Here is a 72,089-nt window from a genome sequence, read left to right as displayed (position 1 = left end):
TTACAATTAATATCAGGTAACCCAAATTCAAAAGAAAAAATAATTTTATGGCAGAATCCACGTCCATCTTCTACTCGTTATTGCAGACCTATCGCTTTTTATTTTAGGAAAGAAACTACGGAAGAAACTTTGAAATTAAAAGAACTCATTGATCAACAAATTCACGAATTACGACCATCTTTGCATGATATTAATGGAGAAGAGATCGCCTTAGCTTATCATTTCTTGTTTACAATGATAGATGGAAAGGTGTGTAATGCCATAACGTCAACTTCTTCTCAGAAATGCTACATCTGTGGTGCTCTTCCGACTGAAATGAATAAGATTGACATTGTTCGCACCAAAGTAATTGACTGTACATCTCTGTCATTTGGCTTATCTACACTTCATGCATGGATAAGATTTTTCGAATGCCTTTTGCACGTGGCCTATAGACTTGAAATTAAAAAATGTCAAATAAGGGGGCAAGCGAACAAGTTAAAAGTTGAAGAAAGAAAGAAGAAGATTCAAGAGTTGTTTAGGAAAGAAGTGGGTTTACTAGTTGATTTTCCAAAACCTGGTGGCAGTGAGACGACGAATGAGGGTAATACTGCTCGTAGATTTTTTTCAAACCCAGAAAAGTCGTCAGATATCACTGGAATTGATCGCAATCTTATACATCGATTTTCTGTGATATTACGTACTATTTCTTGTGGCCATGACGTTGATGAACAAGCTTTTGATGAGTATTCTTTAGAAACTGCAAAACTGTTTGTGAAATTATATCCTTGGTTTTATATGCCTCCTGCAGACCATAAAATATTAATTCATGGCTCCATAGTTATTAAAACCGCTATATTGCCTATTGGACAACTTTCCGAAGAAGCTCAGGAAGCATGTAATAAAATTTTCAAGGCCAACAGAGAGCATCATTCAAGAAAATCATCCAGAAAAAACACAAATGAAGACGTTTTTCCTTCAATGATAGTTTCATCGGATCCATTGATCACAGAAATAAGACATCTTCCAAAACGCAAGAATAGTGATTTACATCCAGATGTTTTAAGTCTTTTAAAGCCTTTAGAAGTATCCAATCTTGAAAAAAGGTCAAATGAAATATAATTTCTATGGAAGTTTAATCATTTTTAATAATTTACGAAAATTTTCTATTTTTTATTATCATTTTTCACTTAAATATTATTTTTTGTTCGAATTATTTATTAATAAAATGTTTAATGTTCATTTTTCACATTATTTACTACAAAAAGATATGATTTTAATGTAATTAGATTTTTGGCAAATGATTTTCTATTTCCGTCCACTGTGCAAGGTGGGCCTTTGGTAGCATGGCGCTATCCTAGTCCAGAAACTCGCCCACGTCTTATTGAGTTGTTGTGGACTGATTTCGAGAGAACCAGAGATGGCAGGGTAAGATTTAACCCAATTCCTCCTTTAATGGGTATGCCCGCAGGAGCTAATTTGGCTTTAATGAAATGAGATCTCAATCATGATATCGACCACGAAAATTAATAAATAAATAATATTTTTATATATCAGGCATTCTTCGTCAACGGGACCCCCCTGCTCTCCAAAAATGGTTTATGTTTAAATTATCGGGCATAGGCTTAAAATTTAGCTAAAAAGGAATAATTTTAAATGCCGAATGGCACTTTTTCAGAATTTCAAAATTCACTATGGCGTATCCAATATGGCTGACGAATTTTTTAAAAATTGATTGGATTTGCTTGAAACATGTTACTCGTAGGTTTTTGGGGTCGCTAAATACGAATCTGAAGTCAGAATTTAAAAATTCAATATTATGGATCCAGTATGGCGGACCATTTTATTTAAATGTAATTTTTTTAATGAAAATTGTTACTAAGAATATTTTAGAGTAATTGATTTACATGATAAATGTTAGTTACTGGTTTTTAGGTTAGCTGATTACATAAATATAAGATCACCCTGCTAAAAATAAAATCAGAAATCAGTCTCAAAACGTCAGAAATCCTGACGTTTTGAGACTATTTTGATGTTTTGTGATGCTGCTGACTAATTCTGACTTAAATAGTTTTTATGGGCCTGACGTTTTCTAAAAAGTGACTATTTCTCACTACGTTTTATTTTTTTTTGTAAAAAGGGTTCCAAGAGAGGTACCAAGGCCACTCAAACCCACCATATAACTCTATTATATTATATATTCCCTTTTTCCAATAGAAGGGTCCTTTCGAGGGTCCATCAGGTTTTATGACTTTTTAATGCAAAATAAAAAATTATTTAAATTTAAATAAATATTTTTTTAAATGTTATATTTGTAATTTATAGATTTTAACGATTCCAATGATATAAAACATTATGTAAAAACTCTAAAATTACATAATGATTATACAATAAATACTCCATTAATTAAAATTAAGGGTGCACTTCCGAAAACCCCCCCCTTCCGATTTTAATGAAACTTGGTATACTTACGTAATTTCATGCGCTGATCACGAAAATAATAGTGAAAATTACCGCAAATTTCATTTTTATGGTGAAAACCATAAAAGACACCATAAAATTATGGTTTTTTGCGTTTAACTCGTAAAAAACGCAAAATTAAAAAAAATCGTTCTTACAAAAGTTGTAGAGCTTCTAAAAATGAACATTTTATGTCCTATACATTTTTTACCAAAAGTCATTAGTTTTCGAGAAAAATGCAGAAACATGAAAAGCACACTACAAAAATTACTAATACCACGAAACTGGAATTCCTATAAAGATAGTTTTGAGAGATCGCACATTAAATTTGATTCGTTTGAATATTATATTATTATGATATTATATTATATTATACTTATATTATGTATATATAATATATAAGATGTGTTCCCCCCCTCCCCCCCTGGAAGTAGCTCTGCACAGCAAAGAATGCAGAGGCGGGCGAAGCGCGCCATCCCTAGTATCGTTGCTCTCTATCAAAACAGACAGTCAAATTCACATTCTTAATGGTACTGGAAGGTACGGAACCCACCCCGACCCCCCTCCTCCAAGATGTCTTCCCCCCTCCCCCCTGGAAGTAGCCCTGCACAGCAAAGAATGCAGAGGCGGGCGAAGCCCGCCTTCCCTAGTATCGTTGCTCTCTTTCAAAACAGACAGTCAAATTCACATTCTTAATGGTACTGAAAGGTACGGAACCCACCCCGACCCCCCTCCTCCAAGATGTCTTCCCCCCCTCCCCCCCTGGAAGTAGCCCTGCACAGCAAAGAATGCAGAGGCGGGCGAAGCCCGCCTTCCCTAGTATCGTTGCTCTCTTTCAAAACAGACAGTCAAATTCACATTCTTAATGGTACTGGAAGGTACGGAACCCACCCCGACCCCCCTCCTCCAAGATGTCTTCCCCCCCTCCCCCCCTGGAAGTAGCCCTGCACAGCAAAGAATGCAGAGGCGGGCGAAGCCCGCCTTCCCTAGTATCGTTGCTCTCTTTCAAAACAGACAGTCAAATTCACATTCTTAATGGTACTGGAAGGTGCGGAACCCACCCCGACCCCCCTCCTCCAAGATTTCTTCCCCTAAAAGTTCTTTTGGAAATAGCCCTGCACAGCAAAGAGTAGAAGGTTTTTTATTAAAAGATATTGTCCGTCACATAAGACATCTGCCTCTTGTGGATAATAGCTAGAAGTTGGTGATTTTCACCGTTTTTAAATATTTTGCATTTTTCTCGAAAAGTAATGACTTTTGGTAAAAAATGTATAAGACATAAAATGTTCATTTTTAGAAGCTCTACAACTTTTGTAAGAACGATTTTTTTTAATTTTGCGTTTTTTACGAGTTAAACGCAAAAAACCATAATTTTATGGTGTTTTTTATGGTTTTCACCATAAAAATGAAATTTGCGGTAATTTTCACTATCATTTTCGTGATCAGCGCATGAAATTACGTAAGTATACCAAGTTTCATTAAAATCGGAAGGGGGGGGTTTTCGGAAGTTTATCCAAAATTAATTCTCAATAATTTAAAAATATTTGCAAAAAATTTTATATCGATGTAATTGTATTAACATGTACATTACGAATATAATATTTAAAAATTATTTTTTTCAAATGCAACAATTTTTAATTTTGCAATGAAAAGCCATAAAACCATAAAAGATCCTTCTGGCCTATACTTTTCTTTTTGTCTTTTTCTAACGTACATATAATATATATGGAATCACGTTTGTAAGACAAGGACAGAAAAGGGTCCCTACTTCAAATTTGTACTTCTTATTTTACAGTAAGCTAGTTTCCTTACATTTAGTTATAAGAAAGCAACATATGTTGAAAACCTATTCTTACCACTGTGTTAACTATATATATATATATATATATTTGAAAAAAATTAGAAATCGATGGCTATTTCACATAAAAGTTTATTTTTTTACAACTAGATGAGCAAAAACATTCTGGTCTCTTGTAAAATAGAATATATGAAATGATCGCTCAACCATTCTCTGAGCGAATTTGATCCAGTTTTCACTAAATATAAATTTGATTTGAACCAAATATTGCATCTAATTATAGTGCAGTATGCTAAAAAGAGAAATTAAAATTAGTAATTATTTAGTTGATTTGTGGAAGAATTATGTTAAATTGAATTTTAATAATATAGTAATTAATATATGCATATTAATTAATTCTTATCATTATAATTAATTATAATAGTAATGAATGTGCTAAAACGTGAGCGAAAAACCTGATAAAATTCGCTCAGAGTTTACTTGAGACAATCCGACAGTATCTTATTATTCTAGAATATTTTATTTCTATATTACACATATTCTTTTAAGTTCGAATTCAAATAATATTTACATACGAATTTTTTGTTTAATTAAATATTTGCTGAAGCAAATTTTATTAATTGAATACATTAATATATGATAATTGGACTACAAATGTTTTTTTATCAATATTACAATATACCTATTTTAACTTTACTTGTTAATTTTTACAAATTATAAAATTTTTTTAAAATAATAATAATAATCATCAACAAAATATGTTGATAAAATTGAAAAAAAGTAATAAGATCTTCTATTTTCATAAAACCGTATTCTATTTTTAAGATCTCAGTTAGGTTAGTTTAGCTCAGGGGTTAGGTATTCGGTTTGCGTTGGTTAGGTTGTGAGTTCGATTCCCTGCGTTTGCGAGATTTTCTTCGATAGGAGTAAATAAATATAATAAATTGTAAAAATAATAATTAAGTATGTGTAACGTAAAGATAAAAAAATGTTGTGCGATAATTTATTTTTTTAATGATAAAATATTGATTTTTTTTAATTTTTAAATATTTGTAGTCAGAATTCATGAGAAGTAAGTCAGGAATCTTCAAAACTATTTTATAGAAAGAAATGTCATTTAACATCACAAATAGTCACAGGGTTTAATGATTTATGGTATGGCCAAAAAAAAGGGTCTCCGACCCTCATAAAAAATCTGACTACTATTGACGATTCTTTGACTAAACCTCACTTATTGTGGTGTTCTGTGACTGCAATCGTAACAAAAACAGTCTCAAAACGTCAGAGATCCTGACTAATTTTTTGACGTTCTGTGATTTTATTTTTAGCAGGGCAATTTTCAATAATTCTAACTGTGTAAAATATATCGGACGATATTTTTAAATTTTATGAGATTTTCGTAAACTTGAAAAATTTTAAAAAAAGGTTTCTGTGTTACACAGGTCTGTCACTGTCATATCTTTCTAATGAGAAATCTTAGTACTATGAGTATTTGATCAGCAACTAGTCCTAAATTATAATTTTCTAGAAAAAAAAATGTACTGATTTTTCCTACTGAATAATATACCTGAATATTCTCAAGGTATTGATTCTCGGAAAATTACCTAGAAAATCCCGGATTAGTATCGGAAAGATGGATTCCTGAGAAATTTTCTTTAATTTTCGTAAAGTTTCTTGCGAATATTGTTATATAGAATTGAATGTCACAAATATTACTTTTCGGATTTTTCGTATACTAAATTTGCTGCTTTGTAATAATGAATATGATTTTAATTTCGCAAGCTTATGACATAATTCTTCAACAAAATCTTTAGAAGAAATTGAGTATTTTAATCAATTTGCATCAACTTTAACTGGTATTTACACAAGACATTATTCTGCTATTAATGTCGCTTTCATAAAATTCAATACAATTTCATACTGTTGCATTCGTTGATTATTGAATTCAATCAAATTCAATTGTCAGCCATATTGGATACGCCATATTGAATTTTGAAATTCTGACTTCATATTCGTAATCAGCGACCCCAAAAACCCCCGAGTAACAAGTTTCAAGCGAATTAAATTAATGTTTGAAAATTAGCCCGCCATATTTCAGCCGCCATTTTGAAATTTCAAAAAGTGCCATTCGGCATTTAAAAGTATTCCTTTTTAGCTAAATTTTAAGTCTATGCTCGATAATTTAAACATAAACCATTTTTGGAGAGCAGGAGGGTTCCGTTGACGAAGAATGCCTCATATATATATCTTCGTTTTTTTAATAATTTTAAAATTTTGAAAATTTAATAAATAAACTTTTATTTTCTTGTACGTGGTTTTGAAATAAGAAATAAATAAAATTATCACAATTCTTACTTTTTATTTCTTTTAGAGTTAAATATTTTAATGGGGGAGGTGTGATGGCTGTCGCTACGTTCTAGTAATTTTTCTAGGGAAATTTAATTCTGATTTAAAAATAATTCGAGGGTTATTTTTTTGTTTAATTCTAATTTATGAGCAATTCAAAAAAACAAATAAATCTAATGTGTCAAGAAATAATTAACTCTCTTTCTTTCTCTCTCTCTCCTTTTTTTATGTATTATTGATTAAGTAATAAAAACCTTAATTTGCTAAAACGTATTTTAGATCTGTTCTTTGGGTGTAAATTTAAGGGGGAAAATTCAGCGAAAACAAGAAATTCTTAGAATTATTAATGAGATTTGAAATATGAAGGGTAAAACAAGGAATTCTTAAAATTATTAATGCGATTTGAAATATCAAGGGTAAATGGGGAAGCCGTATATTGTTAAAATAAGAGATGAGACATCTCAGTCCCCTATTATTAAAGTATGGGACTTATTTTAATTTGCACAAGTGCACCCACAGATGTTCTTAATTTAGAATGTAATTTACAGGAATATATATATATATATATATATATATATATATATATATATATATATATATATATATATATATACATTACATGAATCATTAAATGTTAAAGGGACTTTTTTTATGCTTAATAATAAAATAGGGATAGTAATTTAAATCAATAAACGGTTTTCCCATGCAGGAATAAAAGGTCAAATGTGAAAATGGGGACTCTTTTTAAAACGTAAACGAACCCTATATAAGGGCCTTCTAAAGAAATAGAACTTCAGAATTTTTCAGACATTGTGAGAGCTTTACTCTTCATTTCCATCGTGTTAAAATCTTGCAATAATTAAAGAATTATTAATTATTGAAGTTTGTAATTTAAAATCTGTAAACTATAAACTGTGGAATAAATTTATTGTTTTTTCCCTTCGCGGGTTTTTTTTTGCCAAAATAAGAGTTTTATTGTGTTTTTCCCAATTTTAACAATAACTTTATTCTCCAAGTGTGACATTATTTTTTTTGAGTTTCCCGCAAGTTCCAGCGATTCGTCTCAACGAATAAAAAAGGCTTTTCGAACTGTAACGTTCTGCTCCAATCAGCATCAAATTTTAATGGAAACGGATCTTCACCTAAAGGTGGGCCACAACAGTTACTATACGCCTGAGCAGAATAGAAACGTAACCATAAAGGCCTTTCTCCAATATGTTCCAAAATGTTTGTGTTGCGCGTGACTGACGCGTTGGTTCGCAAGCGCAGTGACGTCATCAAAGCATTGATACCAATCGCGAAAAAAAGTTGGGTTTATGTTCCTTTTATCCCTGTTTTCCAGCTTTACAATTTTTAATGCAAATGTTTCTCGACGGTTTTTAATAATTTTAATTATTTAATATTTATAATTAAAAAATTCAGTGTCTGAAAATCATAAACCAAAAGTTTCGTTCGCGATTGGTATCAATGCTTTGATGACGTCACTGCGCTTAAAAACCAACGCGTCAGTCACGCAACGCAAACATTTAGGAACATATTGGAGAAAGGCCTTAATCGCAATCGCAATCGTAGACGGAAGAATGTGTTAGAGAAGGATAGTCATATATTGTTTACGATAATTAGCCAACGCACAATTGGTTCGCAAAAGTCGTTCGCGAACGAGATGCATGAAATAGAAAAGGATACGAATATATCTCTGTCTTTTTCTAACTCATGTTTCACGTTCGCGAACGTCTTTCGCGAAACTATTCTGCTTAGGCCTAATAAGATTACCAGAAGTGGATTTTAATCATTGATCATAACCACGAAGTAGTATAAGGAGACATATCACCTCGATGGCTGGGTGTAAAAACAAGATACATCGAATTGGCGTTGAAAAACATGATACGTCGGATTAGCGTTGGAAAACATGATACATCGTCCTTTGATTTGAAGAACATGAAACGTCGAAAACGAAATTTTTTTCAAATTTCTGTTGGTACCACTGACCGTGAAATTTAAAATGTGTCAAATCTTTGAAACTGTTTTATGAAACAGATGATTTTGCTTCATAATATGTCAGTTCAAAGAAAAATTAGGATAAATAGCTTTTTATAAAGTTTATATTTAGATTGATAAAATCTGTGATTTTATAAATAATTCTATTTTATTATAAATATTTATATTGTAAATATTCTGTTACAATTGGTGTTGTTTAAATATTTGTTTAAAGAGTCAATCATGGAGAGTAAGTAAAGTATATTTTTTAAAACACAATTATTAAATAAATTAAATTAACTTAGGTAAATTTTTTCTAGTAAACCCTCCAATTATTCATTTCCTGGAGGATTTACCACCCATGGCGTTACCTCATACAGCTGTAAAAGTAATTAATAATACAGACGACCATTTAAATACAGTATTGTAATCCCGTTGATTTAAAACGAATTTCATGTAAAATATTCAAAATTATATGTGTATAGTGCAAGATTTTACTTCTATTATTTTAATATCATCATATATTCTTAAAAAATGTAATATATAACAAACCATTTTAAGGGGGTAGTCTGGTGTTTAGGCCTTTTTTTAGGAGCTTATTTCCGAATTTATTTTAATTATAAAATAAAATGTAATCACACAAAATCTTTTACAACGTTTTATTCTCCTTATGAAGTGTTGAAAAAAATTATAATTGATTACACGGTGCTACAAAATTTTTTTTTTTAATATACTTCTGATGAAACCTATTGGAGGTTGTAGGTCACAAAAAACTAAGAAGAATGGTGTATATGAAATTCTCCATACACCCCTAAATTTTCATTTTAGAGCCAGAAAACCAATTTTACGAATGTTTATGCATAAAAACCTTTGTAACTTTCTTATTTATGCATCGATTTCAAAAATTTTTTTCATCTTGAAACTGAGAAACAGAGCTTTTTATCCCATATTCGATTTTTTTGTTTAAATTAATATTTATAAGAGGAAAATTGCAAAAATGTTCAGAAGTTGTCATTTTTCTCGCAATTTTTCAACTTTAACTGATGTTTTCATCATTAATTTTAATTTAAACATTTTTTCTCTTCTAGCGCTATTAAAGCGTACATTGTAAAAATTTTTTCGGAAATATTTCCGAAAAAATACGGACAGCACGGAACCCCATGGGGTGGGAATTTTTCCGAATAAAAATTGGGAAAAATCTCCGACATATTCCGGAAATTTTTCCTACTATTGAGTAGGAATTTTTTCCGAACTTGTTCGAAATTCTACAATTTATTTAAAAATTAAAGTAATAAATTCATAAAATATAATATTTTGCAATAACATGGTGTAAGAAGCATCAATTAAATAAAAAAAAATATTTTTATGATAATTTTGCAATTATATCTTCAGATCTAGAGGAACCGATTTGGTTAGGACTTGAACTCTCGAATCATGGGTTTTATAGTTTGTGTGTGTATCAGTGTATACAGCCTACAACCATTGGGAACTGCCGCGTTATCGCGCTCGACCAAGGGAGGCTATAAAAAAATTTTGTGTTTGTACACTGAAAGACTCTAAGGCGTAGCGTAGGGAGTTTCTAATAGTGCAAGTGACCTTAAAGAATTTATTGTTTTATTTTAAATAATTGTCGAGCAAGTTTTTTTAAATATAAACATATAATTTCCTAAATTGATATTATATTTATAAATATTTATAACGGTCGGAAAAAATGCAAAATTATATACATTTATATGAACCATTATTTATAAATTAAATTTATTAACAAATACTATTTTAATTAATTTATTTATAACTGCATATGATTACAATTAAATTATAAAATCTAAGTAAATTTAATTTTATTTCAAAAACATAATATTTTCCCTATTTAATAATATAGTAATTTCCATTTTTTAAATAAAAAAATTACTTATCCTCCCAATTTCGGAAATATTTCGTACTAATATTGGTAGAGTATCCATTGTTTGTGGAAATTTTTCCGAAGTTTCAGGAATAAATTCCAATTTTCATTGGAAATACTATTTTTCCTCACATTTTCGGAAATATTTCCTACTAATAGTGGTAAAATATCCATTATTTTCGGAAATTTTTCCGATATTTGAGGAATAATTTCCGCTTTTTGCGGAAAAACTATTTTTCCTGATCTTTTTGGAAATATTTCCTTTTAAATATTCGGAAAAAATGTTTTTCCTCCTGATTTCGGAAAAATTTCCTCTTCTTTTATCGGAAATAATTCCCAAATTTTTTACAGTATATTAAATTCTGCATCCAACGAGTCCTATATTTGAATAGATTTTGTAAAAAATTAACTGCATTATTGTTGTTTTTCTCTTTACTATAATATAAAGAGTAAATTGGAATTCGAGATTTCTCATATAGTTTTAATAGAAATATTTCTAAATTGTTATTTTATACCCTATTTAAAATCTTTGTACAAAAACTTGTACAAAAAATGTACATTTGTATGTGTTCTTGTACATATGCTTGTGCAGGTTCATGTACTTTTTTTGCACCAGATTTGATACATCTTCTTGTACATGTTTATTTATGTCTTCGTTTAGTAAAAATAAAAAACTTTAAAGACTGCGCAGTAGTTTTCTTACAACTTTACAGCTGCGTAATAATTCTTAGCATACATAATTAAAGAGTTGTAAAGGTGCTTATATACCTCAAATTTCGATCAGATGAACATTATTTCTGGACCGTGAAAATGCGTGAAAAGTCATTTTCACGGCGGGTATTTTTGAATTGTTTTATACAAAAAATGTTTTCTTAAGAAATATAATATTAAATAATTGTTTTAATATGTAAGAACACTTTAAAATAGTGATAGAGAGATGATTTGATTAAAAAATTTAGCAAATTTTGCTTTAAAACGATTTCTGCTACAAGAAAGTGTAAAATGACGATGTTTGTGAAATGGTTTGTACAGTGCTTCTTCCTTGTGAGTGTCTCTCAGAGTTTTGTTTATGTTATGTCGGTTCTTTTTAACTTGTAATAAATAATGAGTGCTGAAAATAAATCGGTAAGTTGAAATGTTTATCAAATAAATTTAAATTCAACTAATTGTTTCGAATAACTGAAAGAAACATGTACACATGTACACTGTACAAACCATTTCACAAACATCGTCATTTTACACTTTCTTGTAGCAGAAAACGTTTTAAAGCAAAATTTGCTAAATTTTTTAATCAAATCATCTCTTTATCACTATTTTAAAGTGTTCTTACATATTAAAACAATTATTTACACGGAAAGACTTTGTGCATCACTTTGTGTTAAACTCGCCACGAGATTTTAGTAAACTTTTTACCAAACTCGGAAAAAAAGGAAAGATATTAATAATTCTTAGTCTGACTATTGTTATTATGTAGAAATCCAATTTACCTATGAACGAGAGATCACATCTAACCTAAAATCGTCTAAAATACAGATAGGGTAAACGATCGCTTTAACCGACGCAACGCAAATACAATTCATATCAACGATATCAAGAGGGCAGTTTATTTTTCTTATATACTAATCTCACCATTTCATTTCCACTTACGAGAAAATTTTTATTATGTTTAAACTTATTTCAAGTGCAATAAAAAAATTTCAAAAAAATAAATTATTTAATATTATTAATAAGGTCAATTTTAGGAAATGTCAGAATTAATTTTTTATGCAAACAGGATTATTAAAAGTGTTCGTTGTATAGACATTTTTCTATCTATGCCGGAACTATTCAACTGCTGACGCTACACGGACAAGCTTCGCTTGTTTGTATGCGTGCTGTTTTCATCGTGAGACTACTAAATTGTAAACACGACGCAATGAAAATGCCATTCTTACAAATATAAAGAATATACTTTTGATATTCATTTTTTCTTAATCTTAATTTTTCTTACAGCGTTAACGAATATTTCTTAGCGTGACTACTAAATTTTGATAAAAAAGAAAACATTTTTTGTTGAAAACATTTATATAAAATGATAGTTTTCCATTTTTTCCGAGTTTGGTCGCGAGTTTACTAAAATCTCTTGGCAAGTTTGACAGAAAGTGATGCACAAAGTCTTTCCGTGTAATATTATATTTCTTAAAAAAACATTTTTTGTTTCAAACAATTCAAAAATACCCGCCGTGAAAATTACTTTTCACGCATTTTCACGGTCCAGAAATAATGTTCATCCGATCGAAATTTGAGGTATATAAGCACCTTAATGGTTCTAGATTAATAAAATCTAAAATTTTTTTGAAAAAAAAGTTTTTTCCAAATGAAATTTTACAAGGATATGATCGGTTTCATGTGTAAGTACATGTACATGAACCTGCATAAGAATATGTACAAGAACATGTACTTTTTCTTGTATACAAATATTAAATATATTTTCTTGTACAAGATCGTGGACAAGATCTGGTACAAGATCTGATACAAGAAGTGGAATTTATTTTATTTCTGAAAATTCAAAAAATGACAAAAATTAGTAAAACCTTCATAACTTGGAGTATTTTTATCCAATCGTGTTCGTTTACAGTTCATTTATAAAATTAAATAAAAATTATTAAATTAATTTAAAATTATTAAAAAATTAATTAAATTATTAATGAAAAAGAAAAAAAAACTGTAATGTAATTATATTTTATTTTAGGTATAATAAAAAAAAATCCTGAAATAAGCTCCCAAAAAGGCATCGTAACACCAGACTACCCCCTTAAATTTCGCGATCAGTGGTACCAACAGAAATTTAAAAAGAAAAATTTCGTTTTCGACGTGCCATGTTCTTCAAATCAAACGACGATATGTAGCCTCGTTTTCGGTATTCACGGTTCTCAAGTTTTCACCAATCTAATTACACTTGCGCCTCTAGAGGGAAACCTCGGTATTAAAATCACGTGTTTACAGAATACAGAGTTTAATACCACAATTTCCCGCGGTTAGCGTAAGTGTAATTAGATTGGTGAAAACTTGAAGGTGCTTTTATACCTTAAATTTCTATCAGATGAACATTATTTCTGGACTGTGAAAATCATAGACATATAGAAATGGACCGCTCACCACTGTGGAAAGACGGGAAGGAAAAAAGTAAGAGAGATAAACAAACGACTTATCCCACACTCTCTCTTTCTAAAGCAAGGACGTTTGAAGGAATCAGTGGACCCATGGTTGAATTTTGTAAATGTAGAAAAAGAAATATGGAATTTTTTCGGTGAAAAGTAATTTTATAAAAAGAAATTTAAATAGGTACAAATATTAAAATTTAAAATTATTAAATTTTTTAAACTATTTTCATTTTAAATTTTTTCTTACAGAATTTAAATAAGTACAAATATTAAAGTTTTAAATTTTTAAAAAATTTTAATTTTTTATAAAAAATTTGAATAAGAATAAATTTTCAGTGTACTATAATTATTTATTATAAACTTTATACAATGTATAATTATATTTATATAAACAAATTATAAATTTTGAAAATTTACATAGAACAAAATTTTTTCTTTCTTTACAATAGTCCAGCTATTGATTGTTAAGAGCATTTGAACCTTCGTGACGTCACAAATCATGGCGCATGACACGCAAACTTCTCAGGTATGTGAAAAGCACAATTTTGAATATTTTTTAAAAAAACCTTTTGGAAAATGTTCAGAATAACATAGACTCTGTCTGTTATGTGCGGAAAATTCAAAATTTTGCGTTTAAAACGTTTTTTAAACAATGTTAAGGTCACAAATCATGGCGCATGACACGCAAACTTCTCAGGTATGTGAAAAGCACAATTTTGAATATTTTTTAAAAAAACCTTTTGGAAAATGTTCAGAATAACATAGACTCTGTCTGTTATGTGCGGAAAATTCAAAATTTTGCGTTTAAAACGTTTTTTAAACAATGTTAAGGTCACAAATCATGGCGCATGACACGCAAACTTCTCAGGTATGTGAAAAGCACAATTTTGAATATTTTTTAAAAAAACCTTTTGGAAAATATTCAGAATAACACAGACTCTGTCTGTTATGTGCGAAAAATTCAAAATTTTGCGTTTAAAACGTTTTTTAAACAATGCCTACATATAAGCAATTCGTGTATTTTTCCTTACTTGTGACAACCAACTTAAACATTGTTTAAAAAACGTTTTATACGCAAAATTTTGAATTTTTCGCACATAACAGACATAGTCTATGTTTCTCTGAACATTTTCCAAAAGGTTTTTTTAAAAAATATTCAAAATTGTGCTTTTCACATACCTGAGAAGTTTGCGTGTCATGCGCCATAATTTGTGACCTTAACATTGTTTAAAAAACGTTTTAAACGCAAAATTTTGAATTTTCCGCACATAACAGACAGAGTCTATGTTATTCTGAACATTTTCCAAAAGGTTTTTTTTTAAAAAATATTCAAAATTGTGCTTTTCACATACCTGGGAAGTTTGCGTGTCATGCGCCATGATTTGTGACGTCACGAAGGTTCAAATGCTCTTAAAGAGAATTAATTTCCTAAATTTTTGTCTAATTCTAGTAGTACTAGTGTTTTCTTCGGAAGCTTTATATTTATAGGACCAATGACAATAACAAAACTTTACCACAATTATTTCTAAAAATAACTTATTTACAATCAAAAATTAAATGAACATTTTTCATACGTGTATCTTTGGAAGATACCATAGATACATGTACAAGGTACTATTGCTACAAAGCGCAGCCCTGGAGCGCTGACGTCACAAAATGCTTTAACCAATCAAATTTTGCTAGAAAGAGAGAGTATAGGATAAGTTGATATTTTCTCTCTCTCACTCATCCATATCCCGTCTCTCCACAGTGGTGAGCTGTCCATTTCTATATGTGTATGGTGAAAATGCGTGAAAATTCATTTTCACGGCGGGTATTTTTGCATTGTTTTATACAAAAAATGTTTTTTTAAGAAATATAATATTAAATAATTAATTTAATATGTAAGAACACTTTAAAATAGTGATAGAAAGATGATTTGATTGAAAAATTTAGCAAATTTTGCTTTAAAACGTTTCCTGCTACAAGAAAGTATAAAATGACGATGTTTGTGAAATGGTTTGTACAGTGCTTCTTCCTTGTGAGTGTCTCTCAGAGTTTTGTTTATGTTATGTCGGTTTTAATTTCAGTTATTCGAAACAATTAGTTGAATTTAAATTTATTTGATAAACATTTCAACTTACCGATTTATTTTCAGCACTCATTATTTATTACAAGTTAAAAAGAACCGACATAACATAAACAAAACTCTGAGAGACACTCACAAGAAAGAAGCACTGTACAAACCATTTCACAAACATCGTCATTTTATACTTTCTTGTAGCAGGAAACGTTTTAAAGCAAAATTTGCTAAATTTTTCAATCAAATCATCTTTCTATCACTATTTTAAAGTGTTCTTACATATTTAAACAATTATTTAATATTATATTTCTTAAAAAAACATTTTTTGTTTAAAACAATTCAAAAATACCCGCCGTGAAAATGACTTTTCACGGTCCAGAAATAATGTTCATCTGATCGAAATTTGAGGTATAAAAGCACCTTGAGAACCGTGAATACCGAAAACGGGGCAATTTTTTGTATACAGCGATATGTCTCCTTATGGAGCGGTCACACCTCGCCTGCAAAAGCAGTTGCCAATGGCAACCGTGTAAGAGTAAGAGAGATGGAAAATCTTTTATCTCTCTTACTCTTACACGGTTGCCATGGGCAACTGCTCCTGCAGCCGAGGTGTGACCGCTCCATTATACTACTTCGTGATCATAACCCAAATTCATCATTTGCTAAGAGGATCAGTGAAAGTTATTAAAAGCGAAAGACATTTTGTCGATAAGAATTGAAATAGAAAGCAATAGAAGGATGTAGACTGGATATTGAAAGAGATAAAAAAAGGATATTAAAAGCGAAAGACACCTTTTCGATAGGAATGGAGATAGTCATATATTGTTGTTCTTCTCTTACTAATTCTTCCGTTTGCGATTGCGATACGATTCCGGTTACGTTGCTATTGTGCTTAGGCCTTATTCTGCTCAAGCCTTTACATTTTGCATCCACATGGGACTTGACCCTAATGGAGGTTCTACAATAGGTGTAAAAGCCGTGCAAGTCCAAATGCAAATCCCATGAGTGCAAGAGAGATAGATATAGACTTCCTATCCCCTTCGCACTCATGATATTGCCACTTGGACTTGGCTTTTGCACCTATTCTGGAACCACCTTGATAATTTAAAGGGTGTTTTCGGGAGTTGCTGACAGCAGTGATGGGTTATGACGCGTCACACGAAGTTTTGTACGTATAATACGTTTTCGACGTAATATACGTATAAAATGTATAAAACCATGTAGAAAACCACTGACATTTTGACATCTATATTTATGATCCTCTGATTTTTGCCATAACGAATTTTTCTTATCATTCTATTTAAATTAAAGTCTTAAAATAAAATAGAAATGGTCAGAAAAAGTAAAAGAAAATCTTTTAAAGAGGGTTTGCCCTGGGCAAAATGGAATTTGAGCGGATAAAAGAGCTAGGCACTGATAAAAATGTTGCTAAATGTTTAATTTGTCAAAACATTATGAAAACAACTTTCTCTTTCAATAGTGTAAAGTAATGAATGATGTGTTTTAATGAAGAATTTAAAATTGCCGCTCTTAAATCACGTGATCAAACGTAATATACATCGTGTAGAAAACTTGGCACGTAATATACGTAGTATTATACACGTAGAAAACCACGTATTATACGTCATGTATTATACGTACCCATCACTGCACGGGAAAAAATTTTGCGCATAAGCTGCCCACTAGTGGTCACGCTTTGTACAAAAGTGAAAGTAGCTGCTGCCTGCGTATCTGTGGACACGTGCTATCCATGAAGGCCAACGCAGAATAGAAACGTAACCGGAATCGTAATCGCAAACGCAACCGGAAGAATGAGTTAGAGAAGGACAAACAATATGTCTATCGTTTTCTAACTCATTCTTCCGGTTGCGTTTGCGATTACGATTCCGGTTACGTTTCTATTCTGCTCAGGCCTTGATTAGTGCATGCGCTGTCCAGGACTGCACAGTCCATGCCCAGCTGTGGTTAGCTGCTGTCAAGTCATGGTCAGCTCCTACCCATAAACTAGCTCGCGGAAACCCACAAAGTACAGAGCTGCAGCTGCGCAGTAGGCAGTACAGCTATTGCGCAAAATTTTTTCCCGTATGGCTGACAGTATGCTGACAGTAAAAAAATTACCCATTCAGAATAAACATGCTGATGGATTAGCCAATCACAACATACTGACAGTCTACTCACGCAACTCCCGAAAACACCCAACATATCCCTCGAAAAGTAACTAGAGCCAGACGGCAGCCGTCACAGGAACTAAACTATACTTTTATAAACAGGTTGAGAACCTTTTCGTGTTCACTGAGCGCTCATAGTGAGAATCTGGAAAACGCCTAAGCTCCAATAGGATTTATAAAAAAAAATATATATATATATAACATATATAATTGAAGATTTTATTAATTATCCTGGTATGTAAAGATTAATTTGAATCATAAGGCTTATACAAAATGTATTGTTTTTTCATTTCATTACTACTGAAATAGATATAAATTGTTGTCATATGTGTTTTGAATTAAAACACATCAGCCTTGACACACATTCACATGATAATCAATTATGTAATACTACAAGATTATTTATATTTTTTTCTTTCTCTTGCAGTTTTTTGAATTAAAAATTTTTTATGCTTATTTTTCACTTAAATATTGATATTTTAAAATTAATTTTTTTGGTATTTTGAAATATGTTTATGTAAGAGGTGTTGTTTGCATACGATAAATTGTTATTAATTTTTATTTCAGTGTATCATAAAATAGAATCTGCTAACCCCTTAAAATTAGATTAATTTTAAATTTTATTACAATTATTTTTTGGGAAAATTATCTAAAGAAACAAAATATGCAATTACATTATAATGCAAATTATGAACTAGAATAAAAATTTGCCAACTTATTGAAATTTACGAATTTTGATGTTATTTTCATAGTAATCTTTTCTTTGATTGTAATCATTATTTTTTATTGAAATGTGTACTACAGTTTCAAGTAAACAAAAAATAAATTTGTCTTAAATTACTTTTTTAAACGAATAAAAAATGATAACGTCTTAGTCTCAAAATTTTTGACTTTTTTTTTAAAAAAATATTTTTGCTTTTTGCATGTAATCTTAATTCTTTTACATTTTACATGAGAATTATTAAATGGAAACAATTCTATATAGCTTAATTTAAAAATATTTAATTATCAAGCTTAATATAGAACAAAATTTTATATAAAATTTTCTTAACATTTCACAGTAAAGATATAAGGCATTCTCTAATAAAAAATGCCACAAAAAATTTAAATTTATTAAATTAGTTTAATACTTTGATAAATTGTTCTCTATAGGTTTATTATCTATACATTTTTATATGATCAAAATTTGTATCATATAGCTTCTTTAAAATTTTGTAAAAATAATCAGATTTAATTAAATGATGGTTTATTTTCTTGAGAAAATAATTCTTAATATCTTCACTGCTGGGATTTTTAAAGAAGTGCACCATTTTTTAAATATGATTAGGTATTAAGTAAAACAATGATTTTTACTTTTTTTAAATAAATAACCATATTGAACCAACAGTGCACTAGTTTAATATTTCTAAGTCAACATATTAAATTTTCTAATAATACAGATTTGCAGAGACAAATATCACGTTTATTTTTTTTAGATTTTAGACACAATGGTGGCTCACACAGTGCTTTTGGACTTCACAGTCTCTTCAAATGCAATCGTAGATTCCGAGAAGCGTTCCAATTTAAAGTCAAATATTGCTAATGTTTTGAAAGAACATTTTGTTGGGTTAAAACCCTTGACAGAATCTTATGTCGATGGAAGTTTACTTGTTCTGTATACTGGACCAAGAGGCAGTTTAATCACCATCAGAGGATATCCAGAGGGTCTTATCACCATCAACATCGAATATTACAAACGCGACGACGAGGAGGCCCTCTTGACATTCGAGGTAATTTTTAAAAGAAAATAATGAACTAATACGAGTGACAAAATAAGTTTTTTGTTTGTTTCTGAAGTCAAAAATCCAAGATGAAAGATTAATTTACAAAATAAGAAAAATTAACTATTCCTATTAATGTAAAATCAAACAATTTATAACTGAGAGAATATTGTAGCAATGGCGATACTTGGAAGTCGATGTTGCCCTGGCTTTGAACAGCCAACGCAGTAAACGTTTACCGCCTGTAAGACGAGGAACGATATATGATCTTTACCTGACGCTCTCAGGTAGAAACCGTTTACCCCACATGACATATATTTTTTATAGTTTTTCAATATCCATTTACAGGCAAATCTATATGAAATTTGCACTTATGAACAACGCAGTCGTTAGGTTCAAAGGAAAATCATTTTTTATACTTAAAAAGTTTATAAAAAAAATTCAAGAGCCCTTTCTGATATTCTCGATTCAATTATTATTATACCAATACTTATTGGAAAAGATTGAGCAAACATGAATTTCAAAATATTAGGGTCATTTCATTATACGTCGACCGAAGTCGGCTCTGACTAATTATAAAAAATTATAAAAAGTTTCTTAAATTTTTTTTATTTATTGCAAAATTTGAAATTAAAATATAAAATTTACTGGAAACATTCGTTTTTTGTCAAGTAGAAAATATTAGTCTATTAACGTTCAAATATTGCGAAAATCGTTGTGCATGAATATCCCATCAAATTTATTAGTTAGAATTTTTATTATACAGAATTTCAATATAAGAGATTCTTTTTCAATCGCCCCAGCCCAAAAAGTCAATGTTCTGGGATTGGCTTCATACTTTAGTAAATTGTTGTCCTATATGATAGTAATAAATCTCTAAAATATAAACTCATTAAAAAAATACTTGTAGAAAGTAGAGGGGGTTGAAGTTTTGACGTTAAGGGTAACATTGTCATTTTCAAATCCGTATAACTATGACAAAAGTTAATGAATTTTCATTTATCTATAATGAATTTTAATGGATTTTTCACGTACTTTTCAAAAATGTATAGGAAATTAAAAAAAATTTCACCCCTTTTTTTCAAAATCAACCCTTATTTTTCAATTTTCACCCCTTCGGGTATTTTTTTTTTTTATTTTCATTGGAAAGCTGACGTATTTTCCCATGAGCTATGTAAATATGAAAGTGGGACAACAATAATTTTGTGAGAAACATAATATTAAATTAGGCGGTGCCTACCTAAATCCTCAAAGATGATCTCCAGGTATACCCGGTATAGGCACCGCCTACTTTAATATTATGTTTCTCACAAAATTATTGTTGTCCCACTTTCATATTTACATAGCTCATGGGAAAATACGTCAGCTTTCCAATGAAAATAAAAAAAAAAAATACCCGAAGGGGTGAAAATTGAAAAATAAGGGTTGATTTTGAAAAAAAGGGGTGAAATTTTTTTTTAATTTCGTAAACATTTTTGTAAAGTACGTGAAAAAAGCATTACAATTCATTGTAGATAAATTAAAATCCATTAACTTTTGTCATAGTTATACGGATCATTTTTTTACACTTTTAGGGCAAATTATATAATTTTTAAAAACATTTTTTTCTGGCTAAAGAAAGAACAGTTTCTAGAACTTTTTACACTTTCGATTCACATTTTACAATAAATAACAAAAATTTTGACAAAAGTTGGCGACAACTTTGTGCAAAATATACTGAAATGACACATAAGTTAAATTTTATTTTTAATAAAACAAGCAAAACGGTATAAATATACCGTCAACGGGGGTACTGTAGGTTTTCAACCTTCTTGGGAATTAATTTCGTTTGTACAGATAACAAAATTGATTCTCCATTAATTGTATTCGATTATCCAACCCTTGAATTTAAACGTCTAGCAGTTTAAAATTGAAAAGAGAAAAAAAAGTAAAAAAATGGAAAATATAAAATTTTAACGCGGGGAATTGATTAAAGAAGTCATTGAAAAAACTATTTTTGGTAATTATTTTGTTTATTCAGGGGGTAAAATTAATTGTCCAAGCATTACCTTTATTCGATTATATGCATTATATGTAATAAGACAGTCCAACTTGTGACGTAGCGTGACGTAACTTTTCAAAATGGTAGCTGGTCGGAAGACATGCAATGCATTGAAGTCAATGGAGCGAATCAGTTTTTTTAACAAAACATTTGAAAAATTAATTTTTGAACCCATGTGTAATTGTAAAATATTTTCTATTTATCGAGATCTATTTCTTAAAATAATAAAAATTAATTTTTTGATTTTATTATTTTAAAAAATAGATCTCGATAAATAGAAAATATTTTACAATTACACTTGGGTTCAAAAATTAATTTTTCAAAAGTTATGATAAAAAAAACTGATTCGCTCCATTGACTTCAATACATTGATATGTCTTCCGACAAGCCGCGATTTTGAAAAGTGACGTCACGCTATGTCACAAGTTGGACAGCCTTATAAATGATTGAACTTGTTTTATTACTTAAAGAATCTTTTTTTAAATTAGAGACTGAAAAGTTATAGATTGATTGAAGGTGAACTTACCTTGGACAAATGATTTATAACGTTGAAACTTTTGATTTCCAATTTTTTTCAATTTTAGTGCTTTTAAGCAATTTTTTTAATTTTTTGCATTTTTGAATTAAACAAAAGGTGGACAAAAAAAATTTTTTGTTGGACAAACATGGACTAATTGTGGACAAACGAATGCCATATACCCAATGGGAAATTTGCCAATGCTTACAACTGATTCAATATTGGTCCACGATTGACAGACAATCTTTTTTTCTTGGTAAAACTATTGGCACCCAATATTGGACCGCGAATGGTAAAGTCATGGGATGATCACGCCGTTTCCAATCATTGGTAGCCAATATTGTTCCATCATTGGCTACCAAGGCAAAAAACGGATTCTCAAAAGCTTGGTTATTAATTGGCTACAAAAATTGGGCCAGTATTGGAAGCAAATCATTGGTTATCAACAATGGACCAATCTTAGTAGCCAATTATTAACCAAGCATTTGAATATTTGTTATATGTCTTGGCAGCCAATGAAAAAACAATATTTGAGACCTAATACCTATTGTCAGCCAATAGTTCGACAAGAAAAGGATACAAAAATTTCATTCAATTCATTTCACATATGAAGATAATTAAAATATCTCCTGCCACCAAAAAAAGGCAAAGTGTGAAAAAATTGAATTCTGATTTCAACGACAAAGAAATCTGTTCTTATATAGTGTAAGGGTAACACCTTGTTTGAGAGTGGAAACGACTACCACACACCCTATACGCCACTTGTTTGAATTATTGTCGTACGCGCATCTTTCGACGCAGCGTGGGAATCTTCAAATGTGATTTCAAACATTGTGTGAAAGATTTAATAATTTTTTATTACAGTACATATTAAAAAAATTATTATAATTAAAAAAATATTAAAAATTTTTTTTTTTATTTTTAAAAAATATTTATTATAATAATAAAAAGTATTTTATTTAATATAATTGTTTTTAATTTTAAAAATAACTATTTTACAAAATAATTCCAGATTCTTTCAATAAAATTATTTATAAAAATTAGTAATTTTTCATTAATTAAAAACAATTCGATTGAATAAATTAATTTTTATTAATATTATCAATATTTTTTAAAAATATTATTTCAATATATGGACCAATATTAAAATAACTGTATTGTGATTGAAATTCTGAAAACCGTAAGTTTTTAGTTTGTTATATTTCATTTGTTAACACAGAAAGTTATAAGGTATTTAAATAAGCTGCAACGCTTATTATTTTAATCCAATTTTGCTTATTTTAATACCAAAATGGATTAAAATAAGCAAAATTGGATTAAAATAATAAGCGTTGCAGCTTATTTTAATACCTTTTAATTTTCTGTGAAATGAAAGATTTTCTCAGCCCAAAATATGTATATTCAAAAATATTTTAGAGCAAATTTCTTGTTTTACAATTTTTCAATAAAATTATTTGTGAAAATTAGTATTTTTAATTCATAATTAAATATTTAATTAAAAAATTATCGATTCTGGAAAAAAATTCTGAAAAAATTTTGAATTATATTGTATATAATTATTTTCAAAATTAATAACAATTTGATTAAATAAAATAATTTTTATTAATGTAATAAATATTTAAAAAAATATAATTTCAATATATGGATCAATTTAAAAATAACTGTATTGTGATTGAAATTCTGAAATCAGTAAGTTTTTAATTGGTTTTATTTCATATGTTAAATAAAAATATTTAATTTAATAATATTTAATATTTAATTCCTGAAAAAATCTGGAATTATTTTGTAAAATAGTTATTTTTAAAATTAAAAACAATTATATTAAATAAAATACTTTTTATTATTATAATAAATATTTTTTAAAAATAAAAAAAAAAATTTTTAATATTTTTTTAATTATAATAATTTTTTTAATATGTACTGTAATAAAAAATTATTAAATCTTTCACACAATGTTTGAAATCACATTTGAAGATTCCCACGCTGCGTCGAAAGATGCGCGTACGACAATAATTCAAACAAGTGGCGTATAGGGTGTGTGGTAGTCGTTTCCACTCTCAAACAAGGTGTTACCCTCACACTATATAAGAACAGATTTCTTTGTCGTTGAAATCAGAATTCAATTTTTTCATACTTTGCCTTTTTTTGGTGGCAGGAGATATTTTAATTATCTTCATATGTGAAATGAATTGAATGAAATTTTTGTATCTTTTTCTTGTCGAACTATTGGCTGCCAAAAGTGGACCACGTTTTATTAAATTTTGGAATGATATTATGCCATCATTAGGTCTCAAATATTGTTTTTTCATTGACTGCCAAGACATATAACGAATATTCAAATGCTTGGTTAATAATTGGCTACTAAGATTGGTCCATTGTTGATAACAAATGATTGGCTTCCAATACTGGCCCAATCTTTGTGGCCAATTAATAACCAAGCTTTTGAGAATCCGTTTTTTGCCTTGGTAGCCAATGATGGAACAATATTGGCTACCAATGATTAGCAACGGCGTGATCATCCCAAGACTTTACCATTCGCAGTCCAATATTGGGTGCCATCATTGCACCAATAATGGAACGACTGGCTCCCAATGTTGGACCATTATTAAACCATTGAGAAACTTTGGCGGGGATCACATACAATGACTGATTGGTATATCATGTATTAGATTTCATGGTTTTTTGGATTTTTCTCAAAAAATTATCACTTGGTACAAAAGAGTCAGTATCAAAACTACACAAGAATTTTCATAAAAAAGTTATATTGTACAAAACTTAAAAATTGTTATTTTTTACATTAAATTTTTTTAATCTTGTTTTTATTTTTTGTAAATTTTAACTTTTTTGTAAATGAAAAAATTTTTTTTTTAATTTGTTATTTTGTACATTGAATTTTTTTTTGTTTTTTCTCAACGTTATTTTTTACATAATTTTTTTAGTTATTTTTTACATAATTTTTTTTGTTATTTTTTTACATATAGAAAAAAAATTTTTCGTTATTTTTTTGGGACGGTTTGAGGTGCCCACAAACTAAATGCATACATTGAAACTGTATATAAGTTGCATTTACAAGTACAAATGAATTTTAACATTAATCTTACTGTAAATAAGGACAGTCAGTTTCATGCGTTTAAAGCTTATCTAAATTTATTTCTGATGCATAAAATTAATTAATTTGTGAAAAATACGGATTTTGTCCCCATTTACCCCAACTGACCCAAACTTTAAACTGCATACGAATTAATGTTAAAATTCATTTGTACTTGTAAATGCAACTTATATACAGTTTCAATGTATGCATTTAGTTTGTGGGCACCTCAAACCGCCCCAAAAAAATAAGGAAAAATTTTTTTTCTATATGTAAAATATAACAAAAAAATTATGTAAAAAATAACTAAAAAAATTATGTAAAAAATAACGTTGAGAAAAAACAAAAAAAAATTCAATGTACAAAATAACAAATTAAAAAAAAAATTTTTTCATTTACAAAAAAGTTAAAATTTACAAAAAATAAAAACAAGATTAAAAAAATTTAATGTAAAAAATAACAATTTTTAAGTTTTGTACAATATAACTTTTTTATGAAAATTCTTGTGTAGTTTTGATACTGACTCACTCGTACAAAATGTATAAGAGATAAAATGTGTGTTTTTTTGAGACCTACAACTTTTGTTTAAAAAATTTTTTGAAATTTTTTTTTTTTTACGAGATAATCGCAAATAACCATGACTTTATGGTGTTTTTTATGATTTTTACCATGATAATCAAATTTGCGCCAATTTTCACTATTATTTTCGTAATCAACGCATCAAAATACGTTAGTATACTTACAAGTACCAAATTTCTCTATAGTTTTGATTTTTATGGTTTTTTGGATTTTTCTTGACAAATAATCACTTTTGGTAAAAAATGTATTAAACATTAAATATGTGTTTTTTGAGATCTACAACTTTTGTCTAAAACATTTTTTGAAATTTTGGTTTTTTACGATATAATCGCAAAAACCCATGATTTTATGGTGTTTTTTACGGTTTTTACCATCATAATCAAATTTGCGCCAATTTTCACTATTATTTTCGTAATCAGCGCACCAAAATACGTTAGTACACCAAGTTTTAATAAAATCGAAGGTACCCTACTTCGGGTGTACACCCAAAACTTTATTTTAAAAAATCAAACTAAAAATGATTTAATCTTAAGGAATAATTATTATTTATTCAAACAGTTTAATATATTTAAAATAAAATACAGACAATAATTACTTATAAATGTATAATTAAATTGTTAACACGGCTCTGAATGTTGACATTTATAAGCAAAGCAGCCAACACCCGAGGACTGCGATGTTCAACAGTTTTCCTATATTTTTATACGTTTTGATATGAAGCATTTTCTAGTTATACATTTTGTTTACCTATTTTTACTTTTACCGTTTGTTATTTTAGATTTTTAGGTAGGCCGCTTGCCAGGAATGCTGACATAGAAAAATCAAGCACTATTTTTTTTATTTAATTTTTTTACATCTAGACGAATGTGTTTCGATCATAATCTTGAATAACAACTGAACCGTTGAAAATATATTTGAGGGGCTGATAGTAAAAACGGTTTTAAAAAATCATGCGAGCAAAAGTGAATTAACTATGTTTCAGAGAAAAAAAGGAAAATATTGAACTACAAAGAAAGTCGAATTGATTGAAGTTACGAGCAAAAACGGGATATCCTTCTATACCACTTTTGCTCGTAATAACCATTTACTTTTATTTAAGTTAGGAAAATGCTTGCCATATCGAATTTCGTTTTTAATAATTTTAACAAATAATTTAAAATTATTTTCTGATTTGAAATTTTAAAACTAATAACTAATAGTGCAAAATATTATTTTTTAAAAGTTTGAAAGAAAAGAATAAAATTTAAGTTCAATAAAACGATTTTGTATTATATATATTTGAATATTTAATATTAGAACTAAAGACCATTTTATTTTTTGAGCCCGTTTACATATAAATAAGTAAATAAATTAATTATAAACCTACTTTTAATAATATAATATTTAAAACAAAATGCATATGTTTTATGGTCTCAATGTTAAATAAAATAATTTAAATTTTGGTTATGTCAATAGAAATTTTTGTCGTCCAACATAAAATTTTCTTCCAGTAGTAAAAAACTTTTCTTAATATGGAAAAATATTCTTTGCAAGACTTTTAAAGAATATTAAAACTGTTCTTTTCTTTTTATATTTTATATAATATTAGTTATTAATTAATTTTTTAGTAAGTTGTTTTAATCTAGTAATTCAGATTAAGTTAAAAATTTTATTATTATACAGAAAGCAATTGATAATTAAAGCGGAATCTAAAATAAATTAAATATTTATGCGAGCAAAAATGGGACAAAAATATCTAACAAGTAACACTACCCAAGTGCCAATCGCCGATTGACTTGAGTCTTTGCGCATTTTTTAGAGGAGCTAAAAATATTTGATACGTACATTTTTATATCGGCAATGAAGATGTTGTAAGGGTTGAAAACAGGGGTTGAAAAGTCATATTTTGAGTGGCAAAATATACATATCATGATCATTAAAGAAAGTTTAATTATAATAATAACTTTATTTACTCTCCCTGCATTATACAGGGTTCGAGATTCCATACAATACATATAATCCTTAATCTATTGTTACATTATTTCTTATACACTAACGCAACTTAAAACTACCTAACCTTAAAAACTACCTATCTTACAATTAATAAAATTCATATCAAACGAAAACCAGTGCCAGGGCTTCCGCTTCCAGTTCTCTCATGTCCTTTTGACTTTTTTGAATACTTTAAAACTATCCCCACCCCACGATTACGTCTTTAAATTAAACCCTCTTTCCTTTTCTCTCTTTCTACTTCCAAACCATTCATCCATCTCTCACCCTGCCCATTCTCATCCAATATCCATATCACTCTATCTACAACACTTTTCTCTTCATCCACTCTTCCATTACACCTTTCCAACACATGCTCCCAATCTTCTCGCTCATACCCACATATTCTACATTCCTTTTCCTCGTCATCCAATCAGTACTTACATTCTCTCACTCCTTCACCCATTCTAAATCTACACACTCTACTCCACCTTTCGTACTTCGTTCTTCTCCCTAAATACTTCGGCATTCCCTCCCCTTTTACAAATTTGTACCATCTGTTGTACCTCGATCCGATGATCTTTTTCCACCTATTTTCTCCATCTCTCCTACCCCATGCTTCCACTAAATCCTTTCCCCTTCCCATACTTTCTCTCCCTTCCTGCATCGCTGCCTTTCTATCTTTTTCCCATCTTTTGCCTCTTCTCTCTCCATCTTTAATTAGCCCCCAACATATTTGTGCTATACCACTTCCCCTTCCTTGCTCCAGCTTCTCTTCAAAATTCCTCGCTCTCTTTCTCTGCCTTGTCACCATTTTATCCCTACCCAATTCCTCCCTCAACATATACCCCGGGCAGTTCCAGTCCACCCCCATAGTCCATCTCAAAAATCTCTCATGCATACTTTCCAACTTTCCTATTTCATTCCACCCCCAAACTTCCACTCCATAACTCACTATCGACCATACTAACGCATCAAACAACCACACTCTTTTTCTCCAATCATCCTTAAATCTCCTTTTACCAATTCCCCATACTTGCCCCATTGCTTTACCCCCCTTTTCTATCCTCCGCGCCACATTCAAATCTTGTTTTCCATTACACATAAACCAATACCCTAAATAACAAAACTCATTCACCTCTTCCACACATTTTCCATTCATCCTCCAATCCACCTCTTCCTTATCTTTTTTCTTTCTAAATCTCATCACTTTCGTTTTCTCCACATTCACACTCAAATCTTTTTCTCTCACATATTTCTCAAACTCTTTCATTAATAATTTCATTCCTCCCTCATCCTCAGCCATCAAAACCACATCATCCGCATATGCTAACGTAAATATCCTTCCATTCTTTAATATCACTCCCCCTTTCCCTCTCTTACACATTCTCTCTTCCAAATCCGCAATCAATAAATTAAACAATATTGGACTCAGGGGGCAACCCTGCCTTAGCCCTCTGCCCAACCGAATTCCTCCCCCCTTCTATCCCCAATTTTAACCCTTTCTTTCGTGTCCTCATATAATTCTTTTATCCTCTCTATTAACCCATCCTCTATCCCTCTCTCTCTCAAAACCCTCCATAAAATTCCCCTATTTACCGATGGGAATGCTGCCTTCAGATCTACAAATGTAGCCACCAATTTACCATTGTTCCCCCCTAATTTCCTATTTATCAAAAAATTCAGGACATATATATTATCCATCGTCCCCATTTCCCTTCTGAAGCCAGTTTGGTTATGCGGTATGCAGCCTAGTTCTTCCACTTTCTTTTCTAGCCTTCTTCTTATTACCTCTGCATACACCTTATAACCCACTGGCATCAACGTCACCCCCCTATAATCCTCTACCCTTTTTCCCTCTCCCTTTTTTATAATCGGCGCTATTAAACCAGTCTTCCATGTTTCCGGCCATCCTTCCCCATTCCAAACCAAATTCACCACCTTCCACATTTCATCCCTTACTACTTCCCCCCCAAATTTCAAACTTTCTCCCTCCATACCGTCCTCTCCCGCCGCCTTACCCCTCTTCAGCTTTTCTATCGCCTCGACTACCTCTTCCCTCCTTATTTCCGTCTGTTCCATGTCCACATTTCTTTTTCTCCCCTCTCCTCTTATTCTGTGTTCCATCCCCCCACTTAATCCTTTAAAATAATTTGTCCAATCTTCCATTCCAATATCCTTATTAATTTCTTTTCCTCTCTTTCTCTCTCTATTAATCACATCCCATTCCCTACCTTCTTCTATTGCCTTTTCCACTTCTTTAATATATCGTTCCCTTCCTTCATCTCTTTTCCTTCTTACTAACTTTCCATGCTCTTTATGCCTCTTATTATATTCTTGCTTTTCCATTCTGCCGTTCCTCCACCTCTTTATACATTCCCTTAATCCCTTTCTACTCCTTTCACATTCCTCGTCCCACCATCCTCTTCTACTTTCCACTTTTCCTTCTTCCTCACTTTCCATGTCCTTTCGGGGGTATTCGGGGTCGCTGATTACGAATTCGATGTCAGTTTTTTAAAATTCAAAATGGCGGATCTAATATGGCGGAAGACATTTTGAAAATCAACTGCAATTTGATTGAAACTTGTTACTCGGGGGTTTTCGGGGTCGCTGATTACGAATATTTTGCAATTTTGAAAATTGGTTTTAGAATCCTAATTAGGAACCTTAAAAATCCACAGATACTTTATTTTTTATCTATTCTACATGAGTTTCGTTACGAAATTTTAATCACCCCTTTCCCAATTTTTCGCCCACCATATTAAATCCGACATTTTCAATATTCCAATTTTTAATCGAATTCGTAATCAGCGACCCCGAAAACCCCCGAGTAACAAGTTTCAATCAAATTGCAGTTGATTTTCAAAATGTCTTCCGCCATATTGGATCCGCCATTTTGAATTTTGAAAAACTGACATCGAATTCGTAATCAGCGACCCCGAAAACCCCCGAGTAAAAAGTTTCAAGCGATTCAAATCACTTTGAAAAATTGGTTGTGAAATCATGCAAAAATTTTGTATATTTGGTTCTTAAAGGATTAAAGGTTTCACTCACCCCATTCAAAAAGGTTTATAACGGTAATTTCTACCGAGCAGTATCTTTTAGGAAATCAAGAAAGAAGTGTCAAACATTTTTTAAATAATGAAATAATGATTTTAATTAAACTTTCTTTAATGATCATGATATGTATATTTTGCCACTCAAAATATGACTTTTCAACCCTTAAAACATCTTCATTGCCGATATAAAAATGTACGTATCAAATATTTTTAGCTCCTCTAAAAAATGCGCAAAGACTCAAGTCAATCGGCGATTGGCACTTGGGTAGTGTTACTTGTAAGTCATTTTTACGCCTAATAAATACTTATCCCGTTTTTGCCCTGACAAACTTTCATTTCATTCTTGACTGTAGCGCATATTTTGTTTCATTTTTCCAGATGAAAACAATTTTGACTTCCTTTTGCTCCCGAGATTTTTTTAACTCGTTTTTACTGTCAGCCCCTCAGGGTGCAGTCCCATGACGGCGAGAATGCAGAATGCAAAGTTGAAAACCATGAGTGCAAAAGAGATAAAAAGATATCGCTATCCTTTTCACTCTCATGATTTTCAACTTTGCATTCTGCATTCGCGCCGTCATGGGACTGCACCCTCATTTAATGATATAGATTTCTTTCAATGGATTTTATTTTTGAAAAGAATAAAAAAATTATTATGAAATTTAAAGAAAAATTTTAAATTGAAAACCATGTTCAGCAATTCAGTTACATTTGATGTCATAGACAAAACTCATTTTTATGATATTGAAAAAAATCTATATAATGAAAATGGTTACGAATTTTTATCGTTTTCTTATAAAAAATGACCCCAAAAAAGTTTTTCTTTATTTGTTTTTCTTTAATTACACTTTTTTGAAAATAAATAAAACCTTAGAGGAGTATGAATTTCGCATGAATTGTTAAAATTTTCATTTCAAATAAATTTTATTAGATGTCATTATTATTTAAAATAACATTTAACAGAATTCCTTTTTAAATAAAGTTTTACTTAACAAAACTTTTAGAAACCGAATTTTTTATTAGACAATTATTATTTTACAGAATTTCTTTTTAATCAGCTTTTTATTTAAAATTTTAATTTAACCGAATATTAATTGAGGCTTCCAATTCAAGAACCGGTCGGACGCGCGCGCTAATACCAGTCGGGTAGCAGTGAGCGGCCCAGAGGCGCTCTCTGCTCACTGCCTGGTATTAACGCATGCGTCCAAGATTTCTACCGGTTCTTGAATTGGAACACTGAGAGAAATGAATGGTTGGGGCTACTACTTTTTTATTAGTAAAGGAGGTATTTATTCTCCTGCCTGTTTAGTTAGTAAAATTCAGTAACGTTTTTAGTGAATTTTAATATTTTCGATGTCAAGCGCAACTATTTAGAATTGGTAAACAAGAAATAATAACCACGCCTACAAAAATAGTTCCATGCAAAAGTTTAACTAACAGAGTAGTTGGGTTTACCATTTTTTTTAGTAAACGCGGTTAACAATTCGGTTGGCAACACTATGAAGCACACTCATGTTCGTGAAGCAATGTCGTGAGAAAAAGTGGTAATTTGTGTTTGTTTTCTTATACATTTTTTATATATAATTTCTAAATTCTTTTATTAAGTGTTAAAAAAGTGCCGTGGATTTGCGAGAGTTATTAATCTCAAAGGGGTTCGAAGTTTATGTAGATCGTTTTGAATGTAAGTGACAATTTAACCAAGAAACCTAACCTATAAAATTTATTTATTATTATTCGCATCATACAAAAAATATGTTTAATATAAGATTTATATCTTACTTAGTACAACAAAAAAGTTATATTAACCTTATAATAAACATATTTTTTTGAATGTGAATAATATTAAATAAAATAATTGCGGCTGAATTATATTATATCGAATTACCTATTTGATTAGTAAGGTTAACTAACTAAATGTTATCTGTTACAATATTTATTAGTTATTGGTACTAACTAAAAAAAGTTCTCCTTTCTAATAAAATGGTAACGACAACTATTTAACTTTTTACTACTATAAATGGTATTCTTGACTATCGAATTAGCAGCAGTATAGTTAACAAACTAAAATGGTATTCGTAACCATTTTATTCGTTGCCTCAACTACTTTGTTCTCTTAGTGAAGCCTCAATTAAGCAGGATTCTCATTCAACAAAATTTTAAGTGTTTCAAATTTTTAAATGACAGAATTACCAATTCATCGTATCTTCATTTGTCTAAATTTTGATTTACAAGAATTGTTATTTGATAGAGTTTTTAAAATGACGAATTTTCTTTTGTTCAAAACTGAAAATGGCTAACAAAGAATCGACAAAAATAAATTTAGCGCGATTTTAAAAATTAAGCTCGACTGCACCCTCTCAAGCCAGTCATACCTACAAAAAGAATAACATTCAAAATTTCGATTCTTGAAAAATACTACCCTGTAAGAAATAAAATGGCGACAATATAATGAAAAATTAAAAAATCATTAATTGTTTATTAATTTTTTAATATAAATAGTAACCAATCGAAAAGCACGTTTTCTTACATTCGGCGACAAAAAGTCTGCAAAGAAGTTTATCATTGAAAGAACTTTCAGTGAGTCATTTATTTATTACTGAATAAGAAAGTTTTTTGGCAAATTTTAGGCCGATTCATTCAAAAATTTGATAAATATTGAAGTTTTAAAGAAACGCGTTTATTAAGTATTTAAAATATTCGTTTTTCAAAAAAATGTGAAAGGAAAAGAAGATGCGCCTTTTTATTTCCTACAAAGTAGTACTTTTCAAGAATCGAAATTTTGAATTTCAATTTTCTTACCCTTTTTGTATAGGTTTGATTGGCTTGAGCGCGTGCAGTTATGATCATGGCGCGAGTTATTATATCCATATATTTTTGCTATTTTTAGCCGCAGAGAATGATTCTTTTGCTCTAAAGGTTTCCTAGATAAAAGGACCGCCCTAGCTTGGGCTCAACTTAGCGCAGTTTGCACTAAAACATGGTTTTTTTGAAAATTCAATTAGGGTCAGTTGGGGTAAATGTGGACATTTAGGGTGCTTTTATTATCGATTCGATCCTGGAGATCCATGAGAAATGGAACGCATGCGTTTGACGGGACGCCGTAAAACTGCGTGCTTGTCGAGCACATAGCACTCTTGGATGGATCGTTAATATCAATTAAAAATTTTTATTTTGGTAATTTACAAAAACATATATAGCGCGAACGACAATTAAAAATTTTATTTCAGTAATTTATGGAAATTTATATAAATTTTTGCTATCCTTATTATGAAACGAGTAGATATGCAAATTAGGCAAGAGCAAGACATTCTTATGTTATTTTCATGGGCAGAAGAGAGAAGATGATTGCGTTATATTTTTAGACGAAAAGGGTCTTGTGCTATTTTCTTTAGACAGAAGAGGAAAAAAGATTTTAAACAAAGACATTCTTATGTTATTTCTTATTTATTTCTATTTACGATAGATGAAGAAAGAAAAGCGTTAAATTTTTGCGTTAGATGACAGAGAATCTTATGTTGTTTTTCTTGAAATAGAGTGAGGTAGGCAATCCTATTTATCGCTACCTGAGTAATGAGAGAGAGACTTCGGCTTCCCCACTTGTGATTGTTCCGCAATACCTGCACGGAGAGAACTCTGTTACTAATAACGCACAAGTAGGTGCCATTCGCTTTTCGTAACAGAAGCGCCTTGCTAATTTAGGTCAGATTCATGCGTTAAGTGCAACACTATATTCAGTGCGCGAATAGTAAAAGTCACGTATAAATTCTCCACTCAACTGTTGCTACAAACGCTCCACACCTCTGTGTGCTGCATTTGCTCGAAATCCATGAAAAATCAGCATGGATTTCTTGCAAATTGAGGAAAAACGTAACGCGCGTGCGCGACGAATTTCTATTCCTATGCGTTTCGATTTCTTTCATTGACGAAATTCACGACGCCTGCGCGTTACGTTTCAGCTCGATTTGCAAGAAATCCATGCTGATTTTTCATGGATTTCGAGCAAATGCAGCAAAGAAAGGCGTTGTGCATTTTCGTCATGTTTCTGGAGCGTTTGTGGCATACACTTGTTGTAGAATTAGTATATGGACTTATACTAATATTTCACACAGCACCGTTTTGCTATAAACTCATAAATTCGTGAAAAAATAACTCCAGTCTCAAGCGATATTTCCAAAACATATTCTGTTGGAAAAATAGTAACAGCCCGTCGTGCAATATTCGTAAGAGAGTTCTCTCCGTGTGAGTTTTTGGGTGTCGACCATCATTGTTTTCTAGAATTTTTTAAACGTTGATCTAAAAATTTTCATTTTAAGTTTTATATTAACATATGATTACCTAAGTAAAGAAATAAAAAATAAAATAAAATTTTTATGTTAGAATTGAAAAATTTATTTAACTTATTAAGGTGCAAATTAACTATCGTAATAATAATTCCTCACCATATATCATTTTTAAAGTTTTTGGTATGCTGATTACGAATATGATGTCCGTTTTTAAAAATCCAAAATGGCAGATTTAATATGGCGGCCCAAAAATTTAAAAATTCATCGGATTCGTTTAAAACAGTTGCCAAAGGGGTTTTAGGGGTCGCTGATTACAAATAACATGTCTGTTTTTGCAAATTCAAAATGGCGGGTGAAATTCAACAAATTTACCCGAGCATTTTGAATCTCATTACTTTACTCAGGAGTTTTCGAGAACGCTGATTATGAATGTAATGTTAGATTTTAATAATTAAAAATGGCGGATCTAATACCACGACGAAAAAAATTTAATTAGTTTGGAATTTCTCGAAAGTTGTTATTTGAGGATGCAAACTTACTAAAAAAACTTTCGGCAAATTTAGCTCTATAAATTCCAGCAACTTAAACTCTGAGGACATTTAAAACTTATGGAAAGTTAACGGGAAGTTAACAGTGTTAACTTCCGAACTTATGGTCGTTAACTTCCTGCAAAATTCGGTGCTATCTGGGAACTGATTGAACTCGCTAATGTAATTATTTTGGGTTCTCCCATTTTACCCCCCCCCCTGTAATTATTTCTCTTGCTCTAGTTTGAAGGTAATTAATGTAAAATTTAATTATTTTGTATTATATACTTTTGTCGACCTTCAGTTGACTGGCGCCCGCGTTATTTTTATTAAATTATTAATTCTGACCCTTGGCGGTTTTTAACCCAGCTGCGCCAAGTGAGTATAGATCTTATTTATTTAATTTTTATATATTTTATTTAAATAAGAAATCTGTCTGTCTCATAGTATATGTCTTGTTAAACAATAATTCGATGAGCAAAAATATCCGTACTTCCTAGGAGGACAGAAAATGTCTTGTATATAATTTTAATATTTTGGAAATTTTCAATTTTTGATATCTGCTAAAGGGTTGTGTTTGTGAATATTCTTATTTGTCATTTAAAAGCATATAAAAATCAAAAAATTTTGATGCAGTTATTTTTGTGAAAAACCAATTTAAAAAAAAAAAATAATTTTTAAAAGATGATTTTCCTTGAAGAGTTGCTTTTGGAAAATCGATTCATAATATCCCATTTGAAAGCAAAGAATATAGTGTAATTGAATTTCCAAAAAACCATATGTTTTAGTGCAAACCGTGCTAAGTTGACCCCAAGCTAGCGCGATCTTTTTATCTGGGAAACCTTTAGAGCAAAAAAATCATTCTCTGCAGCTAAAAATAGCAAAAAATGTCAACTAATATAAGCTATTAATTTGTTGTGTGTCAAATAAAAAAAAAAATAATAAATAAAATAAAACCAAAAGAAAAACATAAATCAGTTACGTTAACTATTTGCAGGGTAAAGTTAAATTATTATCATTATAAGATTATTTTCGATGCTTCAAATAATATTTTCAACGGTTTTGAAGAATACTACAAATTTCATGCTGATCGTTCTGTCATTATCTAGCTCATACAATGACGCATGAGTTGGAAGAGGACAGAATGATCAGCACACGGAGAGAAGGGCGTAGTAGATCTTACTACTATCTCAGTTAAATCTACTAAACAGTATCGTTCATTTTGGACGGACTAAACATTCAGTTAAATAAACGATACTGTTTAGTAAAAAAATTTACACGATTATCGATAGAAAAAAATTTACCGACAGAAACGAAATATAGAAATCTGATTGGTTGTCCGCAATCTGGTTAGTTGTGGACAACCAATCAGATTTGTGCATTTTTATTCTGTCGGTAAATTTTTTTGTGTGACAGAACTATAGTAGTCCCTCTGACTACGCTGTTTAGTAGAATCTGGACTAAACGTGTTTAGTAGAATAGACTAAATCTCTTCTCTCCGTGCATGAAAAGGTCTATCGTAAATGTGCAAATTTTGAGATAGTATAGTATAAAGCGTTACTTTAAGATAGAACAGTACTTAGCATTACCCGAAGTTAGCACGGTGTTAGTCTTTACTGTAAGACAGTACAATATCACACTCTGGTATCGAAATTTTGTTAAATGAAAATTAAGTGAAATAAAAATTCGGTACCTAAAAATTTTGTTAAGTACAAAATATGTTTAAAAAGGAATTCTGCCAAATGCCTATTCGAAAAAAAATTTGTCTAAAAAATTATTATATTTAATAAAATTCTTTAAAATGAAAATTTTAACCATTAATTTTTATGGGAAATTTATGAGCTCAAACTTTAGTACATTAGTCTCTTGTTGCTTAATGTATTATATATTTTAATTAAATTATAAATTCAAAATCTCTAAAAATAAACAGTTGAATAAAGAGAAATTTTATAATATGGAAATTTTGTTCAGTAAAAATTCGGTTGAAAAATAGATTTCAAAAAAAAATTTTTTTAATTAAATTTCAGTTTTGGGTCACTTTTTTGAAAAAAAAAGAAAAAAAAATGTTTGAATTGAAAATAACACAGCGCACGTCGCACTTTATTGTCGCCCCCCTCTAAACAATTAAATTTATCCTATTTTACCTATATATATATTATTATTATTATTTTAACATTACTTCATTTCGATCTCTGAGCTTGTTATGTGTAATTTTATCAGGTCATTATATCAAACTCAGATTTTTGAATCATATAAAAATGCGAAAAAAATTAATTTAAATAGTGTTTTATAAGTAGAGGAAATTCCTTTGCAATAGTTTAGTACCTCTTTTTGTTTGTTCTGTTCATTGATTGGTTCGCTTGACGGCTATTGGTAGTCAGCCAGAGAATTGGAGGTGGCGATACAGGCAGTGACAACGGCCACACGGTCTCACACAATAACGGCTATTAAACGCGGTGGCAAGTTTGACAGATACTTTCCTACCTCCGGTGAGTTTTTTTTTCTATTTATGTTTACGCGGAGACTAATCGCACTCTGCAAATTATCGTCCTTTATATAGCAATTAAAATTGTGTACCTTTTTTTGTATAAATATTTATAATATATTTTGAATATTAAAAATAACGGTTAAAATAGTGCTTTTTAAATAATTTATTTATGATATTAAAGAGAGAGAAAAAAATAGACTTTTATAATGCAATTAACAAAATTTTTGAATTTCGTCAAACGAACTCTTTTAATAACATAGAAATTAATTCTTCTTGACGCTCTGATAGATTTTCTTGCAACTGGATGATAAATCGCACTATGTTGCTGCCATGTATGCGCATATAACAGTTAAGATCTCTTGTTTTACAAATTAGAATGTTTATTTCTGTTTTCTTGTGCTTCGATATATGAGTCGCTGATAATAATAAAAATGCTTTCATCATAAAAACGGTTACAAGTTTACAGAAATTGTTTTAAGGTATAATGGAAAAAAAATTTTCACACACACTGTAAAAAATATTTCTTGCAACATTAACACTTTCTACGTAGGTCCAAAATCTTACCTACTATGAAAGTGGCATAAGTACATAAAACAGTATAACAGCATCTAGAATGGGGAATTTTACTTTTAGAATTTGTCAATTTACATCTCGTAGTGTAAAAGTACACCACACGGTAATTTTAAAGATTATACACTCAAAAAAATTCATGGTAAATCTGACTAAATTTTAACTCTTTCTCGTAGTTCTAGGAGGCTCCTATTAACAAAAAGTAATTGAGGCAACTATGTGAAAACGGTTAAATCAACTGTAAAAATTTAGTAAAAAAAACTATTTAAAGTAGTAAAATTATTATTATTAATATTAGTATTGAGATCTATTTTTTCACCCTCTCCCCTACTACTTTTGTTAATATATGCCTTATATTATTTAATTTTTGTATACCTAACAGAGAAAAATCCCTAAACGCTGGGGATTGAACGCACAACCCTAGCATTCGCAAGCCGACAACTTAACCATCTAACTAAGATGCTAAGATGGCTTGCATGATATTTGAGGACATTCTTTCAACTACACAAATTATAAAAATAACGTAATTTTAATACTTATTTTAATTACATACAACAGTAAGTCTAATGGTTTTAGTGCATCTAGGAAGAAATGGTTTCTTCAACTACATACACTACCGTCCGAAATTGTGCGAACGCTTACACCGCGAGTCATTGAAAAACATACTCGCGTAAAAATAAAGATAACTCTGAGAGAAATTAACGTAGAGACTTTTCCCTTATAGCGTTGGAAAGCTTATTAAATTTCGAAAAAAATGATACCTATTTGAATGAGATTGCTTAAATAGGTTTAAATATATCATGTTACAAAGTTGAAAAAATAATTGTAATTTTTTGCTTATTTCCTACCTTGACTTTAACCTCTTGCATGGTCCAGGAAAATCGACGAAAAAAATTGTCCTTTAACACAATTATTCTTTGAAATCTAAGCTTTCCATTGATTCCAAGAACAATAAAAAATGTTGACGGGTTTGCCAGTAATTGAAAAAAAAGGACGAGCGTGCACGAAAAAAAATTCGACCGTCAATCGCTCGATTTTCCCGTCTCGCTGCCTCTTTCGTTCGTGCGCCAGGGCCGAAACAGAGGATTTTGATTAGGCGCTTTCCGGGCACCATTAATTTCATTATTTTTGCCTTTTTGTGAACATAAATTATTTGTATAACGCGAAAGATATCATAATTGTGTTATAAGTTAATTATACAGTTATTAAAATTAAATAAATGTAATAAAAGTTATATATTTCATTATTAAAATATTTCACATACATAGAGATATTAATTTTTTAATCAATCATAAATAAAATAATTATACAATTAAAGTTTTGTAAAAATTAAAATATATTTATAATCCTTCAACAATTTATTATTAAGAATCAAAAACCTCGTTGGTCAAATTGAATTTTTTAATAATAAAATATATAATTTTTATTACATTTATTTAATTTTAATAACTGTATAATTAACTTATAACACAATTATGATATCTTTCGCGTTATACAAATAATTTATGTTCACAAAAAGGCAAAAATAATGAAATTAATGGTGCCCGGAAAGCGCCTAATCAAAATCCTCTGTTTCGGCCCTGGCGCACGAACGAAAGAGGCAGCGAGACGGGAAAATCGAGCGATTGACGGTCGAATTTTTTTTCGTGCACGCTCGTCCTTTTTTTTCAATTACTGGCAAACCCGTCAACATTTTTTATTGTTCTTGGAATCAATGGAAAGCTTAGATTTCAAAGAATAATTGTGTTAAAGGACAATTTTTTTCGTCGATTTTCCTGGACCATGCAAGAGGTTAAAGTCAAGGTAGGAAATAAGCAAAAAATTACAATTATTTTTTCAACTTTGTAACATGATATATTTAAACCTATTTAAGCAATCTCATTCAAATAGGTATCATTTTTTTCGAAATTTAATAAGCTTTCCAACGCTATAAGGGAAAAGTCTCTACGTTAATTTCTCTCAGAGTTATCTTTATTTTCACGCGAGTATGTTTTTCAATGACTCGCGGTGTAAGCGTTCGCACAATTTCGGACGGTAGTGTAAATCATAAAAATAACTATTTTCAACACTTATTTTAACTACATGAAAACAGTAAATCAAATTTTTTTCTGCAACTAATAAGAAATGTTTCTTTCATCTGCACAAATCCTAAAAATAACGATTTCTAACAGTAGTTTTAACTATTGAAATGTTGTAAAGCCATTTAAAATCACATGACAGTTATTTCACCTACAAATATTAGTAATTTTAACTAGTTGAAATTGACTACTAAAATTTAGTACCACCAACTGTCTGAGTTTAGTTTAAATGGTTCTGAATATGGTATTTTTAACTGCTTTTTTTTAACTACACATTTTCAGTCATTTTTACCAATGCTATTTTTGTGTGTGCAATCGTATTAAAAATATTTTAATTGGAATTTATTTTTATATTATAAAATTATTACTTTTCTTCATTGCAATGAAAAATATGTGATACAAATAATCAAATTTATATAAACATTTATTTGAAACAAATTATTATTATTTGAGTTACAGTATATAATATTAATATATTAATATGTGTGTGACGAGATATGAATAAAAAGAAATATATTGAGCAAAAAATTTTAGGTTACATTGCGTTTCATATCGGGTCACACACATATACATATTATATTAATAATATTATTAAAAAACGAAAAGTAATTCACAACACCTAAATATTATCATAACTATTACTTTTAAAGTGACAAGTGAGGTATATTTATACTTTTATATGCAAAAGTGAGAAAAATTGTATTTGTTTCATTTTCAAAGTTGAAAAATTACTGGGTTTTTTAAATTTACTATTTTGAGTGCGTTTATTTAATTTTAAAAAATGTAAATTTGCACAACAAAATATAACATCACAATTTTGTGTACTTGTACATCATAGAGTACTTTTGTCGCTTTCAAAGAGGGTCTATTTTCTTACCTACTTGGAAATTCACACAAAAGCAATTGAGCCGCTGGATTCTAGAAGGGCACGTAGAAGGGCCAAACGTTCAGCCACTCGCGCAACTTCAAAGTTTAAACATTCACCATTTTGTTATTACCCAATGGGAAAAATACCATTGGCGTATTAATGGCCCAATAATGGGAGCCAGGGATGCCAATATAATTTCAATAATCGCACCCAATAATGGACCATTACTGGTAAAGTCATGGGCTGTCCACGACGATGCCAATGATTGGCAACCATCATTGGCAAATTATTGGCAACCTATAATTAGCCAATATTAAAAATTTTAATAATAATTTTAAAAATCAATAATTTAAAAATAAAATTTTTATTTTTATTATTTTTTAATAGTTATTATTATTATTATTTTATTTTTAATAATTAAATTAAAATAAAAAAATGGTCATCAAAGTATTAGTGAAACCATTTCTTCCAAAAAAGAGTTTGTCTCAAATCCAATTAATAGGAGAGACATCGGGTAGAAAAAAATTTCGACAAGAAAAAAATTTTCGATCACTGCTTATATACCAATCTAATGGCACCTCAACTGCGAGAAACAGTTATGATGTTCGCCCTCCCTGTGGCGTTGAGCAAACTAAAGTCCAGAGCTGAGCCATCAGCCCAGCGCGGGAACATTTGAAAAATTTGATTTTATTAGATATCTTATTTTATTTTAAATATGACAAATAATTAACTTAATAAATAATTAATGTCATTAATAATTATTAATAACATAATGTCATACTTAATAATTCGTTAATTATTATAAAATAAAATATCTAATAAAATCAAATTTTTTAAATGTTCCCGCGCTGCGCTGATGGCTCAGCTCTAGACTTTAGTTCGCTCAACGCCACAGGGAGGGCGAACATCATAACTGTTTCTCGCAGTTGAGGTGCCATTAGATTGGTATATAAGCAGTGATCGAAAATTTTTTTCTTGTCGAAATTTTTTTCTACCCGATGTCTCTCCTATTAATTGGATTTGAGACAAACTCTTTTTTGGAAGAAATGGTTTCACTAATACTTTGATGACCATTTTTTTATTTTAATTTAATTATTAAAAATAAAATATTAATAATAATAACTATTAAAAAATAATAAAAATAAAAATTTTATTTTTAAATTATTGATTTTTTAAATTATTATTAAAATTTTTAATATTGGCTAATTATTGGTTGTCAATAATTTGCCAATGATGGTTGCCAATCATTGGCATCGGCGTGGACAGCCCATGACTTTACCAATAATGGTCCATTATTGGGTGCCAATGGTTTTTTCATTGGCTCCCATCATTGGGCCAATTAATACGCCAATGGTTACTCGTGGCAGTTTCCCATTGGGTAATTGTTCAATTGCATTGTAACTTTCCGGAAAACTTCTTTGGACCTTAATGAACAACTTTCTCACTGGAAGTTTGTTGCTGGTGAAAATTTACGAAAATTCCTCACAGGGTGAAAATTGCAGTTCTTGAATTTTGCAATGTCTCATTAAAAAATTAATAACTTTTTTATTTTTAATCAAAACAACTTTTTTCTTTTTTAGTCACTCGTAGGATATAATACCACGTATTTTCGTTTTTGTTTCATTAAGAAATTCGTAAAATTGTCTGAGCTGTCGCGAGTTGAAGTAAAAAAAAACAATGAAAATTTTCTTATTTAAAAAAACAGTTTTTCTTTTATATTTCGAAAACGGAAAAAAATGGATAATTTCTTATTAAGAAAAAATGATGCGCAATCAAATTCTGTATTAGAAATATGCTCGAAAAACATTAAAATTCCAAAAATGAATTTTCAGTGTCCAGGGGACTTCGTTTTCCGGCCGAAAAAATTTACGTGCCCTTCTAGAATCCAGCGGCTCAATTTAAGCTTGTACTATTACAACGTTCTGTTCTTTTACCACTACGAAAATTGTAAAGTTACAAGTTCGATTGTATTTCTAAATTTAAAAAGTGTATAAATATCTCACTGAAAATAGTAAAATTACATAAATTCTAAAATGTAATTTTACTATTTCAAATTGTAAAATTTTTGTATTTTTTACAGTGCAATTTTTCCTAATTTTTGTTTTTATTTTTTAATATTTTTGAAACTCATATTTTTTTTATCATATATTATTTTTAACTGTGTTTCTTTCTTTATTAATCGAATTTTTTCTTTGACATTTTATTTTTTACAAGATAAACATAATGTACAAACTTTTATTATTTGAGCAAATTATTCAGAGATTCTGGTATACTTTTTTTGCAAACTTGGACTCGTTAAGTAATGCTCGCCTCCAATTTGCACGAACGAATTTATATAACACTGATATTAGAAATCATTAGTACTTTAGCTATTAGTTTAGTAGGTATAGTATCAGGGTGGTATTACACTTTTCAAGCAATAAAAAACGGTGTCAAAAAAGAAAAATTTTGTTGCTTATTACTTACTTTATTTAGAAGAACGAAATTTTTTTCTTAACATTAGAGACCTTCAAGAAAAAATAAACAACAAATTTTTTATTGGATCGGTTTGGTCACCAGAAGGCACTGAAGTCAAGACCAAACAAAATTTGGACATTTGATAAAAATTTTAAAAAATAAGAAAATGGCATCGATTTAAAAAAATGGGTTTGCAACCCTACACGGAGAGAAATAGATGGTACGGGGTACTATCTAGATAGTACCAGGTATCATATTTGATCTTACATATATATGGACAGCTATTTAGATTATATCAATTAAAATCCAGATAACATCTTGATTGAAATGGGTAACATAACCATACTTTTTGTAACATCTTTGATCGTACCGAGTGGCATAATGATAGTACCGGATAACATCTACTTTTTACCATCTTAATATCATAAGTTTTTACCATCTATTTCTCTGCGTGTATTAATATTGGTTTTTAAAAAATTGTGTACCCCCCCCCCCCCCCTCCCTAGCGACCACACGAATTTATCTAGAGGGCTAAAATTTGGTACACATATGAGGCAAAATTCCTGAAAAGTCCGAACAAAAAAATAAAAGTTCTCGAATTTAATCCATACTTTTCTAAAATGTTGTTATTGTTGGTGAAAGTCTAAAAATCAATTATTATTGAATTTAATAAAATAGTTTTTGAATTACAACGTTTTTAATTTTTGACTTTTGAAAAAAAAATTTTTTTTCAATGTACAATATTTATAAGTAGAATGCATAAAAGTTAACATATATATAATGATTTTTAAAGCTTTTTTGCCGAGCTACACGCTGTTAATAAATTTTTTTTTTTTAATTAACATTTGACCTTGAAATTCAAGGTCAAAATGTTAATTTACGTTTATCTCAAAATCGGATTTTTTAAAATTATTTTTAACTATCTCAATGAAAAGCTTGACTAATTTCCTACAAAACATGTAATTTTCAGAGTGGGATCTTTTAAAGTTTTTGAGATATTAATTAATTAATTAATTAATGTTTATAACAAATCAAATATTTTACAAACGAATAAAGTTACCGTAATTGTGAAGTTAGTAATTGAAAGTTAACGTAATTCCGCATCCAACGAGCCCTATATGAAGTATTTTGGATAAGTAGATTGTTAATAAACAATTAGTTAACATTGCAATTGTTTATTAACAATCTACTTATCCAAAATACTTCATATAGGGCTCGTTGGATGCGGAATTAGCTTAACTTTCAATTGGTTAGTTGAGATTTACGATAACTTTATTTGTTTGTAAAATATTTTATTTTTTACTAACAACAAGCATCCAAAAGCCCTATATGAGGTATTTTTGTTCAATTTTAGTTAAATAACAATAAAAAATGAAATATCTTACAAACAAATAAAGTTATCGTAAATCTCAACTAACCAATTGAAAGTTAAGCTAATTCCGCATCCAACGAGCCCTATATGAAGTATTTTGGATAAGTAGATTGTTAATAAACAATTGCAATGTTAACTAATTGTTTATTAACAATTTACTTATCCAAAATACTTCATATAGGGCTCGTTGGATGCGGAATTACGTTAACTTTCAATTACTAACTTCAGAATTACGGTAACTTTATTCGTTTGTAAAATATTTGATTTGTTATAAACATTAATTAATTAATTAATTAATATCTCAAAAACTTTAAAAGATCCCACTCTGAAAATTACATGTTTTGTAGGAAATTAGTCAAGCTTTCCATTGAGATAGTTAAAAATAATTTTAAAAAATCCGATTTGAGATAAACGTAAATTAACATTTTGACCTTGAATTTCAAGGTCAAATGTTATTTAAAAAAAAAATTTTATTATCAGCGTGTAGCTTGGCAAAAAAGCTTTAAAAATCATTATATATATGTTAACTTTTATGTTTTCTACTTATAAATATTGTACATTGAAAAAAAATTTTTTTTTTTTAAATTCAAAAATTAAAAACGTTGTAATTCAAAAACTATTTTGTTAAATTCAATAATAATTGATTTTTAGACTTTCACCAACAATAACAGCATTTTAGAAAAGTATGGATTAAATTCGAGAACTTTTAATTTTTTGTTCGGACATTTCAGGAATTTTGCCTCATATGTAGTTTTGCGTGTAAAATACAGGAAAAATATAGCGAACCTGATTGGAATTGATTATCACAGCGTTGTCAAGAAAAAACCATGAATTTTTACTAAAAATGACTATGTAGCCCCCCTAGCAGCCATATCTTTTAAAATAAAGAGCTCAAATTTGGTACACTTATGTATTTTTACGTGAAAATTACAGGAAAAATATTGCAAACATGATTGGGATCGGTTTACATAGCGTTGTCAAGGAAAAATAAAAAATTTCGAGAAAAAACGTTTAATCCCCCTAGCGCACACAATACTCAACCCAGACAGTTTATATTTAGTATAGAAGTGAGGCATTCTTTGTCAACGCGGACACCCCTCTCGCCCAAATTCTTTTCATTTTAAATTCATGTTTAATGGCTTAAATTTTAGTTAAAGGAATATACTTTTGAAATCTGAGTGGCATATATCCAAAAACAAAATATAGGATCCAATATAAAGGTTATTCTTTAAATTGGTAATAAAAAGTTACTCTAATTCATTTTGAACAATCCAAAATGTAATGTTTGAGGCCTTTTTAGCCCTTTGTATTTGGAAATATGCCACTCAGATTTCAAAAGTATATTCCTTTAACTAAAATTTAAGACATTAAACATGAATTTAAAATGAAAAGAATTTGGGCGAGAGGGGGGTGTCCGCGTTGACAAAGAATGCCTCAAGTGTATTTTTGCATGAAAATTACAGGAAAAATATATTGAGCACGATTGAAGTTGATTAATTTTTATCAAAGTTTTAAAGAAAAATGATAATTTTAGAAAAAATCATATCTTTTTCCATTCAAATCTAAATATTTTTCTTTAAATAAAATCAGAAAAGTGCGGTTACACTCGCACTAAAATCGAGGGTTCCGTACACGAAGCGAACTTATTTGATATAAAATCAAATGTTTAAAAATATAAGTTTTGTATGTCCAATAATGTAAGTGATACGAAGAGGAACATTTTTTTAAAATCTTTTACAAAATTGTAATACAGGTTTTATGACTTTTCAAAAAGAGTAGGGAGTTGTGCTCCACCGTTGAAAATTGAAGAAAAAGACATATTTTTTAGAATATTCCTTATTTAAGTTATGAAATGTGAAAAAGTAAGATAACTTACATAAAATAAAGTAATAAAAAAGATAATAAAAGATTAATTTTATATACTTTAGATAAAATTAAATCATTTTTAAAATAATTGAATTAAACTACACGGAAAAACTTTGTGCAAGAATCATTCCTAAATTTGTTCAGGAACTGAGGATATGAGAATAATTTAAGAAATCTTATTTATATTTTCTTTGAAAAATTCTAAGCAGTATTTCTATAAGAATTGTAGAGAAATTCAAGACAACTTCCTAAACTCACTACAGAAAGTCTTGAACTTGTTTTAGAATAAATTTTCACGTTTGCGAGAAAAAAAATTTACTCTGAGAGGACTCGATCCCACGTCCTCGAGAGTCCAAAAACTCCGCTTTACATCTCTCAGCTACCTTAGCAGCTTATGGTATTATACATTGGAAACGTATTTGACGCAACCAATCCCTGCCTAGTGCTTTGTTACTGTACTGTGTCTTCTAAAACAGTTCAAGAAACTTTCAACGCCCAGTGACTGAGATATTCCGATCGCGGCATTAACAAGAAGTCTTCCAATGTCATAATAAAAATACAAGTATTTTCTTCAATGATTTTTGTATTTTTCTGTAAATTTTGCAGAATTTTTCTCATATCCTCAGTTCCTGAACAAATTTAGGAATGATTCTTGAATAAAGTTTTTCCGTGTAGGCAATTAATTTCATTTATTGATGACAATTTGAAAATATTAGTGGAAGTGATCTAAACATACATGGGAAAAATTAGTCGCGTAAATTTTAGGCGACTAATCGAAGACTCTCGGATATTATAAAATATTTTACGGAGTTTTAGAAATACTCCACGATTTTAAAGGAAATTCTAGAAAAAAGTCAACGACTTTTTAGAAACCTAGTAGCGGAAAAAAGACGCGAAGTTATTGTAACACTATGACGGTCGGGCCAACCATCACCCAGAGTTTGTCCAACCATAGCGTTTAAGTCTTTTAAACTACGTTTTCCGAAGTTTTGAAGACGGTCGGGCCAACCATCACCCAGAGTTTGGCCAACCATAGCGTTTAAGTCTTTTAAACTACGTTTGCCGAAGTTTTGACGACGGTCGGGCCAACCTTCACCCAGAGTTTGGCCAACCGAAGCATTTAAGTCTTTTAAACCATGTTTCCCGAAGTTTTGCGACGGTTGGCCCAACTCTGGTTCAAGTTGGGCCAACGGTTGGCTTTACTCAGCATGCCATAGTTGGCATGCAAAGTTGGCCCGACCTTGGTTACTTGTAAATACCCAGGTTGGACAAACTTTGGTTACCAAACTTCGCTTGCCAAAGTTAGGCCAACCTAGGCCCAACCATCCAACTCTGGCAGCCAGCCTAAATTCGCACCTGGGATGTAGTAATAATTAATTATAAGGGATAATAAAGAAAAAATAAAGAAGAATTAAGAGAATTTTTTTTAATTGGTCGGTTTAGAGTTTTGTTTTCCGCGACTGTTGGTGAAACTTTAGAACACTGTAGAGCAAATTTTAGGTTCGTAATTTTCCTCGACTGTCGCTGAAAGTTTAGAACACGTTTTCTAAATTCTCTTCGAATGTATTCTATTTTTTGAATTACTTCTTTGTGATTTTTAGAACTGAGTGATTTTAAAAAGTTAAACACTTTCCAATATATCCGAGAGTCTTTTACAAAGTCGATAAAAACCGCGACTAATTTTTTCCGAGTAAGGAGACAAAAAACTTTTAGAAAAAATTTTTAACTTACTATCCGTAAAGACATGAAAAATGCTTCCAAAGATCACGGGTACCACTTAAAAAATTAGTTCTTAACGAGAAAAGAATATGCCAATAGTTGAAATTTGATATATTAATTGCAATAATAAAAAAATTAAGGTGGATCACGACTCCCCACGAGGCACAACTCCCCTCTCTCCTCTACATTATTGGACATATAAAACTTATATTTTTTAATCATTTGCTTTTATATCAAATAAGTTCGCTTCGAGTACGGAACCCTCTATTTCAGTGCGAGTGTTGCCTCATTTTTTTTTTTTTGTTTAAATCGGTTTATTAGAATTCGAGTTATCCACTCCGCCAGTTTTAAAAACAGTGTTTTGAGAAAAACGCGTTTAAAAATTTAACTCCCAAATGTAGAAATTTTTATCAAAGTTTGACTCTGTATTTTAGAACTTAAACTTTATGGAAACAAGTTTTGCAATAAACATTTCTTATGTATCAAAAACCGCTCTTTCGAATGGTGCGTATAACAATTTTTAAATAAACTAATATCACTTGTTTTTTTTAAATAAAAACGTGAATGTTGGAGGTTTCATAGACACACTGCGCTTCATTCAGTTGTGTAACTTTTATTTTTTCGAATTTTGATTTGGTACTTTGGGATTGCATTAGTAAGTTGATTTGGAACACGAAAATTAAAAAAATAAATTTTTTGGTCGGTATAAAAAAGTGTAATACTACCTTAATGTTAATATGTATATAAAAATCATTTGATTTAACGATTTTTAGAGTTAAAATAAAAATCTTTTTGAACTAATTAATTTCCCTGTTTGAAAGAAAACAAATTCATATAATATATCCTTTTTGTAAATTTAATCGTCTGCCATTATTTTCAAATTATTATTAATAGTTTTCCACAAAATTGCACCTGTTTTAATATCGCACACTTATGGCATGCATTTGTTAGTTTTTCTTCTCTTTTATTATTATTCTTATATCATTATGAATATTTAATTATTTTTTTAATAGGTGATAAGAGACAAAAGATTTGTGTAAAACTGCACTATTGTATGATTTTTCAGATGAGAGATTACTCGAATATGACATCGACCATTTGGTATTCGAAGCCAGATCACCATACCAAAAGGTACAAATTGTACACTCCAAATCTCTAGGAAATCTTTTAGTTCTGGACGAATTGCAAAGTAAGTTTAAAAATGTTTAATTTTTTTTTCTTTTAACATTTCCTTAAACAAATATTCCCTAAAATCCTTTAGTTCAGCATTTTTGTTATCAAGATATAATTGCAGAAATGGTACACTTCTCCAGTGTCTAACTTTAGTTCTATTAAGTGATGTTTAACTTTTTTAAAGATTATTAGTCCCTGCACATTAAGATTTTAAAAGAAACATACAAATGTTTTTATAGACATTTATACTGCCGTCCTGATGAAGAAAGTCCGTACTTGCAATTTGAGAGATTTCGAGATATTTAAAGGAACGCGTTCTTAACGAACAGCACAAATATATAAAAATTATACAAATAATTACAATCGATATAAACTAAACTAGCTGCTTAACGCGCGCGTCCATTTTTCTGGTCCATTGATCGTCTCTTCATTGAGAAGATAACGCATGTTGCATACGCGAAACACGTAAAAATGACATGCATTGTAGTGCGTTTTGTGTTTGCATCTCACTTTATCCTCTTACAATTATAATATCCAATATTATTAAAATTCTATGTTATATAATATTAAAATATTAAAAAAATTGATGTTGACATAAAAATTGACAAAATTACATTGCAAGGCATTATTAATGAAAAAAAAATTCAAATAGGAATCTTACAACAAAAAGGATCAAACATTTAATGACATTTGTGACTGAAGTATTACAGAACATTTGTGACTGAAGTATTACAGAACATTTGTAGACTTGACATAATGTTATAATTCTAGAACAGATAGTTATTAATAATAATTTCTAGAATAAGACAAGCATTCTGTTCTAGAAATGTCATGTAATAGTTTTTCAGCACAGTTCTAGAGCAGAAGCGGAACAAAATTTCTAGAACATTTGTGACATCTATGTTTTAGAACTCTTTTAGAACATTTGTTACAGAATAATTTAAGAACAAATTCCCGGATTTATTCTATAACAAAAAGAGGATATTGTTCTAGAAAGGTGACATAATATTGTTATATCACAATTCTAGAACAAAAAAAGTACAAAACTAGAACATTTGTGACTTAAATGTTCTATAACACTTATGGAACTTATATCTATAAGAACAGTTCTGGAACAAACAAATAGAACAAGTATGTAACATATTAGGAACATTGTTCTAGAACTCTCTTACCATTTGGTTCTATAACTGCTACATGTTTTTAATTGCACAATTGTTCTAGAACAATGTTCGTTAATTTTAATAGAACAATTATAGAACGTGTTTGCTGGGTATTTTCCTGTTTTACAAATCACTTTAATTATCTTTTGAATAAACTCAATGTAAAGTTTAACATATATATCACAACATTTTGACATAGCGTCAATTTTCACATTCTTTGAAAAATAGAATTTTTAAAGTGCTGTAAAATTCGTAAATGATCAGATAAAGAGGTAAAAGTGATTTTGTTTCGTTTTTATGTATGCAATAAACCTATGTAAACAGATTTTCTCTACATTTTCACTTCATTTAAAATCTCTTCCTGACCACCGTTGGCATTCTGAAAATTTATATACAGATCGGAAAAAAACCTCAGCTTTCGTTTGTAATTATTTATTTTAAAAAAACGGACCGATTTTGTGAAAATAGCAAATTTATGTTTAATTATAGAAAATCAAGGTTAAAATTCAAAAATCTTTAAAAACAAAATTCACCATTGAAAAGAGCATGAAAAAACCTTCAAAAACCATACCTGCCAACATTTTTTTTATTGCATTTATAGACAGCAAAAATTCAAATAGTAGGCGATGCCAGGGAAATTTCCTCAAGTTTCCCTTCTTTTCGAGAAATTAATTTTTTAACTTCGGACATTACACGTAAAATGCCTCATGTATGTATTAGTGGTGTGCAAAAAGCTCGAAACTCGATCGAGATTTTGCGAGCTTTTCGTTTTTCAAGTCGAGCCGAGTCGAGCATTATTAATTCGAGCTCGAGCCGAACTGTATAAAAAACTCGAAAATTTTCTAGTACTCCAACGATTTCGAGTACCCGAATATTTCGAGTACTCGAGTAACTTCGATCACTCGAGTAATTTTGTAATTTCAAATATGTAGTCATTCATTTATCTGTTGAATTGATTAATTTAGTAATTTTTGCAAAACAATAAAAATTTAACTTTTAATATACTCGAATTCATTCGAGAACTCGAAAACTTCGAGTGCTCGAAATCACTTGAGTACTCGAAAATTTGGAGTTCTCTAATTTACTCGAATGGTCGAATTCATTCAAATACTCGGAATTTTCGAGTACTCAACTGTATGCGAGTACTCGAATTCACTCGAGTGCTCGAAAAATTCAAGTACTCGATACCTCGAGCCAAGCTCGGACTCGACTCGACTCGAAATTCGAGTTTTTTGCACACCTCTAGAAATTATGTGCGTATGGCACGGATTCTGAAAATAAATAATAATGTCATTAAATTTATCTGCCTGAATTTGTATCAATAAATAAAGTCAATTCCGCGTTTTTCACCTTGTGTGCTTTTTGGGAATAAGTTGTGAGGTATAATATTTGCAATTTAATTAATATAATTAAAAAATTTTATAATTCGCTATTGTGCTATATGTATGTATGTTGAATGTAGAATTCGGCGAGTGGTCATGCATACTGACCCGTTTGGATAAATTACATATAATAATCGTGAATATCTTTCGTTCATTCTGTCCACACCTGAAGTTAGTATTTGTTATAGGTCTTTTGTTTTTTTTAAATGTGTTGTTTGACATTATTTTGTGTTGGTTAAAATTTTTCAATGTTTTTTTGACATTGTCATTTGTGCGGTCGTATTTTCGTGATTTTAATTATTAAAAATTATAAAATTATTAGATTCGTGCAAATAATAAAATAATAAATTAAATATTAAATACCTAATGAAAAATAAAATTAAAATAAATTATATAATAAAAAATAAAATTAAAAATAAAATAACAAATTAAAAAAATTATAAAAATTCTTTTTAAATCATTCTTTGTAATAAAAATACAAACAAATAATAATTATTTAATAATATTATTTAGAATTTATCACTCAGCAGCATTAAATAATAAACATGATGATATATCGATCACTCCGAGTCAGAATTAAAATGAATAAAAAAAACTATTCTTTACGTTTAAACGACACAGTCGTCCTTTTCAGAAACTGAAATTTTTATTATAAATATAAGATACAAAATTAAAAAAATTTTATTTCATAAACAATTATTAAATAAATTTTACCTAAAGATAGTTAACATATTTTTTTTTAGAAAATGTAAACTAAGTAATTAAAAAAAATTGAGAAATGATAAAATGTTTAAAGAACGTCATTGAATTGACGTCTAACAATTATTTAAATTTTAAATTCGACGAAATTAAAAAAAAACTGTAAAATAAAAATTTATTTAATTAACAATTTTCTATGATAGAAATTCGATTAATTGGATTTTTTTTAAAATAATAATTCAGAAAATTAGAAATTCGTCTGAAGAAAGTCTTCAAATAATAAAATAATTATTATTTGAATCGATTAAATGGTATTTATTTTAAATACAGAAATTATTTGGTTCAAATACAATGTATATAATTCAAATAAAAATTATTTGGCTCAAATAAATATTTATTTGATAATAGTTAAGTAATCGAGTGTTTAAAAAAAAATACTAAAATATTAAATAAAATAAAAATAATAATATTAAAATAATAATAATAATAATAATAATAATAATAATAAATACCTACCTATTTAATTCAAATAAAACTAATTTGGTTCAAATAAATATTTATTTTTGCCAAAGTTATATAATTGTGTTTCCAAATTTCGGAATAAGTTTCTTTAAAATTCCAAATTCAAAAATTCAATTCACGAAGCTGAAGTACACAACATTTAGAAACGAATTTTTTTTTTAAAGTTGTATATTGATTGAAAAATTGTATACAAATACAAAAAATTTTATGATGAGAAAAAAGATGCGCTAGGAAATTTCGTACAAGATAGTAATTTGACAAAATTTATTTTTATAAATTTATTTTTAAGGTACCAGGGGCCAATGAATACTTATTAAATATTAATTATAAAAACACAGGCCTTGGATCAACTTAAAGACAGAAAAAAAGTCGTTTTAGTCGATTTATATTCCGAAAAAAAGTCGATTTTTTTTATTTTAACAAAAATATTTTACAGATTTTTAAATAAAAAAATTTTTTTTTTAAATAATACTTTTCGAAGGGTTAAAGTTGAAATTTTTAGAAATAATTAAATTTCAAAAGATATTGTTAATTTTCAAACAATAATTAAATTTTACAGAACTAAAAATAATTTATCAAACAATTTTTGGAAAGCATTTTTTAAATTTAATTGAATTTTCAAAGATTTAAAATTTAGATTTTTGAAATTAATTGAACTTCAAGTAATTTTTAATTATAATAATTCATTTTTAGTTGATTTTTGATTGAAAATTTTGATAATTAATTTTGAATTGAAATTTTAGAAAATAATTAAATTTAGAAAATAATTGAATTTTACTTGATTTTGAATTGAAAATTTTGAAAATAATTGAATTTTCATTGATTTTGAATTGGAATTTTGGGAAATAATTGAATTTTAATTGAAATTTTCGATAATAATTTAATTTCAGTTCATTTTTAATTGAAAATTTCGATAATTAATTTTGAATAGAAATTTTAAAAAATAATTGAATTTTATTTTATTTTAAATTGAAAACTTGGTAAATAATTGAATTTTAAATTAAAAATTTGAAATTAATTTAATTTTAGTTGTTTGTTAATTGAAAATTTGAAAATAATTAATTTTAGTTGATTGCTGATTGAAAATTTTGATAATAATTAATTTTGACTCGAAATTTTGGAAAATAATTAAATTTTAATTGAAATTTTGGATAATAATTTAATTTAAGTTGATTTTGGATTGAAATTTCGGGTAATAATTGAATTTTAATTGAAATTTTCTATAATAATTTAATTTAAGTTCATTTTTAATTGAAAATTTCGATAATTAATTTTGAATAAAAATTTTAAAAAATAATTGAATTTTATTTCATTTTAAATTGAAAACTTGGTAAATAATTGAATTTTAAATTGAAAATTTTGAAAATAATTTAATTTTAGTTGATTGTTGATTGAAAATTTTGATAATAATTAATTTTGACTCGAAATTTTGGAAAATAATTGAATTTTAATTGAAATTTTTGATAATAATTTAATTTAAGTTGATGTTGAATTAAAATTTCGGGTAATAATTGAATTTTATTTGATTTTAAATTGAAAATTTGGAAAATAATTGAATTTTAAAAGATTTTGAATTGAAATTTTGGGAAAAAATTAAATTTTCTTTGATTTTGAATTTGAAATTTTGTATAATAATTGAATTTTATTTAATTTTAAATTGAAAACTTGGTAAATAATTGAATTTTAAATTGAAAATTTGGAAAATAATTCAATTTTATATATAATTTAATAACATATAATAATAATTTTCATTATTATCATTTAATATGAAATAATATTCTAATAAATTTAAATTATTATTGATAATATTAATCTTTAATTTCTTTATAACAAACAATTAAATACTCAATTTGGCGCGCGTTTAATATTGCTAGTTGAAATTATTAATTACTGTTTACAACGTTCTTTCTTCAATTTATTACGTTATTTCTTTTCATATGTATATTTGCTGTTTATATAAAAAATAAAAAAAAATAAAATTAGCGTGTTAGACTTTGATGAGTTAGGTTGCGAGTTTGGTCCTCGCGAGTGTTAGATATTTTCAAATGTTTATACATGATTGCGTTTATTGTCAGGATAGATGTTATGAATGTATCATAAATTAATTAGTTAATTAATTAATAATTATAATTTTTTAATTTTGATAATACTTGGGCCACTCATGGTAGAAATTATTAAGCCAATAATATCTGCCGAGGACTGACAGCCAACGTCCAACGACAATTAGCACCACAAAAAGCGGCCCAATATTGTCTGACAAAGCTCGGGGCCAACTTTGCCAATATTGAGCCAGTATTGGACTATGTTGGTTTTCGCACTTGGGAATATGTCAATTTTACAAATTTTTGAACACTTTTTGGTATTACCATAAAGTTTGGACTCTTTTCTACACAATGCACACATTCTATTAAGATTATATTGTGATTAAATAGAAAAATTTGAAGTTTTTGGAACTTGATACATTTTTCTTGTTTTGAAGGTTCGTGGTCTACAATGGGGTCACCTATTATTAAATACCAAATAATTATTTCAATAATTATATTCTGCTTCATACTTTGTAAATATATATTTTTTGCATTAAATAACGTTAACAAATATTGCAAAAACACCGTAAAAAATATTTCTTGTAACATTAACACTTTCTATATGTAGGTCCAAAATCTTACCTACTGTGAAAGTGGCATAAGTACATAAAACAATATAACAGCATCTAGAATGGGGAATTTTACTTTTAAAATTTGTTAATTTACATCTCGTAGTGTAAAAGTACACCACACGGTAGTTTTAAAGATTATACACTCAAAAAAATTCATGGTAAATTTGACTAAATTTTAACTATTTCTCCTAGTTCTAGGAGGCGCCTATTAACAAAAACTAATTGAGACAACTATGTAAAACACGTTAAATCAACTGTAAAATTTAGTAAAAAAAAACTATTTAAAGTAGTAAAATTATTATTATTAATATTAGTATTGAGATCCATTTTTTCACCCTCTCCCCTATTACTTTCGTTAATATATGCCTTATATTATTTAATTTTTGTATACCTAACAGAGAAAAATCCCTAAACGCTGGGGATTGAACGCACGACCCTAGCATTCGCAAGCCGACAACTTAACCATCTAACTAAGATGCTAAGATGGCTTGCATGATATTTGAGGACATTCTTTCAACTACACAAATTATAAAAATAACTAATTTTAATACTTATTTTAATTACATACAACAGTAAGTCTAATGGTTTTACTGCATCTAGGAAGAAATGGTTTCTTCAACTACATAAATCATAAAACTAACTATTTTCAACACTTATTTTAACTACATGAAAACAGTAAATCAAATTTTTTTCTGCAACTAATAAGAAATGTTTCTTTCATCTGCACAAATCCTAAAAATAACGATTTCTAACAGTAGTTTTAACTATTGAAATGTTGTAAAGCCATTTAAAATCACATGACAGTTATTTCAACTACAAATATTAGTAATTTTAACTATAGTTGAAATTGACTACTAAAATTTAGTACCACCAACTGTCTGAGTTTAGTTTAAATGGTTCTGAATATGGTATTTTTAACTGCTTTTTTTTAACGACACATTTTCAGTCATTTTTACCAATGCTATTTTTGTGTGTGCAATCGGCAAGGACTCAGTTCAACCTTTTCCGATTCTTCAAAGACCGATTTTACGTGGTGGATTATACAAATGAATACTCTAAACGCAATCTTACTCTCACCTGACGGACTCTACACAGAGTTACTGTATAATATAATAAGTAAAAAGGGGTTAGATATTTGATTCTTCACAGACTGACTCTACACAGCAAAACTCTACAAAACTAAATAAATTACAAAGTTAGAATCCTACGCGAACTGACTCTACGCAGAGAAACTCTCCAAAGCTTGATACAATTTTTTTACTCTCTACTGACCGATTCTACACGAATGGATTCTTCGATCTTAAATAAAAATTTGAAATTTTATTTCAATTTCTTATCTCTCCACACATTGATTCTACATGAGTAAACTCTCCAAAACTTATTCCATTTTTTTACTCTCCGCTGACTGATTCTACACCAAAGGATTCTCCTATCTTGAATAAAAACGAAAATTTTTTAATCCATTTTTTATCTCTTCAAACATCGACTCTACACGAGTAAACTCTCCAAATCCCATTTCAATTTTTTTTACTCTCCACTGACTGATTCTACACGAAAGAATTCACCAATCTTCAATAAAAACTAAAAATTTTTTATTCATTTTTTATCTCTTCAAACATCGACTCTACACGAGTAAACTCTCCAAATCCCATTTCAATTTTTTTTATTCTCCACTGACTGATTCTACATGAAAGGATTCTCCAATCATCAATAAAAACTTGAAGTTCGAGTTCCACTTTTTATCTCTCCATAATTGACTTTAAACGAGTAAACTCTCCAAAACTTAATTCAATTTTTTTTTACTCTCCACTGACTGATTCTACACGAAAGGATTCTCCAATCTCGAATAAAAACTAAAATTTTTTGATCCATTTTTTATCTCTTCAAACATCGACTCTACAGGAGTAAACTCTCCAAAATTTATTTCAACTAGCAAAATTACACGCGCGTAAGCGCGCGTCCAACTTTGGATGCAATGGTTATTTTAAAATAATAATAATATTAATAATAATAACAATAATAATAATAATTCTGCATAAGTGGAGTATTAAATTAATAATAGGTATATTTCTAATTTTCACGTTATCATTTATTTATACACAGAAAAAAATGAGTTTGATGTTATATAAATAAATAAATTTAAGTAAAAATTTTAAAATATAAATATTAAAATTTTAGAAATAAATATTTTTGATGAAGTCAATGGTCGATGAATTTTTTATAATCTTTCAAATTACAAAAAATTAGTTATGCTTATGCTAAATATTTTTTTGTATTTTCTATAAATATTTCGTTGCAAATGAAAATTTTAAATTTATGTTTTTTTTCAAAAAATTTAATTAACTGATAATTAATAAATATTAAAAAATTATGTAATCAGAAAGAAATTTAAATTAACAGAAAATTATTAATTATATTTTAAAAAGTATTAAGCAATTAAAAAATATTTAAAAATTTTGAAAAAATAAAACCTAAAAAAAATTTTTAATGTTTTAAACTTTAAACTTAAATTAAAAATTAAAATCAAATTGAAAATTTTTTAAAAAAGCAAACTATTTTTATATTGTTTATAGATAAAAAAATATAACAATTTAATAATTAATAATAAAAACAAATTAATAATAATAAATTTATGAATAATAATTTATAATAAATAATAATGAATAATGAAAAAATAATGAAAGATAAATAATAATTATAAGTTAAGATGTTCTAATTATCTGTAATAATCATTATATTTAAAAAAATGTATATATAATATAATAAATTTATAAATAATAATAAAAATTATATTATAATTGAAACTTTTTTTTCTATAAATACCAAGTAGGAAATATACTGGTGCTGCACACAATGAACAATATTTTTTTTTTACTTTAAACTGTCACTTACAAGTATATGACTTAATTAATGACGATGAATAAAAATATCCGTCGTGTTAACCATAAAATATTACGAAATCAAGAATTGTCAAAATTTTAGAAAAACAAAAGGAACAAAATACGACTAACTTCAAGTGTGGACAGACGGAATGAATGAATGAATACGGAAATTATTATAGTTAATTTTTTTTACTCTCCTTTGACTTATTCTACACGAAAGGAGTCTTCAATCTTAAATAAAAACGAAAATTTTTTGATTCATTTTTTATCTCTTCAAACATCGAGTCTACACGAGTAAACTCTCCAAAACCCATTTCAATATTTTTTACTCTCCACTGACTGATTCTACACGAAATGATTCTCCAATCTTGAATAAAAACGAAAATTTTTTGATCCTTTTCTTATCTCTTGAAACATCGATTCTACATGAATAAACTCTCCAAAATCTAATTTAAGTTTTTTTACTCTCCACTGACTGATTCTACGCGTAAGGATTGGCTAATATTTAATAAAATCTTAAAGTTTTAGTTCCTCTTTTTATCGCTCCAGAAATCGACTCTATACGAGTAAGCTCTCCAAAACTTAATTCTCAAGATTGGCGAATCCTTTCGTGTACAATCAGTCAGTGGAGATAAAAAAAAATTGAAATAGGTTTTGGAGAGTTCATTCGTCTAGAATCGATGTTTGAAGAGATAACAAATAAATCAAAAAATTTTCGTTTTTATTCAAGATTGGAGAATCCTTTCATATAGAATCAGTCAGTGGAGATAAAAAAAATGAAATAGGTTTTGGAGAGTTTACTCGTGTAGAGTCGATGTTTGAAGAGATAAAAAATGAATCAAAAAATTTTCGTTTTTATTGAAGATTGGAGAATCCTTTGGTGTAGAATCAGTCAGCGGAGAGTAAAAAAATGGAATAAGTTTTGGAGAGTTTACTCGTTAAGAGTTGATTTATGAAAAGATAAAAAGTGGAACTGAAACTGTAAGTTTTAATTTATAATTGGCGAATTCTTTCGGGTAGAATCAGTCAGTGGATAGTAAAAAAAATTGAAATAAATTTTGGAGAGTTTACTCGTGTAGAGTCGATGTTTGAAGAGGTAAAAAATGAATAAAAAATTTTTAGTTTTTATTGAAGATTGGAGAATCCTTTGGTGTAGAATCAGTCAGCGGAGAGTAAAAAAAATTGAAATAAATTTTGGAGAGTTTCCTCGTGTAGAGTCTATTTATGGAGAGATAAAAAGTGGAACTAGAAATTCAAGTTTTTATTGATGATTGGAGAATCCTTTCATGTAGAGTCAGTCAGTGGAGAGTAAAAAAAAATTGAAATGGGTTTTGGAGAGTTTACTCGTGTAGAGTTGATTTATGAAGAGATAAAAAGTGGAACTGAAACTGTAAGTTTTTATTCAAGACTGGAGAATCCTTTCGTGTAGAATCAGTCAGTGTAGAGTAAAAAAATTGAATTAAGTTTTGGAGAGTTTACTCATGTAGAGTCGATTTGTGGAGAGATAAAAGTGGAATTTAAACTTAAAGTTTTTATTCAAGATTGGAGAATCCTTTCGTGTACAATCAGTCAGTGGAGATAAAAAAAAATTGAAATAGGTTTTGGAGAGTTTATTCGTCTAGAATCGATGTTTGAAGAGATAAAAAATGGATCAAAAAATTTTCGTTTATATTCAATGTTGGAGAATCCTTCCGTGTAGAATCAGTCAGTGAAGAGTAAAAAAATTGAATTAAGTTTTGGAGAGTTTACTCGTTAAGAGTTGATTTATGAAGAGATAAAAAGTGGAACTGAAACTGTAAGTTTTAATTTATAATTGGCGAATTCTTTCGGGTAGAATCAGTCAGTGGATAGTAAAAAAAATTGAAATAAATTTTGGAGAGTTTACTCGTGTAGAGTCGATTTATGGAGAGACAAAAAGTGGTCTTTGAAGAATCGGAAAAGGTTGAACTGAGTCCCTGCCTGTGCAATCGTATTAAAAATATTTTAATTGGAATTTATTTTTATATTATAAAATTATTACTTTTCTTCATTGCAATGAAAAATATGTGATACAAATAATCAAATTTATATAAACATTTATTTGAAACAAATTATTATTACTTGAGTTACAATATACAATATTAATATATTAATATGTGTGTGACGCCAACCCCCATTCTCTAAAATTTTCGAGACAACTTCTGAACGGTACGTGAATTGCATGGTAGGCGAGTACAGCGAATTCCAGCGTATTGTCGAAATTCCCCACCTCCCCTTTCCCCCTCCCCCACCCTAAATTTAAAGGTTAAGATCGTTTCAAGACTCTGAATATAGCCGCAAGTCCCCCCTCCCTTCTCTTCTACCCCCCTTCTCTTAACTTGCGGCTATATTCAGAGTCTTGGAACAGCGGCGGCGGCGTTGGCGGCGATATCTTTTTGTAATATAGGTAGATATATATATGAGAGATTCTTTTTCAATCGCCCCAGCCCAAAAAGTCAATGTTCTGGGATTAACTTCATACTTTGGTAAATTGTTGTCCTATATGATAGTAATAAATCCCTAAAATATAAACTCATTAAAAAAATATTTGTCGAGATATTTGTAGAAAGTAGAGGGGGTTGAAGTTTTGACGTTATGGGTAACATTGTCATTTTCAAATCCGTATAACTATGACAAAAGTTAATGGATTTTAATTTATCTACAATGAATTGTAATGCATTTTTCAAGTACTTTACAAAAATGTATACGAAATTAAAAAAAAAATTTCACCCCTTTTTTCAAAATCAACCCTTATTTTTCTATTTTCACCCCTTCGGGAATTTTTTTTTTCTTTTATTTTCATTGGAAAGCTGAGGTTTTTTTCCATAAGCTATGTAAATATGAAAGTCGGACAACAAAAATTTTGTGAGAAACATAATATTAAATTAGGCGGTGCCTACCTAAATCCTCGAAGATGATCTCCAGGTATACCCGGTATAGGCACCACCTACTTTAAAATTGAGTAGCTGCCTGCAATAACTCGCCGAGCGCTTGGCCGATCGCTCTAACGCCAGTCAAACGTTCAAAAACGTGAAAAAAATGAAAAATCAAAATTTTGATTTTTGAAAAGTGCAATCTTGTAGGACATAAGATGGCGCATCTTTTTTCTTTTGAGTTTTTTTGTAGATCAAAAAATAGAGTTAATATATGCAAATCACTTAAAAATTTTATTTCACAAATTTCATTCAATTTTTAAACATAAATCATAGTATCTTTGACAAATTTCAATGAATCTTATTGAAAATTAATATACATACGTATTTAGGTGCATAGAAGACGACAACATAATCAAAAATATTAAAATCATCAATTGTTTATTTATAATTAATTGTAAATGAAGACTTGTCAATAATAATGTTTACTTACCTTTGTCGACATAAAGTGTGTGGGGAACTTCAGAGTTGAAGAAACTTCCAGTGAGACATTTGTTTATCATAATGTAAGGAAGTTTTTTGTAAAATTGAAAAATAATTTATCAACAACTTTAGAAAATATAGAACGATTAAGAAAACATGCGCGACGCGCTAGCGAGTCTCCGCGCGGAGAATTGCACACAAGAGTTAAGAAGGACGTTATGTTATGTTGTGATATATTATGTTTTGAAAATGGAGCCAACATACTATCACTGTTGATATGTAATTAATACTAATACTAATTTCTTAAAAAAATGAAGAAACAGAAAATAAAGATATACCTTAATATTAATTATTAAAAAACTTATTTGCAAACTGCACAAACAGTACATACAAGCACCAAAATATTTTAAAACTATTGATTATTTAGTAAATATTAAAAAAACAGTTGTTCAAATTTAATTTGCATTTTCATAAAATTAACTCATATTTTATTTGAAAAACATTTCTAAGAATGTAGTGACAATATTTGTTTCTGTATTTTCGGTCCTCTACAACTCTTGTTTGCAATTCTCCGCGCGGAGACTCGCTAGCGCGTCGCGCATGTTTTCTTAAACGTTCTATATTTTCTAAAGTTGTTGATAAATTGTTTTTCAATTTTACAAAAAACTTCCTTACATTATGATAAACAAATGTCTCACTGGAAGTTTCTTCAACTCTGAAGTTCCCCACACACTTTATGTCGACAAAGGTAAGTAAACATTATTATTGACAAGTCTTTATTTACAATTAATTATAAATAAACAATTGATGATTTTAATATTTTTGATTATGTTGTCGTCTTCTATGGACCTAAATACGTATGTATATTAATTTTCAATAAGATTCATTGAAATTTGTCAAAGATACTATGATTTATGTTTAAAAATTGAATGAAATTTGTGAAATAAAATTTTTAAGTGTTTTGCATATATTAACTCTATTTTTTGATCTACAAAAAAAAATTCAAAGGAAAAAAGATGCGCCATCTTATGTCCTACAAGATTGCACTTTTCAAAAATCAAAATTTTGATTTTTCATTTTTTCACGTTTTTGAACGTTTGACTGGCGTTAGAGCGATCGGCCAAGCGCTCGGCGAGTTATTGCAGGCAGCTACTCAATTATGTTTCTCACAAAATTATTGTTGTCCAACTTTTATATTTACATAGCTCATGGGAAAAAACCTCAGCTTTCAAAAATTTTTTTTTTAATTTCGTATTCATTTTTGAAAAATACGTGAAAAATGCATTAAAATCATTGTAGATAAATTAAAATCCATTAACTTTTGTCATAGTTATACGGATTTGAAAATGACAATGTTACCCTTAACGTCAAAACTTCAACCCCCTCTACTTTCTACAAATATTTTTTTAATGAGTTTATATTTTAGGGATTTATTACTATCATACACGGAAAAAACAAACTAACTATTTTAGCACCAAACTGCTTTATCCTTTATTAGTATGCAATTTCGTTTACCTATTAAAGTATGAAATAATGCTTTTTTAGTTTAAAGTAAGTCCATACTAAATAAGTATAATGGTTATACTCTTTTAGTAATAGTGACGTACTTTAAAAGCATAAAGTTGATGCCCGCGAAGTACGACATATAGTCTACCTAAAATAGCAAGAGCTTCTTCCTTTTTGGTGTATAAATTCTTGCAACCTGCGGTTTGGCCTATATCGATATATCAATGGTTGGAAGGAGAAGGAGGCGTGGCCAAAACGCAGGTTGCAAGAATTTATACACCAAAAAGGAAGAAGCTCTTGCTATTTTAGGTAGACTATATGTCGTACTTCGCGGGCATCAACTTTATGCTTTTAAAGTACGTCACTATTACTAAAAGAGTATAACCATTATACTTATTTAGTATGGACTTACTTTAAACTAAAAAAGCATTATTTCATACTTTAATAGGTAAACGAAATTGCATACTAATAAAGGATAAAGCAGTTTGGTGCTAAAATAGTTAGTTTGTTTTTTCCGTGTATGATAGTAATAAATCCCTAAAATATAAACTCATTAAAAAAATATTTGTAGAAAGTAGAGGGGGTTGAAGTTTTGACGTTAAGGGTAACATTGTCATTTTCAAATCCGTATAACTATGACAAAAGTTAATGGATTTTAATTTATCTATAATGAATTTTATTGCATTTTTCACGTACTTTTCAAAAATCTATACGAAATTTAAAAAAAAATTTTTTAACCCCTTTTTTTCAAAATCAACCCTTATTTTTCGATTTTCACCCCTTCGGGTATTTTTTTTTTTTTTTTTTTTTTTTATTTTCATTGGAAAGCTGAGGTTTTTTCCGATGAGCTATGTAAATATGAAAATGGGACAACAATAATTTTGTGAGAAACATAATATTAAATTAGGAGGTGCCTATCTAAATCCTCAAAGATGATCTCCAGGTACACCCCTTATCGGCACCGCCTACTTTAATATTCTGTTACTCACAAAATTATTGTTGTCCCATTTTCATATTTACATAGCTCTTCGGAAAAAACCTCAGCTTTCCAATGAAAATAAAAAAAAAAAAAAAAAAAATACCCGAAGGGGTGAAAATCGAAAAATAAGGGTTGATTTTGAAAAAAAAGGGGTTAAAAAATTTTTTTTTAAATTTCGTATAGATTTTTGAAAAGTACGTGAAAAATGCAATAAAATTCATTATAGATAAATTAAAATCCATTAACTTTTGTCATAGTTATACGGATTTGAAAATGACAATGTTACCCTTAAGGTCAAAACTTCAACCCCCTCTACTTTCTACAAATATTTTTTTAATGAGTTTATATTTTAGGGATTTATTACTATCATATAGGACAACAATTTACCAAAGTATGAAGCCAATCCCAGAACATTGACTTTTTGGGCTGGGGCGATTGAAAAAGAATCTCTCATATGTATATTATATTAATAATATTATTAAAAAACGAAAAGTAATTCACAACATCTAAATATTATCATAACTATTACTTTTAAAATGACAATTGAGGTATATTTACTTTTATATGCAAAAGTGAGAAAAATTATATTTGTTTCATTTTCAAAGTTGAAAAACTACTGGGTTTTTTAAATTTACTATTTTGAGTGGGTTTATTTAATTTTTAAAAATGTAAATTTGCACAAAATATATATAACATCACAATTTTGTGTACTTGTACATTATAGAGTACTTTTATCGCTTTCAAAGAGGGTCTATTTTCTTACTACGAAAATTGTAAAGTTACAACTTCGATTGTATTTCTAAATTTAAAAAGTGTATAAATATCTCACTGAAAATAGTAAAATTACATAAATTCTAAAATTTGAAGATTTTTGGCAAAATACTAACTTTTTTATATTTATTAAATGTTTAAATCTATATGAATTTTTCATTTTTCATAGATATGTCAGAGGCGGATTTAATTTATACTGAAACGCTCATGCAACGGGGTAAAGAAACTTATGCGGGAAAAGAAATAGTTATTTTAGGAGGAGGAGATGGAGGATTACTGTGGGAGTTGTTAAAGGAAAAACCAAAGCACGTGACGATGTTGGAGGTTTGTGTTAAAGAATTTTTCTCCTTTCATTATCTTTAAAATAACATTTCCCCGTATATATTTATATATTTCTTTTGTGTATTTTTAGATTGACGACATTGTCATGAAAGCCTGCAGTCAATACATGAGAAGTATATGTGGCGATTGCTTGGACAAAAAAAAGACTGATAATTATGAAGTAAGTTCAATAAATTCAATTTATTGAGAATTTAGCTCAATTTCGACATTAATATTCACATATAAAACTTTTATTTTGAATTTAAAAATTAAGCTTTTTTAGTATTATTAAAAATCGCGCTGAAATAATTATGTAGATTATGTATGTTCGGACATTTTCAATTTCGGTTAAATGAAAAATCGGAGTTTTAAGAATTTGGATAAATGAAGATTCAGTGAAATGGAAATACTGGCATGTAAAAATTTTGACTCACTTAAAATTAGCTTGAATGATAATTCTTCTAAATTACAATTGTTCTAAATAAAAAGTTTCGAGAAAATAAAAATTGTGTTAAATAAAAATTCGGGTTAATTTTAATTCTATTTAACACAAATGAGGTGCATGAATATTGACCAATTGACATGTGACAGAAATGTCATTTAACCAAAATGCATATGACACACATGTCATTTGACCATAATGACATGTTACAAAAATGACAATTATCAAACATGTAATTTGACCTAAATATTCTAGCGCGAAATTCAAAATTGACCAATTAAAAGCTATTATTAAAATTGTAATTGGTCAATTTTTAAATTCGCGCTAGAATATTTAGGTCCAAAGACAAGTTTGATAAATGTCATTTATATCAAATGTCATTTTTGTAACCTGTCATTATGGTCAAATGACATGTGTCATATGCATTTCAGTTAAATGACATTTCTGTCACATGTCAATTGGGCAATATTCATGCCCTTCAGTACAAATTCAAAAAAAGCGACTGAAAAAATTCTATTAAATTCCTTTAAATGAAAATTTAAACTAATAAATTTTATGTTATATTCATAAGTAGGATTCTTTATGAAATGGAAGGGTTTATTTTTGTGTGTATGATTGTAATCTAAAACCATTTTAAATTTAGATTATTGTTGGCGATTGTGTGAAAACTTTGTCACACATGATAGAGGAAGGACGACAATTTGATTACGTCTTTGGTGATTTAACAGACATACCAATTAGTTCAACACCACATGGTGATGCCTGGGATTTTATCAGATTGATTTTAAATTCGTCGTTCAAAGTATTAAAACCAACTGGAAAGTACATGACGCACGTTAGTAATATATTTTTTTTAAAAAAGACGCATATCTGAATATAATCTAAAATTCAATGTCTTTTTTAATTCACAAAAGAATCGAAATAGTTAATTATTTTATTTCTGAAATTTTCTGAATAAATAACTTATTAACTTTTTTAATAGGGTAATGGCGCATCATGTCCAGAATCTTTGAAAATGTTCGAGGAAGTATTAAGTCAGCTGTCAGTGCCAGTGAAATACACAAAAAGTAGCGCGTTTATTCCATCTTTTTTTGAAGATTGGGTATTTTATCAAGTTTCGTTGAAATGATGGATTAAAATTACGACTAGGTTGTCGAAATATCTAGCGAAATTCATTCACATTGTCTCAAGTTCTTTATGACCTGAACTTCTTTTTAGTTTTAGTATATTTCAATTAATGATAATTAATCCATCGATCAGTTCCTCTTAAATGAAACCATCTCTAAAAATCTTGGTCCAAAGTTATTTGAATTCAATCTAATATAATAAACGGTTGCAATAAAACGCCTTTGTAAATATAAGTAGGTATTATTAGATTTCGATATAACTTTGTCATGAAATATGTTTATTTATGACAATAAAAAAAAAGTTAAATATTAAGTGTTGTGTGTATGTTTTTCTTCTTTTTTAAAAACAATTTGTTAACAATTTTTTTATGTTTAATTACACTAAGATTGACGTTTTTAAGATAACTTTTTACTTTTAATTTTTACCAAAAAAATATCTAAGGAACGTTTTAGAAACTAACTGTAATGGAATTGAGAAAATTCCCCTCCCCTGTGATTATAAAAAAAAGCTTGCATTGTAATAGAATCTACAGCATTTGTAACAGTATTTTGTAGTATAATAATTATTGTAGTTGTTAAAATACAAAAATATTTTGCCTATTAATGCGATTTATATTATTTTTTAGTAATGTTGTTTCTTCTTGCAGTTTTGAAAAACTGTCAAGTTCTGAAATTTTAATATTAAGTTACGTTGTACAAATATATAGAGAGAGCATTAGGATATGAACATGTGATTTGAATTTCGTAAGATTCCTCTAAGAATAAAGTATTTAGTCAGTATATATGATAATAATATAATTACCCATATTATCAGTACAAAAATGTTTAACATTTAAGCACAATAGGTAATCAGAAAGACAACCAAAGATTTGTTTTCTTCGAATTTTAATGTATTCTACATATATCGCTTCTTTATTATATTATACACCTATTTCTATTGTATAATCAACATCTTTCGTCCAATCGAAACATACATTTGATAGTACGGTGGGTTTCGCTTATAGTAAGATTCAAAGAGGCTTTAAATTTTATAACAATTATGATTCATTTTTTAAATATTACCAATTACTAATTGCAATTTGATCAAATCATTTTGCAATTCATTTGGTCTAAAGAAACTATAAGTTTATCAATAAAAGAAAAACCTTCGTTCATTAGAAACGACCTACAGAAATAGAAGTGAAATCAAATGTACAAGTTTGTTAAAAAAAATGTAATCCGACCACAAGAGTTGCAGATTTTTATTGTATTATAAACAAAATAATTGCAATGCACCGTCGCCAATAATCAAACAGTAAACTTTTCTTCTAATACAGATGTCCAAATATATTGTACAATGTACCTATTTTTGCTGGGAAAAGTGTTTCTTTATGGAAAAACATTAAATAAATGGTATTCGCCAATTTTGTAATGAAACTGAATATTAGTAAAAAATTAATCACTCAACGCGTATGAAGAAATATTTCATGTCAAATTCCCAATTTTTAAAAATGAAATCTACATTTTTGCACAGAATTTAGTCCTATTAGATTAAGGGGTTAGACCACTGTGAAGACCAAAAATCAAACCCAGTTTTAAGATTTGTTTTCAAGAACAAAATAAAATGAATTAAAAAATCAATTATATATTATTGTTAAGTACATATTAAACTATTAAAAAATTATTTTCAAAAGGTATAAAAATTATAATGGCGGCGCTGATAGTCGATCTACAAAAACCCTTTTTTTATGCAGAGGTGTACGGCCGGTAGAAAATCTTTTTCAGTTTTTGACTTAAAACAAAAAACCAAATTTTTTCTTAATTTATAACTTAAAATCTATAGAAGTACGTAGGGGATTTTGAAAAAACCCATTTTTGTAAAAATGGCACGTGTTTGATCAAAAAGCTTTTAAAAATATTTTACCTCGATAATGATTATTGTTTCTCATTTCTAACACCCTAACAACAACCCTTTCTAACACCTTCTTATCAAAAAAAATTTTGATTTTTTTAAAATATCACAGTGGTCTAACCCTTCAAACATTAAATATTACAAATAACCTAAACTAATTAAACTATGATTTAAATATATAAGTCTGACCATTATATTTCGAATTAAATCGTTGTCCATTAGTTTAAAAAAAATGTCATACTTTTAAAAATGCTTCTGTATGATATCCAGGTAATGAAATAATAGTATATTGTGCATCAAGTACCAAAAGAAGCTGTTTTTCGACGAGCGCAAAATTTCGCACATAGTCGGAAAATGTTCTTTTGTATGTTGAGCATACAGTACTTTGTGCAACACCTATTGAGAAGTGAATGACAAGCTACATATCTTTTTTGTTATTAAATAACAACATAAGCGACCAAAAGTGGATAAATCCATTTTCTACTACTTCCCGAAATTTAAACAAATCAGATTATTTTTTTGGACTTAGAAGTTTTATTAATTAAAGTGGACCATCAATAATTTATTTTAAAGGTTATTTTTAGATACACTTAAAATGAAAGGAAAATAAAATTATTTTTATATTTTCTCGCGTGAACAGCTGCAACTGCTTTTTGAGTCGCTTGTTCATTCGGCGTTACTCTTATTCGTATATTTTCGCACCATGGAGCTGAAAATGCAACATAAAAATTAATTTTACAATATTCGTAACTCGCCACCTCGCCCCATCAATACACTTCTCAAAAAAACGTAAATATTTTCATGAAAGCTTAATAAATTGATAAACTTAAACTATATTCGTCTTCAGCGATGAATTCTATATAGCCACTGATACGCACATGTCATATAATTTGCATTTGGTCAAAAGTTATGAGCCATAAACAAAAGGGTGCGCACTCAAAGAAAAATTGTACTCGCGGATTTTCGCTCAATCAATTTGAAATTCCTTACTCACACACTCGCACATTTTGAATTTTACTTACCCCAGAAAATTAAGGGTAGGGACGCGACTATATAAGCCAAGTAAATGCGTGTTTCTGTCTCCTTTATCTGAACAGTTTTAAACTGGTAAGAGCTTTCTTTTATATTTTAATATAAGGAAATTTCAGAACAACAAAATCCACTAAGTCAAGTCTTTCAAACTTGAGAAGTGCAGATTGTTGGGGGCTTTCTAACCATCTCTACCTAAACGATCTGTATCTCTGGGCGAGAAAGATAAAAAAGATTAAATCGTATTTAAAAATAAAATTTATTTAAAAATTGTTAATTTTGGGAGACCAATTGTTAGGGGCTCTCTAACGATTTCTACCAATACGATTGGTCCTTCTTAAATTGACAATAAAAAATTGTCGAAGAGGAAAGTCTGTTGTCAGGAGCTTTCGAAAGATTTCTACCAACACGACTGACATTCCAAATCTGCAATAAAATAAATTATTATTTAACAAAACAACAAAATAATACCAACAAACAAATCTTCTAAATCAAGCCACGGAAAATCAATGGTCAGGGGCTTTCTAACGATCTCTACCAACACTGTTGATTGTTCAAGAGTGGTAAAAAGATTAAATCGTAATTCTTGTTTAATATTCTGGTATGCCATGTGCATTGCAATAGGCGATCCACATGACAATTTGAAAGATTAAACTATAGAGATGATTCTGACAAACCCAAGAATTAGCTAGAATTAATTAATTTATTCAAATTAATTATCTAGTAGGGTTTTACAGAGATAAATCTATTGAAGTTTAATGTAAATATTATAGTTTAACAATATATTGTTGAACTATGATGACTCATTAAAGTTTAATTTTTTATACCAAGAATAGCAAAGGCAGAAAAAGAGTTTGGAAAAACTAACCCTTAAAATTTTGTTAGGTAAAATTTTATAATATTGTTAAAATAATTTATTTTATATTTTTTTTTGTAGATTTTCATAGACCACAAAACTATATTTCGATTTAATAGACAAGCGAAATAACCACAAAATGAAGGTGTGTTTTTATTTATTCATAATTACTAAATTAAACTAAAAGTAAATTTTATTCTATTCAGAACTGAGAGATAATAAGGAAGGACTCACAATCGTTTTTAT

General features: G+C 28.9%; 1 protein-coding gene across 2 annotated transcripts; it reads left to right on the top strand.

Annotated features, from left to right (window-relative positions):
• Positions 1–17,748: 17,748 nt before the first annotated feature.
• LOC127289521 (spermine synthase) lies at positions 17,749–69,513 on the top strand. Of its 2 annotated transcripts, none has more exons than XM_051317503.1 (8): positions 17,749–18,070; positions 19,312–19,605; positions 19,772–19,883; positions 50,140–50,262; positions 66,347–66,501; positions 66,590–66,679; positions 67,584–67,775; positions 67,923–69,513. In XM_051317503.1, exons 2-8 carry the CDS (start codon positions 19,324–19,326, stop codon positions 68,067–68,069), a joined length of 1,101 nt encoding a protein of 366 aa, XP_051173460.1. In that variant the 5' UTR covers positions 17,749–18,070; positions 19,312–19,323; the 3' UTR covers positions 68,070–69,513. The 2 variants fall into 2 exon arrangements, with proteins under 2 accessions (XP_051173460.1, XP_051173459.1); XM_051317502.1 differs by lacking the exon at positions 19,772–19,883 and adding an exon at positions 38,033–38,144 and having other exon boundaries at positions 17,760–18,070.
• The last annotated feature ends 2,576 nt before the right edge of the window (positions 69,514–72,089 follow it).

The sequence above is a fragment of the Leptopilina boulardi genome, unplaced genomic scaffold, assembly GCF_019393585.1.
Source record: "Leptopilina boulardi isolate dan_hultmark-lab unplaced genomic scaffold, ZJU_Lbou_2.1 LbouV2_44, whole genome shotgun sequence".
NCBI classification, from domain to species: domain Eukaryota; kingdom Metazoa; phylum Arthropoda; class Insecta; order Hymenoptera; family Figitidae; genus Leptopilina; species Leptopilina boulardi.
The sequence above is the reverse complement of the archived record's forward strand: the minus strand, read 5'-3'. Positions and strand labels throughout refer to the sequence as shown.

Coding starts and splice junctions, on each gene's coding strand:
- LOC127289521 (XM_051317503.1), top strand. CDS start 19,324: ATGGTGGCTCACACAGTGCTTTTGGACTTCACAGTCTCTTCAAATGCA. Junction 19,606..19,771: donor AGGCCCTCTTGACATTCGAG/GTAATTTTTAAA, acceptor AGAATATTGTAG/CAATGGCGATACTTGGAAGT. Junction 66,502..66,589: donor AGCACGTGACGATGTTGGAG/GTTTGTGTTAAA, acceptor GTGTATTTTTAG/ATTGACGACATTGTCATGAA.